The sequence below is a fragment of the Cebidichthys violaceus genome, unplaced genomic scaffold (assembly GCF_023349555.1).
Source record: "Cebidichthys violaceus isolate CVI_PGR_0920_01 unplaced genomic scaffold, fCebVio1.0.p SCAF_14, whole genome shotgun sequence".
In the NCBI taxonomy this organism is placed as follows: domain Eukaryota; kingdom Metazoa; phylum Chordata; class Actinopteri; order Perciformes; family Stichaeidae; genus Cebidichthys; species Cebidichthys violaceus.
In genome coordinates, this window is record NW_027176307.1 from 11,895,225 (window position 1) to 11,955,622 (window position 60,398).

General features: G+C 41.2%; 4 protein-coding genes across 6 annotated transcripts; 3 read left to right on the forward strand and 1 right to left on the reverse strand.

Moving 5' to 3' along the window:
- Positions 1-2,365: 2,365 nt before the first annotated feature.
- On the reverse strand, positions 2,366-19,644 carry med23 (mediator complex subunit 23). 2 transcript variants are annotated; one of them, XM_068708884.1, is made up of 31 exons: positions 19,492-19,644; positions 18,851-18,882; positions 18,619-18,706; positions 18,403-18,527; positions 17,919-18,030; positions 17,545-17,643; positions 17,323-17,424; positions 17,097-17,166; positions 16,639-16,751; positions 16,384-16,479; positions 15,613-15,630; positions 11,202-11,408; positions 10,582-10,725; positions 10,273-10,418; positions 9,945-10,190; positions 9,688-9,830; positions 9,226-9,400; positions 8,778-8,941; positions 7,440-7,564; positions 7,117-7,322; positions 6,491-6,671; positions 6,235-6,405; positions 5,885-6,101; positions 5,681-5,790; positions 5,459-5,585; positions 4,955-5,120; positions 4,746-4,818; positions 4,428-4,642; positions 4,203-4,323; positions 3,383-3,514; positions 2,366-2,951 (listed from the first exon to the last, which is right to left on the reverse strand). In XM_068708884.1, exons 1-31 carry the CDS (start codon positions 19,540-19,542, stop codon positions 2,742-2,744), a joined length of 4,185 nt encoding a protein of 1,394 aa, XP_068564985.1. In that variant the 5' UTR covers positions 19,543-19,644; the 3' UTR covers positions 2,366-2,741. The 2 variants fall into 2 exon arrangements, with proteins under 2 accessions (XP_068564985.1, XP_068564986.1); XM_068708885.1 differs by lacking the exon at positions 15,613-15,630.
- A 765-nt stretch (positions 19,645-20,409) lies between these two features.
- Positions 20,410-26,672, forward strand: il20ra (interleukin 20 receptor, alpha). Its single transcript, XM_068708887.1, has 7 exons — positions 20,410-20,757; positions 21,505-21,628; positions 22,082-22,293; positions 22,373-22,548; positions 22,635-22,779; positions 23,098-23,234; positions 23,776-26,672. Exons 1-7 carry the CDS (start codon positions 20,709-20,711, stop codon positions 24,814-24,816), a joined length of 1,884 nt encoding a protein of 627 aa, XP_068564988.1. The 5' UTR covers positions 20,410-20,708; the 3' UTR covers positions 24,817-26,672.
- Positions 26,673-27,384: 712 nt separating this feature from the next.
- On the forward strand, positions 27,385-42,622 carry ehd3 (EH-domain containing 3). 2 transcript variants are annotated; one of them, XM_068708888.1, is made up of 9 exons: positions 27,385-27,693; positions 27,822-28,534; positions 31,729-31,905; positions 32,596-32,693; positions 37,852-37,993; positions 38,131-38,230; positions 38,708-38,878; positions 39,988-40,152; positions 40,250-42,622. In XM_068708888.1, exons 2-9 carry the CDS (start codon positions 28,308-28,310, stop codon positions 40,775-40,777), a joined length of 1,608 nt encoding a protein of 535 aa, XP_068564989.1. In that variant the 5' UTR covers positions 27,385-27,693; positions 27,822-28,307; the 3' UTR covers positions 40,778-42,622. The 2 variants fall into 2 exon arrangements, with proteins under 2 accessions (XP_068564989.1, XP_068564990.1); XM_068708889.1 differs by having other exon boundaries at positions 27,385-28,534.
- Positions 42,623-52,351: 9,729 nt separating this feature from the next.
- LOC137870827 (C-C motif chemokine 4-like) lies at positions 52,352-56,662 on the forward strand. Its single transcript, XM_068708277.1, has 3 exons — positions 52,352-52,483; positions 56,103-56,214; positions 56,449-56,662. Exons 1-3 carry the CDS (start codon positions 52,399-52,401, stop codon positions 56,543-56,545), a joined length of 294 nt encoding a protein of 97 aa, XP_068564378.1. The 5' UTR covers positions 52,352-52,398; the 3' UTR covers positions 56,546-56,662.
- Positions 56,663-60,398: the final 3,736 nt, after the last annotated feature.

Here is a 60,398-nt window from a genome sequence, read left to right on the forward strand (position 1 = left end):
CATGTCAACGTCCAGTATTTAGTATTTAGTCTTTATTGTTTCAAATGTTTTTAGCAAAATTTAAAAAAGTCTTTTGCCATTTTTGGGACATTTTGACATTTTCTGAAATAATATACTAAGACTTTGTTACCTATTATGACTTACTATACTATGGACTTTTAATGACATACTTTGCTATTACTTATTGGACATTTTAGTGACATACATAAGTGAGACTTTTTAACTTCTTTTACAACATTCTGTGACTTATTTTAATGACCTCTCTGCGACATACCATACTATGACATTTTATTACTTTGTTTTACATAAAATACTATGACTTATGATTTTTTTTTATTACAATTAATTGTTTTCAACACACTCTACTCTGACTTTTTATGAAATGTATTCGACATTCTATACTATGACTTTTTTCAACATGAAAATATTTGACTTTTTATAATTTTTTTGGGACGTACTATACTATGACTGATTATGTTTTTCAGACATACTATACTGACATTTTTAAGACATACTACACTATGATTTTTTTTTTCTATCATACTATTATACGATGACTTTTTTATATTTTCAACATAGCATACTATGACTTTCTTGATTCCGACATACTATACTGACTTTCTAAATTATTTTCTTAAACATTTCATAATATTACATTTCTATTACATACTATGACTTAAGTACTTAACTTTATAACCTCTAAGTTGACCTTTAACTCTTATTCAGAAGTACTCTGTCTCTATGCCAAGGCAAAAGGCAGTAACTTCCACTTGATCCCTCATTTTGATGTTAATTACCATATTTGCATACCGTGTGACATTTGTGCGTGGGAGATTTCAGTGTACGATGACGTAGAATACCGAGGAAAAGCACAGTAACCTAAGCATGGACAAAGCTTCATGCGGGGGTTAAAGAGGACCGTCAGTGAAGCTGCAGGATGGTGTCTTGGTTTCTCCAGTACTTTTTGAAATTAGGGCATATATATATAACCAACTATATTCAAATAAAAACAAAGGAGATAGAGGATATTGGTCTACATGATAGAAGTACATTTTCATATGACTAACAGGCTAAACATGTTGATTTGAGCATGTAGCACAAAGATATGACATTCCAACAAGTTTTGGAAAAATAACTTATTGATTTGACAGAATTTGCCTGAAAAGCATCATCAATGCTTCAGCTCCCCAGATTCCTTCATTCACCCAAAGGCAACTTTTTAATTATGATTTGATTTACTGACCCAACAAATATCCCCCCTGGGATTTGGAAACAAGTCTTTCTCTCATTGCAATTGTCAAATGGCAAAAATCCCAGACCCAACTCGCTGCCAAGATCATAAGTGTTCTTGGCTCAATGCTGCGCTTTCCACCAAATCTAATGGATATCCGTTCAGATGTTTTACAGTCATCCCTCTGGCAGAAAGACGGGGAAACGATCTAATGGGGCCACTGGGGTCCTTAAAGCATCTCACTCTCTGGGCTCCAGGTTAGGGTAGACTGAAGGCAGCTATAAAGGTCTGACTCCCCCTACAGGAGTCAGACAGGCTACTGTTCTTCTATTGTAATCTGTATGACACAGTAGCTCAGCTCAGTGTTCTTAGGTTGTCTAGGTCATGAGTGAGAAATAAAGGTCAGCAACACAAACAAAACAGCATTTTAAAAAGACTAAACTTTACTTTGATTGTGGGTAGACTGACAGAAGCTTTGCATAACACTCACATATAGGGTTGCAAAGGGGCGGAACATTTCCGGTAAATTTACGGAAACTTTCCATGGGAAGTTAAGCTCGGGAATTTTGTAAATTTTTACCATTTTTTTTTTTTTTTGCAAAAGCATATAACAGGGAACTTAAATGTAGTTGAGAACAAGACTATGCAAGCCGAGCTCAGCTGGACCCTGGATACCAGCTAGTTGGGAACATTGTCTGCCAGAAACGTAAACGTAAGACGTTATTTTTGAACGTCTTTGTCATTACCTAGCATAATGATTACTTGGTAAACTGAAGCCATGTTCATTTTAATACCAAGTTTATTTGTATACAGTAGGTTAACTCTGTGAGAGTAGGATGTATGTATGTCCACACAAAAGTACACCATCACCTCGATTATTCACGGCTGTTGGGGTCCATCAAAAAGCATGAGTTGGGCGACTTATCATGACAAGGTAAACACAGTTAAATTACCCCAAAATTTCCAGTTCATTCCCGTTAATTCCCATGGAAAGTTTCCAACTTTGAATATTCCCAGAATTTTGCAACCCTATTCATAGAATGACGAAGGCTATAGAGAAAATTTATGAAATCACGTGGAATGATTCCACTGGTGCATAAAAAGACACAACATCAATAAAAAGCTGAACTCATATTACCAAAATCTTTTTTTAATCAACAAGCAATAATGTACAATATAAAAGTTGACTACAAACAGAAGAATAAAAAAAGATGCCATGATATTAACAAGAAATGTGTCCTTGTGACCCTCCTGACAGCAGCAGGTACAGGGAGCTACAGATTCTTCTACAGTGTGTTGATAAATACGCTCTAAATAAATCAGTACTACTGAATTGATGTACTTGTGATTCAGGCTCAGGGAGTACAATTAGCTCTCCAAGTTTCTTGTTTATAAAAGTACAATAAACATATTTAATCCTTATTTTGACCAAAATGTCCGTCTGTGATTGGGTTGTGTGTGTGTGTGTGTGTGTGAAAGTCCACTTTCATGATTGTAACTGTGTGTTTACCTACATAGGTGTGTGTGCGTGCTGTGTGGCGGAGGGGGAGGGGACAGCAGAGGCTGCTGAGAGTGCGGAGGTGGGGGGCTGAGGGGCGGAGGAGGAGGAGGAGGAGGCAGCGGTGGCAGCTGATGATGAAGACTCCGTCAAGCCGCTGTGTGTGATGAAGCGCAGTCGCAGCTTCATGGCCGGACGCAAAGTCATGATGATCTTCTCCACCTAGAGAACGATAAAGTGAATACACAGACGGTCAACATGCATCACAGTCATTTACCTCATCACCCAGAATAACACACACAGCTCTGTGTTCAACAGCGGCTTTTGTCTTTTTAATGAATTTCACTGGTCCAAGCCTTTAAGCACAATGGAGCTATAGTTTAATCTACTAATTAACTCTGGTGTCTGGACACCAGTGGACACCAGAGGGGACTTTTCTTGCTGCGCAGGTGGTGACAGACTCAAGCTAAAAATGGAAAATTAAAACAATTGTCTCCTGAGGAGCTGCCGGCTCACAGCTGTTATCTTAATTAAAGTCTGTGACGAACGTCTCTTTGTCTCCACTTTTAGTTTTTCACCAGTTCTAGTTGTCTTTTCTTATTGTACACTGTTACAATGTTAAATATCTATTTTTACATTTGAATAAGACTCACCTGCTCCTTCACGCTGTCTCCAGTGTACATGTATTTGATGTGGTACAGGAAGTCACAGATTGGGTCCATGTAGCTGAGGTGTTGGCAGTGTTGGTCCACCGCCTGGAGCATCTCGTAGAAGGCCACGCCGATCTGAAGCACACAAGGACGAGCATATACTTTAAAAAGGGAACATCTTACTATCGTGTGCATATCTCGAGTACCGCTCATCCCATCTACTTCCTCAGACGAACGCGCTCTTGCAAATTTTTCAACCTTCCTCTAACTGTGAATATTAGCAGTGGTATGAGAGGTACTGTTTCTAAAGTAAAGCTATTAATACCGAAAAGTCCTGCATTCAAATGTTTACGTCAAGTGAAGAGGCATCATCAGCACAATGCACTTAAAGTTATTAACTATTCGATATACTTTATTATACTTTTTTCTGTCAAGTAAATATAGTAGAACAAAGTTTCCCTTTGAAGTAGATGTACACAGTCAGTAGTATATCTTAAGTGCTTCAGGGGCCTTTTGTAAGTTATTTCGAGGTACACTGAGTTAGAATAGAAACACAAATCAATACTTTTCATTTCTAAACATAATAAATCTATAGCGGTTTGTGGACACAGGCCAGTAAAGTCAGCCCCTGGTGTTTTTCTCCCGTGAACTAGACAGTAGGCATTTTCCACTAATGTTTCTGACGATAAGTAGCCGTGACTTGGGTGTGTGAAGTGGTTTGTACGAGCGGTTCTTGAGAAAGCTGCAAGCACACGTAAAGCTGAAGTTAAAGGGAACATTATTGTGCATCATGTTATGTGTTTTATTCCTCATGTTTGTGTACCTCCAACATGCACCGTGTCCTCTCCTGCTGGAAGCGCTGCAGGAACGGCCCCACCAGGTGATACACGTAGAGCAACTGGAACTCCGTCTGCACGACGGGCTTCAGCGTCTCCGACAGGAACCTTCACACACACACACACACATTTATGATGACATGACATCCATTAATGACACGAGGAGCATGTGGTGGGAAGAATAGGACAGAGACGGAGGACGACTTCCTTACTTGGGGATCAGAGACAGCTGTCCGATGGACGAGTGATGCCACACAGCGTGCGCCAATGCTAGCACGTAGCTGCAGTTCATTTCGCTGTAGCTCTGGTGGCAGGCCGTGAAGTCCAGCAAGGCGAAGGGATAACCCGCCCACTCGGTCTCCGACGTTAGCACCGGAGAGCCGATCACAGACACGATGCGGTCGTGGAGAACGATCCAGTACGGCTCCTGGAGGAGGGGAGAAGGAGGCGGTCATGGGGAACAATCTCGGTGTGAATTCATGAAATAAGATGGAGGACTATGGCAATCTTTTGAGAGTGTGGATTCTTACAGGAAGTGCGGTTATCACAAGTCCAATGGCATTCATCCAAGCTGTGATGTTCTCTCTGGGAACCAGAGGTTGGCTGAAAAGGTGAAAGACGTTTTGAAATCACCGGTAGTCCACCTCAAACTCTTTTCTCTTTAATAACCTTATTCATGACAAAAAGCCGGGTTTCACAGTCAGGCACAGAGCCATTAACCGTCTGAAGTCTTTCGTACCTCTTCAACACAACATTGAGCAGAGCGTTGCCGACATCTTTTCCCGACACGGCCAAAGCCATCAGCTCCACGCAGGTGACGTGCAGGGCGTGGGCCGCGGGGTTGGGGAACTCGTTGAACCTCCAGTCACAGTTGGGGAAGGGACCAGGTGACTTGCCGGCCATGGGTGAGAGAGAGTTAGGGAGGCTGAACATCGCTAGTGGAGGACACAAGAGGCATGACGTGTCCCTGTTTCAATTACACGCCGTCTACCAATCCATGAGACACCGCTTCCATCTGGTTTTCCGCTCTGTAGTAAAAGCTACATTGGCTGCAATGAAATGAGATTAAATTAAGTCTGATCTTTCTGACTATAAAGCAAAGCGGCATTAAGGGACACTAGGAGTATTGGCAGTGAGGTAAATGTATTATTCAGGTACCCCAGGACGTTATATTAGACAGGATCACGTTAGTCAGTTAGAGAGAGGAATGTTCCACCAGCAGGGGGAGATTAAAGAAGGATATTGTCCACCAGCCGTCCAATCAGCTTGCAGTAGTAGGTGTCATCAGGGATCCACACGTTGTCCTCTCTGGCGTTCATGCCAAACTTCAGATAGGTTTCACTAAGGCACCACCCTGGGGTGCGATTGTCCTAGAAGATAAAACGATATACCACATATGTAATTACATATATAAGAGACTAAAACAAAAGACTAAGATGCCAGTCTCCGGTGTGTGTCCTCCTACCTTCAGTGAAGACATGATGGCGTGCACCAGCTTCCTCTTCAGGTTGGTTCTGTCTCTCAGATGCCGCTCGTAGTAGTGAAGTGTGTTGTACAAATAGGTGACTGGGCGGTCTGCGCACACACACAAAGAAGTAAATACACACATCAGTGAGAGACACAAACACTGGCCTAGACATTCACATCCCAGGAGACGGTCCTTACTCACCGTGGAACTTGTACAGCCCTCCCAAATGGTCCAGCAGCGTTTCCAGAGACTTGGAGACAGGAAGGAGCTCCAGGAAACGGTGGATGACGATGTCAAAGACGGGCAGGAAGCGCAGGCACACGTTGCCAAAGTAGATGGGCAGGTACTGAGGCTGGAGTTGCATGGGAGGGTTGACTTGGTCCGCAAGTCCCTCAAAGTACAGCTTCTCTGGGTATTTCTGGTAAAGAAACAACAAACATTGTTGACTTCTGACCTGGGTTCCTCTCTTCATTTCACTGTTTTATGAGGTGTGTCTGAATCTGATGGATCCAACTTCTGACAAAAACAACCACAAGCGACTTTTTGTGTACCTTGTGGTAGCTCATGTGCTTGTTGTGCCAGTCACTCTGCAGCCAGTGCTCAGGAGCGTTCTCTTTGACGAAGTCGTTGACTCGGTTCCTGAAGTCGTTGGGCTTCAGCAGCAGCAGCTGGATTATGAAGTAGCAGACCTGAGCCTCATTGCCCTCATGGCTACGCATCGCCTGGACGCAGAGGGAAAGGGAAGTGAGGCACAAAGACCTTGTACGTAATCTAAATATATTTCTATATATGCGAGTTTCTCCTCACCAGACACAGAATGAGTCTGTCCAGGGTGACGATGTTGTATTTCCAGACCATGTCGTTGAGTATTTCAATGCACTTGTTGAGCTGCTGTCCTCCGGCTGATGTTGAAAACTCGTAGACAAGAAAGTCTGCAAACGTTCGCACATGAGCCACCAGCGCACGAGCCCCGATACGCTCCAAGACCCTGAGGGACACCAAAATCAGGCGGGAGTAAGCTCATCATCTCAAAGCAACACTGTATACTCCCGCCGGATCAATTAGCCACAGATGTTGTTCAGGGATTTGGGAACTCCTCCCCCCCCCCCCCCCTCCCGGGCCAATTAGTTTTAACAAAATGCCTGAACATCAGCGGTAAGATGCATCATTACCACATGCTGCATCAAAAGGCACTCTGTGGCGTCTGAGACATTGATTGTAACACGAGGGGCAGAAATGGTGGGAACTGAGCTTGTATTAGGACGATTTGCCGTTAATTTGATATTTTAAATATATTTCTCTGTACACCGTTTAATGTGTCTGTCTGTATGTATATATATATGTGTGTGTATATATATATATATATATATATATATATATATATATATATATATATATTATTTTCAGTGAGACACAAAATCCTGCCATCAAACCTGAAGCCTATCTGGTTGATGTGGTCCGTCTCCAGCAGCATCTTCCACAGCAGACAGAGGAACAGCGGGGGCGAGCCCTGCATGGAGAAGTGGGTGATGATGTCATTCTCATTGGCCATGGACTTCCACTTCCTGTACTCCTCTTCCACGTTCTTCTTCAGGTTGAATCGAGACTCCTGAGGAACATTGTTCTGCTTGAAGAACGCCTGCGGGGCAGAGAGAGAGAGAGAGAGAGTTATGAAAACAGGATTAATGCATCCGATTCGAGGTGAAACTAAATTGAATCTGTCAGCGTCGTTCATGCCCAAGTGACCGTAGCGCACCTGGAGAGGAGCAGGGAAGCAGGAGAGTGTGTGTGAGGCCCAGTTATGAGGCGTGAAGTTCATGATGGTCTGGAGGATGTCTTTACACCAAGTCCCGTGGATGGAGTCGGACCCTGTGAAAAAGTCTACACACAGACACAGAGCAGGCAAAAATAATATATATATATATATATATATATATATATATATATATATATATATATATATATATATATATATATATATATATATATGATTGAGATGATGTGGGGAAACAGGCAGAAATAAAGATTTAATGTCCACAACCTCAGCAAAGAAACTTCTGCCAACTCATTTCATCTCTCCCTTTTCTGTACATGGTGACATATACAAGCACACAGAGGGGAGTAAAAACCATGGCAGACTTTCTCCACCATACAGCTCCACCTGCTGGTGCAGAAGCTCACAGAGCGCTTTGGGTTGGACTCCAACACTGTGGACCTCGTCACCATAGTCACTCATAGAGAGACAGGAAGTGAACATCTCTCTGGAGTGTCAACAACATCACCTGGCTCCCCTAAAGGCTGCACCCTCTGTCCCACGTTTACCAAAGACTGAGAGTTTGACAGCCAGCGTATTGAGAGGTTTGCTGTTATAGTGAGCCTGCTGAACAATGACATAACGTCTAATGATCCTGCTGTTATCTATTCATGAATCGGTGTAAAGAAACCTGCTAAGAATTGAATTTGACAAAAAAAAACAAGGAACATTGATTTTAGACGTCACCACGCAAAGATCCAGGTTGACAGATCATCATAACATTGTTTTAATAATATTTCTTTGAGTCAGTCGTCACCTTTTCATTTATTTGCTGGTATGCATCTTTAAAATAAAAAAAAAATAAAAAAAGGTTTGGCACTGAGCAGAACAATTCATCTGGACTTTACAACCAACAGTCGTAAAAGACGGCAGCAGCATCCATCACATCTGACAGCACTTAGAGTTTAAGTTCCTGTCCTCTGGGTCCCGCCTTAGATAACGATGAGTCAGAACTAACAGATATAAATCAACTCCGTAAAGTACGGGTAGCATCAGCACATCTCCCACCGTGCCTTGTTCGTCCGTTCCCTTTCTAAAATGTTTACGTCTTGTGTTCACCTTTTACTCTTGTATTTATACGTATTTTTAATACGAGTTAGTTATGCGTGTTTCTTTCTTTCTTTCTTTATTTCTTCTTCGGCAGAACCAGAACAAATAAAGGTCTTGAACTTGAAACAAACATGAGAATTACATGAAAGAAAAGAGAAAAAGAAAAAAAGACCTCAAGAAAAGAAAGTAGAAGCAAACGAGCTAAATAAGTGGAAGCAGGGTGAGTGCTACCTGTGACGTGTGTGGCTCTGGCCAGAGTGAGGATCAGGGCTCGGTTCAGCTCTTCAGACTCGGCGGACAGAACCGTCTTTGGGTCGTTGAGGAAGCGGGTGAACTGAGGCTGGACCTCTGAACTCCCCAAAGCTGTGATCAACCGCAGAGCTGTGCTCTCAACACTGAGGACGGAGACACAAAGACAGACAGACAGACAGACGACGAGAGAGACCGTCAGCACCCTGATGAGTCTTTTTACTTACCTTCAGTGGCGGTAGGCACAATAAAAACAACACAAGTACAATGATGTACAACATCTTTGGAGTAAATAACAAAGACAAAAGTTGATTTTGTGCTTTGTTTAACAGAAACTGCCACGACAGAAGAAAACGCAGTACCGGAAAGTCTGTTTACTTCTAAAACCACGTGTGTTTCAGTGATTATGTTGAATGCATGATCACCTTACCATAGATGCAGCTGGTTCTGGTTGGTCTGAGGCACAGCAGCCAGACTGTGCAGATGACTCAGGAGCTGGACTCTGTAGTGGGGCTGAATGTGGTGCATCCTGTAGCTGAACATCTCCAGCAGCGTGTGGAGGATTCCCCACGCGTGAGACTTAAATACGTTGGGCAGCAACTGGCCTGAACGGACAGAGAGTGTCACGTTATTCAACATGCGTCTGCTGGTCCCCAAGAGACAAAAAAACAGTCTGCTCAAAATGCAACCCAGTGGACACGCAGTGAAGACAGAATATAAATCAGACGGGGACATGCTGGAAGAGTCATAACACTCCTGTAACCGGCGACAGTTAGTCTTCAGGGAACATAATGAAGTGATTCAGAAGTCAGGTAATGCAAATTACACTTTGAATCTGAAGATAACAAACTTCTCAACACGGCGGTGAATCCTAAATGTTCCTGTAACTCACTGATGAAGCCTTTGATGCCCAGTGACTCGATCTCCATGTAGACCAACAGTCTGCTGTACGTCTCCACCAGTGCGGGGGCCAGGGTGATGCTGGATTTGGCTTGGGCCAACTTTATGACCCGAGTGGCAATACTGTGGATCAGACTGGAGGACGGCAAACAGACAGAGAGGAACAAAGAGAAGCATTTTGATCAATTATCCATGGAGCTATCTGAATGTTCTATTCTTCTTTATATCATTTTTTTTGCTTTCCCTTGCCTCATCTTTGCATGCACCGTGAGCGAATCCAGCAGGTTCATGGGCAGCGGGGTGACCGACCCCGACGCCATACAGTTGGTTCCGGGTAGGTTGATCCTCATAGATCCGTTTCCATAAATGGTCTCTACCAGGACGCCCATCGGCAGAGTGAAGCACTCGGAGTTGGTGCTGTAGGCGTTGCACAGCAGGGCGATCTTGTAGTCGGACATGCCCAGAGTCTTGTTACGCAGCGACTGCTGGAGAAACCTAACAGACAGGAACGCGTTTATTATATTTCAGCTATTAACTGAGTACAGTGTTTGAGGAGCCAGTATTTAAAGATGCGTACTCGTGGTGTAGTTTCAGAGAGTGTGGGATGGGTATCTGGAGTTTGGAGTTGTCGTTCTGAGCTTTGCGGTTCAGGTGGATCCAGATGCAGGTCATGGCGAAGGAGTGAGTTGACTGAGGCTTGTTAATGTCTGGAACTGGAATACACTGGAGGGGGAGAGAATACAGGGATAACTGTGACGGCACCGCCTATACAGCTCTCACTTATAGAGTAAAATCAGACCAAAACGTATACAACTACTACTGCACTACAGCCAATACAATGCAGTAATGATGATAATGGTGAACCCAAATCGGTGCAGATGTGTACCTCTTTTTCTGGGTAAAGCAGGTCAAACAGCTTCATGACAGGCAGGAAGTCCGCTAAGGCGTTCTTCTGAATGCTTCCCGATATGAACTGCAGCAAGACCCACATCAGGTGGTCTCTCCCTTTTATGAGACCTCTACCTGCAAGCTGTAGAGAAAGAAACACTCAACACCAAGGGTCACATCAGTCTACACACGTTTTATCATTTAAACACGCACTTTTGAATTTGCCTTGCACATTTTTTTACCAACATTTCAGAGCGATAAAGAGCAGAGAGCTGGTATGAACTTACTCCTTTTAGCAGATGGTTCTACATTTATCTTTAATGGATCCCAACAGTTGGTGTTTTCCTCTTTGACTACACTTAATAGTTAACCCTAGATATGCTGCTGCAGGACTAGACCGCTGGAGGACTTTATAGGACACACTGAGTATCTAGTATCTAGTCTTCCTCTCCATCTGAATGCATTCATGTCCCATTCATGTTCAATACCAACTTCATTTCTTCCCTGGAATGTTTGTGCTTTCTCGCCTATATGACAAAATTCCCCAAATCAAGACAAAATGCTTTTACCCATTATTTGGATCAACTCCTCCTTCCTGTGCCACGCCCCTCCTCTTACCTTCTGATGTAACGACAGCACCATGTGAGGGAAGCTGGCGAATTGAAACAACACAAAGAAGATGAGCTGGGAGGAGAGGTGCTGCCACAGCAGCTGGCTGGTTCCTCCGATGTCGGCGTCGAAGTGCTCCTCGGTCTCGGAGCGCTCCATGGCGTACACCACCAGGTCCACCAGCTGCTCCTCCAGCACCGGGCAACGCTGCTTATGCTGACGGGGCGGGGGGAGGAGAGGACGGGAGTGTTAAAGGATAAAGAAAAAAAAGTGGGCGTGAGAGAAAGGAAGTTAAACGGAGAAAGGGAGGGAAAGACGTAAGAGGACAGAGAGAGAAAAGGGTGAGGGGAAACGTGGACAGACAGAGGGGGAAGGAAGGGAGAAGAAAGACAGACAGAGGGAGGGAGAGACCATGGTTAATACTTCACATACACCTTTTCATTTTAATAGATGCTCAAACAATTGTTCGACATTGACACAATAAAAACACTTCCCATCCCTCGCATGCAGCACGGCCTCTCCTTCCTGCCTCTGTCAGCTGGATAAACCTGTGGCCTCCTTTCCACATTTACCTTCGTCCCCACATACTCTGCTCATTTCCACGTGACCTTATCGTGTAGAAACTGGTGCTACATACACTGCAGTGTCCACTTCGCTCCAGGTAAATTGTCACGTCGTCATTTTGGACCAGTGAGATATTTGTCAAATCTTCTGCTTGCAGCTCCAGAGCAACACTCTTACATGAAGGCGTTACGTGGATCAATCACAGAGGGAGGTTCATGTGCTCCAGGGTCGTTATGATAGGTGAGAGTCAACACACGGCGGCCAATTAGCACCGAAGTCACAAGCTAATCCGGACAAATAAATATGAACATTACGAGAATGTAATTGGTTTTAGAACATCCTGCCAAAGGACTGCAGTTAATAACTAGCTGATTGCGTGACACCGCCACACTTACATGTTGAGTAATGTGCATTGCCCATTAAAAATTTCATTAAAATGATGTAAATACTGTTAACGCAAATATATTGTAAAACTGAACTCAGCAGAGGTCTTGTAGTGTTACCTGCTTTTCTGGAACAAAACATTTCCTTACAGAACTACATACGGTGTGAACCTCATTGGGGTATCTGAGCCAACAATGTTGAGACTTCCATATGTGAAGGGGACTTGATGAAAGAGGGGTGAAGAGAGGGAAGGAGGCAAGAGAGGTCAGAAAGAAAAAAAATGGCCAAAAGGGAGATAATAGGGGGAGACAGGAAGACAGATTAACAAGGTCTTAAAAAGGTCTTTTTCCACCTAGACTCTATTTTCTCATGTTTTTGCATCTAAGTGACTAATGAGCACAACATTTTTTTTTTTTTTTTTTTAAATTGCTCCACTATTGAGCGACACCGCTGCAGACGGCGGCCGCTAAACGGGGCCATTCCTCACTGTCAATTTACTGCCAGGAAAACTCGTTTTTGTCCAATGAACGGCTCAGATCGTTATTAAAAGTGTGTGACAACATTATGGAAGGAACCCTACAGAGAAATAAAACTTTGTTATGAACCTTTTCTTGATCCGGTCTGTTTGTTTATGGTGTCATGGGACTTTTGCCGGAAGACAACAACGGAAAAGTGATTGAGAGTTGGTTGTGACAGACAGACAGAAGGAGTGAGTGAGTGAGTGAGTGAGTGAGTGTGTGTGTGTCGCCAGTGGACTTAACAGAGCCCCTTTCACACAACGCAGCAAGAAACAGCACAGCACAGCGGTACAATATAACAAAGAACGGCACAGCAAACCAAACACCGAACCAAAGAGTGCAACACCATCCTGCATGCAGGCTCACGGGTTTGGGAAGGTGGGGAGGTGTTGTGATTGGGTAGAAGAAGAGAAACTGTGAGGCTTACCATCACTTCTCTTCCTCTGCCACCAAACACACACACACACACACACACACACACACACACACACACACACACACACACACACACACATGCAAACACAGTAAGAGAGAGGGCAAGAGAAAAACAAAGAAAAAGAGAGAGAAAGAGAGAGGGATCCACAGGAATATCTTCCGTCTACTGTGCAAAGAAATCAGCCCAATGGCCCAAAGCCAGTTACAGTGAAACCACACCAGTATGGCTGGTCTATGATCCACCTCTTCTACAGACATGTTTAAGTCAACCACTGGCAAACTGATGTGTGTCCACAGCAAATACATTTCAGGGTAACCGTCTCTCAACCCACATGTTGCCCCAGTAGTGAAACATCTGCCCCTGCTAGAGATCAATACTGGTTATCAACTGTTAAACAAGTAAACATCTGCCACTGACGATTCAGTTCAGACTCTGTTTTGAAGTGGCCTGTTAGCTAAAATTGCTTCAAATGCCGCTCTCAGTGGAATTGATCTTAATTATGACTAAATGATGTAACCCAATTATCCGAGGAGCTGAGAACAATTAAATGTTTGGAGGAAATATCCAAATAAATGAAAACTGTAGTCATCTCGTCAAGCATTTCTGTACGTTTTTAACCTTTTAATTAATTCTCTTAACAGCTTCTCATTTCGCTCCTCTTCAATCATTTTGATCATTCCGTGATCGGCATTAAAAAGTCGTGTTGAAGTGAAGTGTGCAGAGAAGCTGTTGGTTGTAGTTCACTTAGTGCCACTAATGAAGAATGTAATGCAAAAGGTACAAAACAAACAAGAAATCAACAGCGCGCCAACTAATGAACACGACACAGGTCAGAGTTCACTCATCCACTCAGACGGCCAATCAGAACCATTCACTGGCTGACCTGGGAGAAACCCTGATCAAAAAAAACTAAAAAACAAGTGTAAGAAGCATTTCTTTGCTTCGTGTAATCCACATTTTTTCCATGTCTACTAGTCTGTTAAGCCGTCTGTGCACGTGAAATGTAAGTGTGTGCAACTTTGTAATTACAGAAGCATCTCTTAACCCGGGGAGACGAGAGGCACTCTTTGGGAAGAAGATAAGTATATAAAGCGTTACAAAGGAAGTCAGCAGAGCGTGGACTCTACAAATTACACACAACACTAATTGTCGACGCTTTTATCTTTTCCGCTCATGCAATTAATTGACTGGATGGCACAAGGGTAGGAATAAGGTTTTATTATTCTGCAGCGTCAAAAGTGAGTTTCAACGAAGAAGAAGAAGAAGAAGAAGAAATGCCGATAAGAAAATCATTAAGATCCACCGACTCACAATGCCTCCCTGAAAATAAACACACTGATACTGATATAGATATAGAGCTGGTCTTCCTCTGATTACTGCCTGGCTATTGCAGTGTACTTGAATTGCAATTTTCAAAGCATAATAAAACTATATTGGTAGAAGAGTCAAGATCACTATTTAGTCTAAATAGAGTGGTTTTGCCCAGGTCAGCAGGACAGAAAGCAGCATGAGGTCAGACACGAGAGGACCTCACTGACAACAGGCAAAGGACCAGACTACATTCACACATGCAGTGCAGCAGCACTTGAAATGTCAACAGCAGGGTTTGAAGGAGAAATACTGAATGTGTTGCTGGTTAGCTGGAACCACAGACATGGCTGGAGCTAAAAACTGAAGTCCAGAGGATACATAAGTTGTCTCAGTCTAAAATAAAAAGCTGTATGGTGAGTGTGAGTTAGCTCAGTTGACATCAAGGACAATCCAGGGTTGTAAAAGAATCTTTAAATCAATTTAGGGAAATTGGGCATCGACCGCAGCACGGCAAATATCCACGAGATATAGAAAAATACTAGATGGATTAGAGAATATTAAACATGAACATAACAAGCAATTACAATATTGTAAAATGATTGCTATTGCCCCTCTATGAGCATTCATGGTGACCAGTTAGTAATGGCTTGTTTTCCATTCATAAAAGCCTGCACTATTATAATTTGACAGGAATTCTATTATGGGAAGGATTACTTGTTTTACCCAGAAGATACAGGTCTTATATACAGATACTGAATATTAACAGGACAGATGGGCCTTCTGAGGCTTCAATCAATACATTTGACTGTATTGTGTACCTACTGTGCTGCTGTATTAAAATCAGAGATAACAATTGAGAAAGGTCGGTTAATGACCCATAAACTCTGATCAGCCTGCTGCTGCATGTCACACTTTGTGTCTGCTTGTGTGTGTGTGTGTGTGTGTGTGTGTGTGTGTGTGTGTGTGTGTGTGTGTGTGTGTGTGTGTGTACCTGTCCGGTAGTTATTTGGCCACGTCTGTCTCTTTCTACTGAGTCTCAACAAAGCCCTGCTGTGACCATCTCAAGCTCTGTAGCATTTCTCTTCACTCCATCTCAAGTTCTTTTTTCCCCCATTTTCCCATTTCTATGATAAAAAAAAACTAAGCGTCCAAGCTAAGCTGGTTAGTTGGGTAGGTCAGGTGACCAGGAAGAGAAACAACGACATACCTGGGCAATGTTCAGAGTCTAGAGAGCGCAAGGCAGAGAGACAGACAAACACAACACACAACCAGAGGACAAAAGAGAGAGAAACAAAGAAAGAAGGAGAAAGAAACAGAGGAGGGGAAAAAAGGAGAGACAGAGAGAAAGAAAGTAGTGACTAAGGAGCTAGGTCGTTCACTGTCCGTTCAGCACAGTTAGCGTCAACTCAGCCAATTCAAACAGACAAACTGGATTCTGGGTTATTTGTTTGTATTCAAAATGAGAGGAAAAAATCAAAACCGGAGCTTTGGGTCAGTGCTGATTATTGTGTTAGCAACAAACTTTGTGAGAGCTGGTCAGACTGTGAGCTGGGCTGAGTTGAAACTGCATGAACCCAACAGGGAAAACGAACACCAGTGCATTATGGGTCAAGCTCACTGCATTGGCTTGCGTTACATATGGTCTTATATATATATATATATATAGCTGTGTTACCAGGGTGGGGAGGAGACACAATAAATTAAAATTAAAATAAAGAAAGGAATATGAAGAACAAAGATCAGGTAAAAACAAACAGAAAGAGCAGAATAGGATGAGGTCAAAGAATAAGTGGAGGAGAAAAAGAACAACAGACGAGAGGAGAATGAAAAAGAAGGAGAACAAAAGGGAAAAAGGAACAGCAGGAGCAGGTAGGAGGACGAATGGAAAAAGAAAAGTAACTAAAAAGGGACAGTGAGTGCAGGAGTGGGGCCTGGTATAGAAGCAACGGAGCAAAAGTAGCAGAAACGGGTGTCGTACCTGCTTGTTGAGTCCTAACATGTTGCACACCATTTCTCTTGAATACGGCTGTTCTAATACATAGCGCAGCAAGCCCGTCTGTGGCTCAAACAGGTCCTACAAAAACACAATATTACAATTCAATACTGCTTTTGTGTGTGTGTGTGTGTGTGTGTGTGTGTGTGTGTGTGTGTGTGTGTGTGTGTGTGTGTGTGTGTGTGTGTGTGTGTGTGTGTGTGTGTAAATGCTTGCGTAGAACACAGGTTTATATGATACCTTGTCAAACGGCAGCATGCCTCTCAGAGGGAAGTGGAGAGTAGTGGGGTCTAACTTCCAGGAGTTACAGATGGCTCCGCTGTTGTTCACTACTGGCAACAAGCTGCACCGTCCTGTGGACACAATCACACATGGAATGACTAAACAGGCACACTGCACACGTAGTATGTGAGTCGCAGGCAATGTGGCATATATGCAAGTGTTGAGTAAGCCACAGAATGCCCAATGGAAACTCTATTTCGTCTTTTGTTGGGAAAAGAAGTTGTGCATATTCAGCTTTTTACCCGTTAGATGTGATTTTCCTTTCTCACCTTTAGTTTAAAAAAGGAACGGACTTTGCTAAAGCTTCGGCAAAGATTGAAGAAGAGTTTGCCGAAAACAAGAACTCTTGAGAACAAAACTTTATCTTTTCCCCCCCAATATTTTGTAAGCGTTTGGTGCGTTTGTGTGTCTCTCACCACAGATCGAGTTGATTCTGGCTGTGGGTCTGAAACTGTCCACAAAGTCTGATATCAAACTGCCTAAAAGCTACAAACAGAGAGGGAGAGAGAGAGAAAATAAAAACAGAGGGATTTATTATATACACATGACATCATAGTTGCCACACACACACACACACACACACACACACACACACACACACACACACACACACACACACACACACACACAACTTGCCCATACCCAGTGTGATAGCTGTCCTTCTGGATACATTTTTCTGATTTCTGCGATGGCAAAGTATGCTGGCAGGAGGCAGGCATTTCTGTCTAGGATGTACTCCACCACCTGGAATACACACACCGTAAGAGGTTAAAGTGATACATTTGGTATGTTTATAATAATTTAAACAAGTTAGAACATTAAGAAATCATAAACAATTACATTTAATAAGTTAAAGAAACATACCTCTCTGGCGGCCAGAAGCTGTTGGACTATCGCTGAGCTGACAGTGGTCGGAATGGTTTGAATTTTATCCAGTACAGCTTTCAACAGGTCTCGAACACCCTGAAACACACACGCTTAACATGAAAACACATCGGGTGACAGAAGGTTTAAACTTCAACAACGGACAGAGATTACAGCAACAAGTCTCTAGAATATTTTACACAAAGCAACTTTGAGATTAACTTGTTAAAGCACGTCCAAATGTGTCAGAAGTCTGTGGCTTCTTATCATTGTACTTCTTGACGAATTATCTCAGCTGTGTGTGTGTGTGTGTGTGTGTGTGTGTGTGTGTGTGTGTGTGTGTGTGTGTGTGTGTGTGTGTGAGTGTGAGAGACCTTGTAGTCCATCCCTCCAATGATCTTGCGAATCAGTTTGAAAGTTAACGCCCACAATTGAGTCCTCTCCCATTCCAAACTGTCGGAGCTTATCAGAGCGACACACACCATCCTTCAGACGGACGAGATTCATTAGATGGACGATTAAGACAAATAACTGACACAACAGAGAAGAGTGCACAGTGTTAAACTGCAGGTACATGTTAATGAGACTTTATGCATCTTAGAAATGAAAAGTAATACTTTTAATTATGGTATTATCATAAACCTTAAGGATGATTAATCGATTATATTTACAGAGAGCTGACAGTGATATCACAGGTTAAGCATAAACCAATAAAACAAAAACAAACAACTGTATAATATTAGATTCTGTGAAGCCCCAGAGTGTAACTTCATGCATGCTGTACACCTTCTTGTGTGTGTGTGTGTGTGTGTGTGTGTGTGTGTGTGTGTGTGTGTGTGTGTGTGTGTGTGTGTGTACCTGGGCGGTAACAGACTGGTCTCCACAGCCATTGCTAGACAGTCATGGAGGAAGGAGATCCTTTTGGGACTGTGCTGGCTGTGTATAAACCGCACTATCCACTGCACACACTGGTCATGAGACTCCTGCAGAAAGACACGGAGGGAATTGATACATCCAGCCAATCATTCGTCATCTTGTGTGCACACACGTGTCTGTCTCTGTGTGTCTAGACACCTGTGGCAGAGTCCCCCAGTATTGCCTGAAGGCTCCCAGGCAGCTGATCAGTTTGGTCCTCTCATCTTCTGGAGTGTCCATGAACATCCTGAAACACAACACAGTTGATGTTTCAGACTGCAGCATTTCATTTCACAGTGTATATTTGAATGTATTCTTGGTTTTTTTTCGACTAAGACCGGCTTCAACCTAATAATAACAGAACAACAGGAGGCGTCTGGAGTCATCTTACCCAGCGAAAGCCTCTTCTATCATCTCAGTTTTCTGAGGGAAGGAGGAGAAAAAGAAAATTGAGAAAATATTATGTGGGAGGAAAATATGTTTTAATTGTTTTGTATCTCTTTAGCTTTCCACTTTTCTCAATAAAACCAGTTATCTGCTCTTTTGCCTCGGTACCATAGACTGTATCTCAGTAAACATGGAAGTCATATGTCAGACTTAACTAAGTTTAAAGTGAGAATATGCTATATTAATAACGTTGTAGGGGGAATCTTTCTTTATCTAACTTATGAGCAACATTACTTTTAATTTCACAATACATTTTGCAAATGGTTTAAAAAATGAAAACACCTTTTCAAATGAGGTGATGAGGTAACGTTACATTGTAAAGGGTGAATAAGCAAGTATGCACATTAAAGGTGCATTGAATGAACCTAAAAACCTCAATTTGTTTTGATATACTAACGTATATATATATATATATATATATATATATATATATATATATATGCATGGATAGCTATAACGTAACGTTAACTATATTCAGGGTTAGCAGGTTTATTAGAGAACATAAAATGGAAAAAAGGCTAACGCTGTCTGACATGCTAACTAATGTTAGCTTTAAAACCAGTTAATAATAAAGACACAAATTACCACAACATCCTCAAAGATGCTCTGGAGCTGCGTTTCCATCGATAGCGCCATGTTTGCATTAACAAGAGTGATTTTTTTTCAGCGAACCATCATACAAATGAAGCAAGTTTCTCCTCTCAGTACAGGCGCAGATAATGCTATCAACAAGCTAAATGCTAACAGGCACTAGGATGAATGCGCCGCGAGACGCGCAACCTCATAAACAATCCGGAGACACACAAGATACACAAGATGCACAGTTCCGCTTCATGTTTCTATCATCATGATGCGTAGCCTAGCTCTAATTCCTGTGTAATTAAAACGTATGGTTATTATGTCATACATTCGAGAGTTTTCACAATTACTTATTGCAGTCGGCATGTATTTTTAAAATAATAAAGAGTTAAGTCTGGCCGTTTACTCAAAAATAGCCCTATGTGAATTTGCAGATATTATAAAAGATGTAATAAGTACCCAAAGACTTTGACATCCAGACCCACTTTTATCTACACATATATACACATATATACACACACACACACACATATATATATATATATATATATATATATATATATATATATATATGTGTGTATATATATATATACACATATACATATAGATATATATGTTTGTTTTGTTTTTTGATTCAAAAACAAAAGCTAAACTAAAAGCTTAACTACTCAACCCTGTATAAAGTCTCGGCTGTAGCCAATATGAAAAAGACTAGCGATTACTTGGTCTCAACAAGGCGACTAATAATATGGCCCATTTGGTTAACGAGTGTTTTTACTTTTGCAGGACTTTTTAATGTTTTTTTGTTTGTTGTTTACACAGTATTGTTCCTTTTACTACGGATGCAATGCTACGAGTCTTCCTTATCGTATGACACGCGTACACACTCTCTTGCACAAGTGTAATGTGCGCAAACAGGTGAGGTCACATTCCTTCCTCACACGCGGAAGCACCGCCAAGTGTTCATTACAGGAGCTGTCGTTGAGGGACAACCATTCCGACTTAATCCGCTCTTAACGTGTTTTGTTTGTTTTAGCTGATTTCTTTGTGATCGTGTGGGGAGACATCGGACCACTGACGGGTGTTTTTGTCTGAGGAGGTTTACGGAGCCTCCAGAGCCTCCGGAGCCCAACAGGCCGATGGAGCGGCTGAGCAGCTGCCGGAGGGTCGGAAATGTTGGTGTTTCTTGTGAATTTGTGAAAACATGAGCGCTCCTTACAGCGATGTGGACAGTGTTAATCTTTCTCTACCTGGGAGCTCTGCACTGCACAGGTATGACTGCATTTAACTAACATTATGAGTACTATTGTTGTTTTTGTGTATCCGCTCTTTACTATTTATTTACGTTAGGTCGACTGACTGTAAGTAGCAGCTAAAGTTATATGAAGTGTAATTAGAGTATTTTTTAGGCTTTGAATATGACATCGAGTGAAATGTGCAGATTCAATAAATCATTGACTGACCTGGCACTCACTGTGGAGCAGATATGATTTAATAGGGCTCCTTCTTTTTCCATGTAGGTTTATGATGTTTACCCAATAGGCCAATTAACCCAAATACCCAATTAAAAAGGCAACCTCAGCACAAAGTGTTTCATATTTACAACCTACATTGGAAACGTTACGCAAATATTATTAAGGAACAAATTAATTTGTGGTGTCTTCTAAGCCCCCGCAGGATTGCCGTATTACATGCATGACACACTAATAAAGACTTTATTGATTTATACTAAGTAAACATCAGATCTAGCCGCTGTTACTATGCACATAGTTGCCAAGGCATTGATTAACTCACTCCTTTATATTTTATTGTGTTTCATGAAAGCCAATAGTATCACAGCACAAGGTTATTAACATGTACTTTTGTGATATCGTAAATACAAGAGGAAGTCAATAAAAAAAAAAATCTGCTTCAAAAGTAACATTGCATTAGCTAACGGGAAACTTGTAGAAATTCCGGTGACAAACATGAGTTTATATTGAATGTGTCTCTTATCATTCTCAACCTCTTTCTCCTCAGTCTCCTCCTCGCTCCCAAGTCCAATCAATGTGACCTTCTCCTCAGTCAATCTGAGGAATGTGCTGCAATGGTTCCCAGGAAGTGGCACACCGGATGACACACACTTTAGAGTGGAGTATGTCATGTAAGTAAAGATTTGAGACTTTAAATAAAAATAAATATAAAAAATACGAATAAAATTAGTTTGTTTAACTGAAGTGACCCTGAGAACAAATGTATTGTCTTCAAGTTGTATATACTTTAAGTTGTTTCCTTTTTGGCGCATTACTGTAACTACGTTGGACTTTACCTGGTTCAAAATTAAACTAATGTTTTTTTATATAGGCTGTTCTTCAGCAAGTCTCAAAGGAATTTACAGACAAATAGAAGCAGAGAAAAGAGACAAAGACAAAAAAAACAAAAGAAAAAAGTAACTAGAGCTAACGAGTAACTTGTGTAATCTGAAGCTCCTTGCTTGAAGGGGAAATGCACAAGGAAATTAATGTGTTTTGATCTCACTTCCTCCATTATATTGCACCAGCGTGTGCAGGGACTCAGTCATCGTCTGATCTGTGTGGGTCTGCTCTGTCTTTCCCAGCTACGGGGACAGTGTCGAGGGCAGCAACGGGAAAAAAAAGGAGAACTGGAGGGCGGTGTGGCTTTGTAAAAAAATAGGGCGGAACTGGTGTGATCTGAGCAATGAGACGTGGGATCTGGAGCAGGGATACCATGCCAGGGTTCGTGCTGTGACCCGGGGAGCAATCTCCCCGTGGGCCTTGACACGAAGGAGATTTGATCCAAAGACGGACAGTAAGTTAAAGTGACATTCTGTCTAAAAATGACATATTTATACCTACCCCAAACTAAACCTTTTGCTCTATCTATATAGCTAGTTTTGGCCCTCCACTGGTTTCTGTGGAAATAGAGGACAACAACGCCATCATCACTCTCAAGGGACCAATGAGATATCAGCCTAACAACCACACCCCGGTGATGTCCATGGTAGCACTATACCCCCATATGATTTACAACCTCTCGATTGAAAACCACCATCGCGGCACAACAGTGAGTCACAATATATAATATTTGTCCCACCCTCCTGGCACAGACAGGCGGTTAAATCAAGCATCTTTGTGCGTGTCTGTTTGTAGCTCCATCTCCCAGCGGTCTCCAGTTCGTACAAATATCCACTGATGGAGCACAATACAGAGTACTGCTTCTCTGCAAAGACAAGATTCCTGTCCATGCCGGCCCAATGCGAGTCTTCAGCATGGCACTGCATAACCACGCCTCAAGGTACAACCAATGGGTGCGTCTGTGTGATGGGGACAATATGTCGCTCCCTGTTTGACAGGTAGAAAGGAATGTGACTAAACATGGTGCAGAAGCCAAAGACAAAATGATGTTGGAGTGTTTCGTTGTTGGTGAATCAGTTTGTACATTTCCAAAATGAAAAGAAAGAAAAGTCGATTTTAGCTTGATAACTGTGCGTTTTAGATTTTATACAATGAGTTCTGATACGGCTAGGTGTTTACATAGTATTTCCTATATGTACTTTTACACACATCTGTTTGTATTTGTGTGACATGTTCCTGATTCCCCGTCTCCCTCCAGACCCTGTGATTGGCCAGCTGCAGCGCGTGGTCGTGGGTATCGTTGTTCCATCTGTGTGCTTGTGTATGGTGGCGGTGGTTGGCTACCATCTTTATTGCTACCTGACGGGGAAAGGACAGAAGAGCCCATATATACTGGTAATGCATACACACACTTTTACACACACACACTGGCAATTTTACTACTTTATTTTTCAATAAAGTGCTGTGAGAAAATTACCCAACTTCTCCCTTGAGTTTATGTTGTCATTCGCTAGTTTCCAGCCTGATGACAGCATGATGTTCATTTTGTGAATTATGGTCACATATAGAGTAAAATAGACGATAAAGCTGGGTGTGCTTTAGAACGTGGCTTCCTTGTGATTGACAGGTTGATAAATTCTAAGCACTCCCTCCTTCAATCAAATGCAAAGGATTTCATTTAAATCCTTCTTGTAACTGTACACCACTCAGATATTCAGTTTCACTGGGGAATACTCACAGTACAAAAGCTAAAGAAGCTCTGATTTCCGTTTTACTGGGACTTTAATGTAATGAAAAGTTGTGTTAAAGGGTTAAAAAGGCACTCCCACCAATTTTACACGGGAAGACCAGTTTACTTGTCATGACAAAAGGTGTGTTATAGACTAATTGGGAAGCAGTGATTTGGGAGTTTGACCCATGCTCTTTCAACCTCCAGGACCCGCCTGCTTTTCATCCGCCCGTTCTGACGTTTCCCCCGGAGCATCCCAACCTCATCGTCATCACCATCATCAAGGAGATACAACCGGAAAGTGACATATCAGACCCCGCATGCCCCAAGTTCCCGCGACATGTCGCACATCACCCACTGGGCTACGCCTCCCAGAAGCCCGAAATACTGCCGCCAGAGCCCGAGGAACCCTGGGATGATTCGTCAGTCGACTATGGGTTTATTGGCGTTGCTCCTAAAATCGCTACCAGAGGAGGAGATGGGAATAATCTGACAGGTGACGACCAGGAATGCGCAGCCAGAGACAATTACGAGAAAAAGGAGTGGAGGGTTGAGGACGGCCAGTCCGGTGGACACACGTGGACAGAGACGAGCACACTTACACAAGCGCATGCATGGCTGCTGACGCAAACTCAGGCACCATTACTGTCTTTGCAGGGAGGAGCTATGCAAGAGGTGGATGGAGAGGAGGATAGAGAGTTACCTGGTTCATTTATAAGCACCAGTGGCCTCTTCGGAATTCCTTTAAATCTACCAACAAAGGGGGGAGGAATGGGGAAAGAGATGGCTGGAGAGGTGAGAGTAAGGAGAGCTGGAGAGATAGATAATGAGGAGGTACCCCTTCTTTCTGCTTATGCCTTTCAGAACACCACAGGCATGCCTACCTCTCACTCTGACCAGTTTGATTGCTTACCAGATGACTATGGTGTTCTGAGAATGGCTTCTGCACACAAAATAGACAAAGATGATGATGAGGAGGAGGAGGAGGAGGATGAGGCAAATATTTGTTTTGATTGGAATCTCGAGACCAGGAGCCTAGTGTTGCCGCAGATTTATGGGTTGATGCAGCGAGAGAAAGGGGGAGAGGAGGAGGAGGAGGAGGAGGAGGAGGAAGAGGAGGTTGATTTGAGGTTGGAAAATGTGTTTGTAAGACAAGGGTCCGAGGAAAAGGCAGAGGCACAGAGGGAGATGGAGGGAGGCGATGACTTTTTGACCAGATGGAATTTGGTAATCTTGATGGACGAGTAGATGATATTCATCAATATATTTACCCCATTATTACCCAAAAAAAGCTCTTCTTCTGCACTTATAATGTACACTTAAATGTTTTTGTTTTATTTAGAATACATATACAATTCTTAGGAGCACTTAGTACTGTAGTCGGGTTCCTTTAACACCTGTGAATGTTATTATTATCATAACTTTATCGGATTAACAAATCACACTAATCAATGTCACTCTGTGATCGACTGTGAGGGAACTTATGTGTTCACCTACACTTTAAGCACAACCTAGCTCACTAATCAATTAATTTCTTAGGGATAACCGTCATCCACAGTATTCTTCCTGATATTTCTTTTGTAGACAGATTGCAAAAATCTTTGTGAGTTCCAGTGATTTAGTGGTCGTGCGAAACATGCGACAAAGAAATATTACTCTGGCGTTTACTTGTGAACCACAGTTTACTGCAGATACTCCGTGACTAGACACATCCGTGTTTACTTGATATTGTCTAGCGGTAGAAGTTGTCGGTAGTTTCAGGTTTCAGGAATCGTTCCTGTTTTAGTCTGAGAATCATAATGTAATTCTTTCCTCATTGTGTCCGCCTGTGATTGCAGCATTCCTTTTAATACAAATCCATCACTGCTGACTATGTTAAATGAAGAAAATACTGACTGGAAAATACCGTATCTATCATTGTGATTAATGTGTTCATATATGAAGTCAAACCTACAGCACTTAACTCTTTATTCTTTTAATACTCAATGTAGAGATTTTATAAATGATGAAGCTGCGTCTGACCTACAGTATGTGTCAATATTATCTGTGCCTTTGCCCAAAAAAAAAATGGCAACATGAATTTTCTGTAATTTTCTTTCTTTTCTTTTTTTTTACAACCAAACACTGTCTGCAGTTCAATGTTACCGAGGTGTTCAGAAGCTTGGCAGGATGTTTTCTTACACTGTAACATCTACAAGTTATGCAACTGGTTCTTCTGCATTCCATTAACACAAGCGTAGAATACAGATCACTGAAGCACAGTACACTTGCACTTCCGTTTGTTATTATGTTTCACTACATAATAATGGAGGAGAGTATTACACTCTTTTGTCAGTGTTGTTCCTCTTTCTAATCATTCATGAAGTTATACCTCAACGTTATATGAAGGACATTTTCACTTTGACTGTCTAAACTCAACAGTTACCGACATTGTGCTTTCTTACTTCCTCATTTGGGGAAATTTTCAGCTATGAAATTCCTTAAAATGTTCTCTGGTAATCTGCATTGATCGAAAGCTACAGTACGAGGAAATTATGAAACTACAGGTACTTTTAGGTTCATGTATTTCCACAACTGTTATCTGCAATGCGGTGATGAGTTTGATGCTGTGCATGAAGTCGTATCGATTTTGAGTAAATGGTTTTACTCCGGGGAAGAAGTCAGTAATATGTTTTTCATAGTTTTGTATGTAGCAATACTACAGAATGATTCTATACTCAATGAAATGATAATAAAGTGAACTTGTTCACTATTCTATTTTTCTCGCTAGAGGTTTGTACTCTTACCAGCTTTTACACATTCTCAGGACGAATCTACTGTTTCAAAATATTCAGACAATAGAAGCGTGGTTCAACTTCAACTTTCATTCCTGTCACCTGCCTCCACAAGATGCAACAAGAGAGTGTGTAGAGACACCTGCTGGTCAAATTGTGAACACCAATCATGAACACCGCCCGAGAGTTTAATGATTGTCACATTAATGGATTAATAAGCATAAACGATTAAGTTGCATTTTACTGTTTTGCTGCATACATCATATCATATTTTATAATCTTGTTTTCTGTGGAAAATCGTAATCTTAAAATAAACTTGTAACTGTTAAATGGAGTCGTAACATTTTTTTTTGTGATTTACAAGTTACACAAAATGGAAATAGGCCTCATCTTAAGTACAAGCACTTAAGTAAATATGGGTAACGTAACAGCAGCAGTATATAAATACTCAGTTACAAGTAAGAGCCATGCATTAAAAGCTGTAACACTACAAATGTATTAAAAGGCAAATATACTTTAAGTAACAAAAGTAAAAGTAGGCCTCCTCATTTGTAGCATTGCCCATTTCAGAATCGTATTTGATGTCTTATATTTAGTTGCATGTGTACAACACGTTAATGCTGCAGCTATAATAGCCTACTTTATATGCTGCTGCTTAAAGTACTTTATAAATTGGTTTATTTGTTGTATGTCGTAAAAATCATCAAGCAGAAACGCTTAATTGATTGCTTAATTACATTCCATCTTTCCTATTTTGGAATCAAACTTATAGTTTTTATGAAATGGTCGACATAAAACGAACGTGTATAATAAATAAGCGCTGTGTTGTTACTTTAGAGAGAGGGGGAGATATTAAAATGTGTGTAACGTTCAAGTGCCTTTAGGTGGCGCGCTGTCGTTAAGCAGCAGCTCCTCCGTCTCTCCTCCATCTCTCCATCCATCATGGCACCGCCCTGCGCCGCTTCAGCTGCCACAGCTCGCGCATCACTAGGGCGGGACCTCGGTGGGGTCGGTGTACTGCCAGCCGTTGGGCACTTCCGCCGGGCTCGGGTTTCCTTCGACTCGGCATTTAAATTGAGCTGCAGGACATCAGCTGCTGCTACATTCAGCGCCGCGCGGTGACAGAAAATAACCAATAGCACTCGCAAAACAGGCTACGCGTAATTTGTGTTTTTCTTTGTACACAACATACAGTTGACCCCTAAGAGATTTTGGTGTAGTTTTTTTATTTATTTTTGTGTGTGCAGAGGAGCTGGAGCCGTTGAACAATAACGGCGGTTGCGCTCTGACAGCAGCTCGGTGCATCATTTTTGGGATTCCTCTGCTCGCTGTTGGACGGAATTGAATAGCGGTAACGTGATGTTGTGCATGAGCGGAATGATTTAGGCTTGTACAGGGCAAAGTGTTTGTTCAGTGAAATAGATTGGGCACGAAAACCAACTCATTGAATGCGATGTTATCTTGTTTTGTTTGGCCCAGGAGCACAAGTGGCCTGGACTTGGGAGGACCGATGGACTCGATGATGAGAGCGCATTAGAAGGGTCAGCTTTAATCCTGATAAGAAAATTAAACAATTTAGATTTCTTTTCTTTTTTTAGCTGTAGATATTATACTCAAAATAACCTTCAACTGGGCTTACTGTAACACCAGACCAAGCCTTAATATTATCAATAACAACAACAACAACAACAGTCACCACCCACTCTAGTGAAGCACGACAGACTGACTGACTTCAATTATTATATATTTTTGCAATTTGAGATATAACTTGTGACTATTTTAAGCACATATATCTCACTATCTTTTCTTGTTTGTAGCTAAAGGTGGATTTTAAGTTCTTTGTTTTTAAATGAGGTTAGATCTTCCTCTTCATCTCGTCTTATAAGTGAGGACAGGTGACAAACAGCATCTCTGACAAGTTACACCTATCTGAGGCTTTACTAGCCTTTTAAGCAATAAGCAGCCATGTTCAGCTGGCTTGGGACCGACGACAGGAGGAAGAAGGATCCAGAAGTCTTCCAGACTGTCAGTGAGGGACTTAAGAAGCTCTACAAAACCAAACTCCTGCCGCTGGAGGAGAGCTACAAGTTCCACGAGTTCCACTCTCCGGCTCTGGAGGATGCAGACTTCGACAACAAGCCCATGGTCTTACTGGTGGGACAGTACTCCACCGGCAAGACAAGCTTCATACGGTGAGGAGAAACAGCGAGCACACACACGCACACACACACACACACACACACACACACACACACACACACACACACACACACACACACACACACACACACACACACACACACACACACACATATGAAGAGGCCACCAGACAGATAGAGAGGGAGAGGTCGACACACCCAAACTGACTTTTCCCTGAAGAAGTTTGTCAAGAGAGAGGAAGATGAGTTCATGTGATAGAAAACAAACTGAATATGAAAGACCAGTCGTCACACAAACACTCACAGATTAACTACTAGGAGTCACACCTCTGCAAGCTTTATTTAATCCATTACATGTTGATATGACAGCCAATAAGACACTCACAGGCATGCCAACGTAATACATATGGAGGCAGTACTGCATAGCACTGCAGTTTGTGTGTGTGTATATATCTATGTTTTATATATGTGTGTGTGTGTGTGTGTGTGTGTGTGTGTGTGTGTGCGTACGATTAGACTGACAGATGGACATCTTTCACATTAGGGTTTGTTCTTGGGACCTGCTTTATAAAACACCAGGTGGAGATTAGAATTAGCCCCGTAAACTTAACAAAGCTTGTTGTTTTTAGCCAAGAATTAAGCGAAAGCAGCGTTTGCTTGCTTAGAACTAACTTAAGTTCTCTTTATTACCACGACAGACATCATGTCAGACCTGCCACACGTTCCTCAGTGATAGTTTTATCAGTCATTTCCAGTCAAATATCTTAACTTAAATTCAGATTTAATATGAACTCCTTTAGTATTAAAATAATGCTCCATAGTCAGAGTTGTGTGATCTGGAGTATCTCCGGTATCGGGGTATATGTGTGGCAGCCGGTTGTTGGGCCTCTTTGAACTGCAGAACTGCTACTAACGACACAGCCCTCTGACACACACACACACACACACACACACACACACACTTGCAGAGCATAGTGGGTAATTAGTGGGGTAAGCCTTTTAAAGCCAGAGAGAGGATGCTGTTAGTGACTTCCTGCTATAAGACCGGACAGAGCAGACATCCCTGCAGTGCTCGCTCTTCTTCTCCCTCTCACTGACACTCTCCCCCTCTCTTTTTGTTACTCTCTCTCCCCGATGACAACACCCACATGTCCCCCGCTCCGCGGACATTGTAACAGTAGGATGCAGAATGCACAAAGTGCTGAGTAACCCTCGGTTCAGCGTCGCTTTCACTGCATATAGCGGCGATTCTGGATGTGGGAGCAGCGCAGGTCTTGGAAACGTTGCAAGGAGAAGTGACAATAATGATGTTGAGTTACATCACATTTGGCTTGATGGGAATTTAAAAAGTCATAAAAATGTGCATGAATGTCTGTCTGGCAGCTGAAAGGAGAAGAAGATGCATGGAGGGTAGTGTAATCTCTCTTCTTTGGAGGTTATCTAGAGGACATTAATCTGAGCCTGTCTTTCTTTTTAAGGCTGAATTTGATTTATTTTTCACTTTAAAAAGCAAATTATCTCCAGAATCCAAGTTATCTTTTTAAGGTGATCTTTAAGGTGCTTCAACTTTGACGGTTAGTGAAGCCTGTGCCTGTGAATTTTCAGTTGTATCTCACTGACAGCGTTCTGCGCGGAATGTGAGAGATTAAATGGTGTAATGTGTGAATTCCCCCCACATGCATACAGTACGATCGTCATGTTGAACATGCAATCTGCTAGATGCACATGCATTGCACAACCTCCGCACAGACCACCAGAAACACTGCACAGACATGTGTGCACAGGGATGGCTCTACCAGGCACGGCTGACTCCTCTGTCAAGGTGTGTGTGTGTGTGTGTGTGTGTGTGTGTGTGTGTGTGCGCAGAGAAGACGTATAAGCGAACCATCCTTACATCTGGCAGCAGTTAAAATGCATACTCAGCCCACACTCGCACTCTAAATTTATGGTCCTTTTTTAGCCGTAAATCTTTTGCCAAAATCTCCTCTTCATGGCCTGCGTTCACACAGAAACTCACTGATCCTCATTTGCAACATGTGTGATGTCACCGAATTAACAGATGGGGAACCCTTCACACCTAAATCAGCATCAGCTGTACGTTTTTTAACATAATAACCCATTTGCAGCATAACACGTTCACAACTTTGAGTTGTTTGTGGAATTTCTTTACAGGTCTCCTGAAAAAATGTGTCAGGTCAAAACCTAAACTTTAATTTATGGTTGTCGGTCTCTTCACCTTTTTCACCTTCAGCTGTTTTACAGCATCAGCAAGCAAGACAAACGTCTAGCAGGCTGGTGTGTTCATTCTCTTTGGCACCGGTAGAGTTTAACCAAATTCTTGCACAGATTCGTCTTCTTAGGTCAGTCTACATATCTTTATTTTAGCCTTATTAAGGAATTCCAAAACTAGTTTTGACATGTGTTTAAGGTAATTGTCCTTGAGCAACACTTAAGTGAGTCCAAGAGGCTGACGGCTATGCTTTCCTCTTTATTGTTATGTTCACTTCTATCAGATTGCAGCGTGTCAGTGTCCCGCAATGTGATGCGGTCATCGCCACTACTGACAGCAGTCACCGTGCTCTTGTGGTTGAGTAGCTCACTATCTCTCCACCTTTTTGTCTGAACCAACCACACAACAACAACAACAACAACAACAACAACAAACTTAAACCAAACTCACTGCGGCTGAGTTTGTGCCTATGAAGCAAACGAGGATGTAAAATTCCCCTAATCTTTGTTCCAGCAGCTTATAACTCAAGGCAGATCTGTTTTTAGGTGGTTTTTAAAATTTCGTCTTACCATCCAAACACTGCAGCTCTAATCTAATTAGAGCCTGCAGATGTAGCACACATCTGTCCTGCTGCTGCCTACAGTTGACTGTAGGTATTCAGTCAACTCTGAATGCTATAACTGATATGAGGCAGTTGTGGAACTGGAGAAATACCCCTTGTTGACTCAGTAACCCATGGTTGGAGAACATATATGCATTCTCTGTCAGGAATGCTTAATTATTTTGAAGTAACATAATTTTCTTCCAAGACAATTACTTTAAAAGTGAATGCTAATGTCTTATAAAGTCATATTAATGTGACTGTACGGTACCTAGCTTCACAATGCCCTCTACTCTATTGTTCATTGTCTCAGATAGCATCTTCTGGAAGGATTGTTTATCAAAAAACAACCTGGTCTCTTGCCTTGTTTTATGTAATGCTACGTCTCACCTACAGCTACCTGTTGGAGCAGGACTTTCCCGGTATGCGGATCGGCCCCGAACCCACCACGGATTCCTTCATCGCGGTGATGCACGGCGACACAGAAGGAGTCATCCCCGGCAACGCTTTGGTGGTTGACCCGAAGAAGCCCTTCAGAAAGCTGAACGCGTTTGGAAACGCATTCCTCAACAGGTAAACACACTTGCACACCTTCCCAAAGTGCTAGATGACAGATGCTGTTAAGAGACCTGTGGCTGTGAGGACGTGGGGGGGGGGAAGAAAGGGAGAGTGAGAGCACTAGTGAAAATCCACACCACAGCTCTACATTCCTGCGTGATTGAATTTCCCTCTGCTCACTGGTCAGGCTTTTCTTTTTTTAATGGCTGTCTTCATGTGTGTGTTTGAGAGACACACACACACACACACACACACACACAGCCAGTCATCTGTGCAGAGTCATCCTTCTGGTAAAGGAAAAGTGCCAAAAAAGTATTTACTCTTGCGGTATAGTGTCCTCGCTGTGAGGGCCCCACCACTGCTGAAACTAGACAGAAGAAACGCTGACTGTCAGTGGGGATTAGTGGGGTTCACAGTGAGGACGACCGCTAACCTGTTAGTATTTATCCAGCTGGAGGTAGAGAGATAGAGGAGAAGGAGGTAAGAGGGAGGAAGAGGTCTGGTATGGGACGATGTTTGTTGTTAAAACGTTTTTACACCTCTGTCCGGGTTTCTTTCAACTCTCCTCTCCTCTCGTCTCCTCTCCTCTCCTCTCCTTGTGTGTGTGTGTGTGTGTGTGTGTGTGTGTGTGTGTGTGTGTGTGTGCGTGTGTGTGTGTGTGTGTGTGTGTGTGTGTGTGTGTGTGTGTGTGTGTGTGTGTTTTAGGTTTGTGTGTGCCCAGCTGCCTAACCCAGTGCTGGAAAGCATCAGTGTGATTGACACACCAGGGATTCTGTCCGGAGAGAAACAGAGAATCAGTCGAGGTAAGACTCTTTTTCTTCCTCTGTTTATGTTAATGAGTGTGAATGTGTGTCAGCGTTCGTTCACTGGACCCATTCAGCTGCAGCCCCCTATAGTCCCACTGAACTCTGAACTACGATGTCAGCGTTTCCTTTGGATGTGTGTGTTTATTTTAGCTTTTAGCTATCAGGAGGATTATGCTTCACTCATTTCAAAGAACAGGAAGCGGCGACGCAAAGATGAGCTTTGAAATGCTCTCTCTCTCTCTCTCTCTCTCTCTCTCTCTCTCTCTCTCTGTCTCTGTCTCTGTCTCTCTCTCTCTCTCTCTCTCTCTCTCTCTCTCTCTCTCTCTGTCTCTCTCTGTCTCTGTGTCTGTCTCTGTCTGTGTGTCTCTCTCTCTTTCTCTCTCTCTCTCTCGCTCAGTACTGTTCAGAACATCATTCTAGGGACTGTTAGATTCCCCTTTGTTTACATTTCATTCCTTAGTGAGTTTTACTGTGATGAGTCGACGACATACTTTCATTGAGAAAAACAACACACAAAATGCTTGGACGTGTTTTTTGTAGCAGGCAGCTCAATATATCATTTGCAAATTTTGGAAAACCCCCAGAATCACGAGAGACATGATACATTTATCACATTAACTACAATTACTCACAAAAACTGGAGGTAACAAGACACTCTTTATTATATTTGTATTATGATCATATTGCAAAGACAAACAGACGCTATATTTATTTTATGAAATGATGGCATAACAGATATCAGAAGAATGTCTCTGACTGTGATGCAGATGTGCATTTATTGCACTAAGAGAGGGAAATAAGGATGTTTTCTATGACTTGTAACAAATGTTCCAAACTAGCATCTTCATATAAATATGAAGATGGAAAAATATAAGAAGAAGCACCTTAAGGGACAATTGAAATTAATGTAAAAGAAGAAAAAAAAAAGAGAGTGTCACATGGCCATTTAATGTGATGACATTGTTTCTTGATGCATCCCATCTTTTTACACAAAAAAACAATAATCTCAATTTGATTATTCACTGGTGCTTATCTCTTGACACCCAGGTCAGCTCATGGGAATTAAAACACAGAGAAAATTGAAATGATCAAATAGAAGCTCTGTGATTTTTAATAATAAGTGAGAGAACCAGCAGGGGACGGATCCCAGCCGTGGTGTCGAACTGAACGCTGAGACTACAGTTTGAAGAGAAGTTTAGGTGTGAAAGGCTCACAAGAATTCCTCGGGGCTCTCTTACAGTTTGATGTGTGTCCGGCTGGCATTCCCGGAGCTAAATGCTGGTATTGCCATACCAACCGCTAACATACAACAAAAGAGCTGGGATAATAAAAGACGGCTATAATTTAGACTTTTCCCACATTCACCCACTCTTTCTTACACTGTCCATCTTTGAATTCTCCCTCTGCTCCTCTGTCCATTCTCTCCCCTTGTTTGTACTCTCGTGTCCATGTAGCTCAGTTCGGCCCATGTTGATAGTGTCTTCTACCAACTCTATTGGCATTAATCATTGAGTGCTGACAGTCTCACAAAGAAGGAAGGTTTTGTATGTTGTAGGCACGCACTGGTACCGATATCGGATACTGACTCAAATAGCTGGATTGGGTATCTGTCACAGTGGGGCCCATGTATTCGTCTTTTTTCTGAGCGCTAGGCCCTTTTTTGTGTGGCCGCTCTAGGCGCTTCACGTTGAAAATGATAGTGATGCTTGTTTTGGCCTTGTCTGTCAATATAATATAATATAATATAACAAAGACCAAAAAGCCTATTTGTGGGAGTAGATCTTTTCTGACAGAAAAGGACTGTATGTGGACATAATCCCAATCAATTCCACACAGTGAGGCATACAGCTTATTAATTTAACACCGGTATTGGATCGGTACTCGGTATCGACCGATACCCAAAGCCCAGGTTTCGGTATCGGGACTGAAAGAGTCGGATCGCTGCATCCCTAGTATGTTCAACGATTTAACAACACAAACTAAACATAGGGGTGCTATCGATCTAAACACTCACTAAATATGTTGTGTTGTAATGGTGCTTTTATCAATACGCAACACTGTGACGGTATCAATAGAGTTGTACTTGGTCGTAACAGGTCTTGACTGTTTCAATAGGATTTACCTGCACTCAATAGTTCAGGTGTAAAGGCCGTGAAAAGCATCAATATCACCATTTTGTTATTTATAAGTCAATGATTTTTCATGCTTTGATTGAGTTTTTTGTTTGTTTGTTTTGCTATCCCCACCCGAGGCAGTATTTCCTCTGTTTTTTCCAAAAACGTCGTGCATGGACAGTATCTAAAAAGTGTTGCCGTGATAAAATGTACGAAGGCTAAATAGAAACAAGGAACATATTCCGGTCATCGAGTTCAGCGCATGACTTCATAGCAGGGTTGGGTCTGGATTAATGTTTGTCATGAGAACGTTTCTGTCTGCAGCTTTTCAGCGGAGAATCAACAGAGAGTGAACAGTCCGCCGGCACAATTGGAAGAAGTTTAATTGAAGCAGACCGACATCAGCTCTGTTTTACTTTCTATTTGTCCGGTCAAAGTGTCCCGTGAAAGCCTTGTCAAACCAAATAAACAGCACAGTGAGGTGTGACCCTGCGGTTGTGTGTTGGATGTATTAAAAAAAAAAAAAAAAGGTTAAACTTGACGTCTACTTGAGTCAGCACAGCTGTGTTTTGTGTGGTGACAGAGTGTGTGTAAGTGTGTACGGCGAGGCTTTTGTTTGTGTGTGTTCATTTTCTTTTCATCCCATCCTTTTTGTTTTTCATGTTTTCATGCTACATCTGTATGTTGTGTGTCTCTTCATGCTATCATACGTTTTCTTTCACCCCGTTCCATTGTTTTCATCAATGTCTGTGTTTATTTTTGTGTGTGTGTCCAGATGTGGAGTCGGGCTATAGCTCTCTACATAGATGTCAATATGGAGGTATTGTAGATAATAAACCTGAGCATCAACCAGCTTCAAAAAGGCTAATTAATAATGTGATACTTTTGAAGAATTTATGGACCGCTACACGTTCTTCAACAGACTCTTGTCACATGATTTGATGAACACTTTTGTCCATGAAATATCTCAACTCATTTGTGTTCTCCATAGGAGGAGTCCTAAAGCAAAATTTCCACAACTAAGACAAAATAATATTTTGGGGGACAAATTGAAACAAATTTTCTAAGTAAGGCCTCTCAAATTGATAACATTGATACTCCAACAGCATTAATCTAGTGTCATCCTTAGACATAAATATTATCTCTGTACATACAGTAAGTTATAAGAAACTGAACAAAAATATCATGGGTATTCATGAGCCCCACAAAATTAAACTTGATTGTTTAACGATTTTACTGGCCAAAATAATAATGATTTATATTATATTTATATTTTGATGATTATCCCGATAATCATCAAAATATACTTAAAACATACTGTAATCACTTTACCTTACATATTGTTAATAAATAAATAAATATTTTTTATTGAACAATCTTTTTATGAAAAACTAAATATTTAACAAATCATAAGGACCATCTGCATAAATAAAGGATAAATAAATAAATCCGACAAGCAACATTATGTGAGTCTGTTCTTTCTCACTTGACAGTCCCGTATTCTTTAAATCAGGCTCTATTTTTCACTTCTCTGCCATGATAGTGTCACACACGTGACGATATTGACAGTTATCCTGATAATGGAAATTCACCACAATCAGCGTATTGAATGTGGAGCTTTAGACTTTTGTTTTTCCCCACATCATGTGAGAAGTGCTTCCTGTGAAGAATGATCCACTAAAATTCAAAACATCAAGGTATCTCTCTCTCTCTCTCTCTCTCTCTCTCTCTCTCTCTCTCTCTCTCTCTCTCTCTCTCTTAACCCTCCACAGCTTGGCTCAAGCAGCTCCGTCTCCTCTCAGCTGTGCTCATTTAGGACAGGAAGACGCAGCTAAAACCAATTTCCATGTTTTGCATACTTATTGCTACAGCTGCCTAACTTTTGCTCACACCCCAGTGAGGAATTATTGAACACCCAACAACACCATTTTTTTTTAATAATTGCTGGCAAGGGAGCCTTCGAGGCATCATGTTAGCATCGACACAAGAATAAATATACCTACATAAATACACATAGCCATTGTGGAACTCGTATACCTTGAGTATTACTATTCCTCTTCTGGGAGGAGCAGCAGTAGCAATAGCAGCAGTTCAGTGACTATGTGTAAAGTGGCATTTTTATTGCAGCTATGTCTACTAAAAGCGATGTACAAAGATTGCAAGTGACATTTTTCTCAAACAAAATTAATTTGACATTCACTGTATTAACATAAAGCTTCTTACTATCAATTGACAGCTCCTAGTTTCTCTCCCATGATCTCAGCGGTAGCAGGTTCACCATTGAATCTGCATCTCTTATGCGTATTTCAGTGTTGTTTGGGAACTTTAGCTCACTAATCCTTCGTTCTGTCCTTTTTGTCCTTTGTTCTCCTCTCATATCCTGTGGAATTTCTCCACGTAAGCGTCGGTTCTGTCCTTGAGTAGGATAGAAAGTCAAAGGAGGCAGTTATGTATTCCTGCTGACAGACTTAATCATTGAATCATTTATTCATGCAGTATGGAGGCATTAGCCCATTCATTCCCGAGCATTCATTACCGCCATGATTGCATTTCCCACAAAAAACATCTGAGCCAAGTAAGACAATAAAATATCATTGTTTTTGGTCCCCCCCCCCCCCCCTCATTATTTAGTTTTAAAAACTCCACTTAGTTGAGCCCTGGCAGAACCGCCTCCATCTGTAAACAGACATTCTTTTCTCTCAGCATGTTGTAATTGCCTTCTATGACCTGAAGCCATTGTAATAGTTTCTTCTCGGGGAAAATTGCAACATCACAGCTGCTGTTCATGACGCAGGTCATAGATTATACATAATGTTGATCATCTTCACAAAAAACTCAGTGGACTGACCTGTTCCTCAAAAATGAGGTTGAATTCAAATGCCTCTCTTAAATGCTGTTTTGACACTGGTATGGGATGGGATCAAAGAAACAGGAAGTCAAAGAGAAACACAATGAATTATCTCTTCTTTTTTTTTTAACTAAACCTTCAAGTCTTTCCTAATCGAAAACCTAATGTCTCTTTTGGATCCCCCTCCTCTCAGGCTATGACTTTGCAGCTGTCTTGGAGTGGTTTGCAGAGCGAGTGGACAGGATCATATTACTGTTTGACGCCCACAAACTGGACATCTCTGATGAGTTCTCAGAGGTGATAAAAGCCCTGAAGAACCACGAAGACAAGATCCGGTACTGCCGTGTTTGCTTTGACTTACAGACATATCCAGTTCTCCACAAAAGAGACGAGAATGTTCACATCAACACTCTGTTGTCAGCAGCTCTTTGCTTTCGGTCAACATCAACACTGTTCTCTCTTGTTGTTTTAGGGTTGTGCTGAACAAGGCTGACCAGATAGAGACCCAGCAGTTGATGAGAGTGTACGGTGCCCTGATGTGGTCTCTGGGGAAAATAGTCAACACCCCTGAGGTATAGTGAGCAGGAGGAGTTTGGGTTTAAAGCTTTCCACCATCTTGTCTGGTGTTTGTTGCCAGACTTTCCAAATCTGGGCAATTTGTGGATATAATGCACCTCTTTTTATACCTCGACTTCATCTTCATAAAACACTAGATTTTGAAATTATTGAATATCGTATAGATCAGTGTTTTCCCTTTTTAAAAATCAGTTCACAACAGGCCTGATCTATAAATCGTGAGAAGACATTTGTCTTCTCACGATTTCAGGCTCAACGTGTACTGCAGATATAAATGTTAAAAGACGATGGAAGAAATTCAGAAATATTATTTGGCGACTGGGAATGACTGATATATACAATAATGTGTATTATCGGGTTGTTTACCAACAATCTGATCAATGAGGTTACCTTTAAGAGTCAACCGTGAGATGCTATTAGCTGAATTGTGCCTTTTGTCTTGTTGATTTTCTGTCCGTCTCCCTCGCTGACAGGTGATCCGCGTCTACATCGGCTCGTTTTGGTCCCACCCTCTGCTGATTCCAGACAACAGGAAGCTGTTCGAAGCAGAGGAGCAGGATTTATTTAAGGACATTCAGTCTCTACCGAGAAACGCAGCGCTCAGGAAACTCAACGATCTGATCAAGAGGGCAAGACTAGCCAAGGTAAGGCACGAATGAAAGGACACTCGCTGATGGAGAATCTGCGAAGAGGTGATGTTTTCTCTTGGGATGTTATTTGACGAGTGTATATTTTAAGCACGTGTGTGTGTGTGTGTGTGTGTGTGTGTGTGTGTGTGTGTGTGTGTGTGTGTGTGTGTGTTTCCTATTTATTCTTCCCGTCACTCACTCGCTCTACCCGCCCCATCCAGCTGTTAACCTTGACAGAAAAAGCTTCTCGCTCTCACAGAACCAATAGAGCCAGACAAGTGTGGTCATTCTCCTCTGAGTGAATTGTTTCCTGTTTCCTCTCCGCACAGGAAGTCAGGTATGACAGACGACGGGCCACTGTCTGTTGTATTTCGAGGAAACACTGAGGATGCGCCCACTCAAACACACACACACACACACACACACACACACACACACACACACACACACACACACACACACACACACTCACACTCACACTCACACACTCTAGTACACACACAGATTTATCAAACCGAGAGTTCAGCCTCCTTTCCTGTCTGACAGCTGATTTTGTGTGTGTGTGTGTGTGTGTGTGTGTGAGTTTGCGTGATGAGCTTCAAGGACACAAGGTGGATTCAGGGAAACCCACAAAAAATGTCACCACGGCAACATAACAAAAATGTTTTTTCCCGTTACTTTTGCTAGTTATATGCTGTGCTGTATGACTATTCTGGTTAAAGGAGTGCTAAGTGTCCCCGGACTCCAGGGTTGCAACAGTCTGCGGCTTACAATGTTAGTTTCATGTTTATTAGGATCGTTACAATGAAGGTTGAGGATGAGACGGTGATAAAACAAAGCAAGTATGAGTGAAATTTGTGAAATCCTTTGTCCCAGTTGATTTAACGATAGTCTGCATAAATGTTTCGGAGCAGGATGCAAGAAGAACAACAGATTTTGGTCATTTTTTGCACACACTGGGGGATTTATTCCCTTAATCGACTACATTTACCATCAACATCAACGGTTGGAATTTTCCTTAAAATGTATTATAACTTTGAAATACTAGAACTTTTAAGAGGCCGACTTGCTTACTTGCTGTAAATCTTCCGTTGAGTAAATGAGCTTTCACTCTCACAATGCAGGTCCATGCCTACATCATCAGCGCACTGAAGAAAGAGATGCCCACTGTGTTTGGGAAGGAGAACAAGAAGAAAGAACTGATCGGCAGTCTTGGAGATATTTACAAACGCATCGAACGAGAGCATCAGATATCACCCGGAGATTTTCCTAGTCTGAAGAAGATGCAGGTAAACGGGGAAGAGCTGTGTGGATTCATAGATGGAGGGATTAGAAAGATGAGATCTAAACGTGTGTTGTGGTTGTTTTCTGCATTGTCTCCTTCAGGACCAACTCAATTCTCAGGATCTCAACAAATTCCAGCCTCTGAAACCCAAACTCCTGGAGGCGGTGGATGACATGCTGGCCCACGACATCGCTGGCCTAATGGTGCTGGTGCGCCAAGAAGAAAACCAGCGTCCCAACCCGGTCGTGAAGGGCGGTGCCTTCGACGGCACATTGGACGGCCCGTTTGGCCACGGGTACGGCGAAGGGGCCGGCGAAGGCATCGACGAAGCCGACTGGGTCGTCGCTCGAGACAAACCGGCTTACGACGAGATTTTCTACACGTTGTCCCCCGTCAACGGGAAGGTGACTGGAGCCAACGCCAAGAGGGAGATGGTGAAGTCAAAACTGCCCAACACGGTGCTGGGAAAGATCTGGAAGCTGGCCGACATCGATAAGGATGGGATGCTTGACGATGAGGAGTTTGCGTTGGCCAATCACCTGATAAAAGTGAAACTGGAGGGACATGAACTGCCATCGGAGCTGCCTGCACACCTGGTTCCTCCTTCCAAGAGGAAAATACCTGAGTAAATGTAAGATTACATCACCCCTGCCCCCAAAACCTGTAAGTAGACTTACCCCAATTAAAATAGTCATATTCCTGTAGCATTATAGCAAAAAAGTGTACCCCATTTCCAACTGCTAAGAGGCAAATATTACAACAAAATACTTACTTTCATTCAAATAAAAATAAAGAATGATCATTATTGCTAATGTACCGTTAGCATGTGGATTGAAACCAGGGTGTCCTTCCATCAAGACAAAGTGCCCTCTTTTGTACTTCAGGGTGAGATATTGAGAGCTGTTAGGTAGGACAGGTGTTAGAGATGTTAGGACGAAGCCTAAAACGAGAAACACTGGAATACAGGAGAATGTAAGGCGATTCCAAACTACTGGAAGAAAACGGGAGAGATTCGACAATGTGAAGACAAAAAGAAAGATTGGATCTGATTGGAAGGATCATTCTGGGAGAAGGAAGATTTCCTTTAAGGGTTTCCTGTCAGGTCGCTTGAGAATCCACAAACCAACGTGTAGAAGCACACACACACACACACACACACACACACACACACACACACACACACAAATATGAACACAATTCTGGTTATATGATTTGTAACCCCTCAAATTCATATAAAAAGAAAATGCCCTACATCCACTTTTACATTTTTGTTAAATGTGATATGCAGATGTTGATATTTGTGTTAACAACATCGCCATCATTTACTGTAGCACCTGGATTAATGGGAAACAAGTGTGGGGAAAAATTAAGAAGGTTTGTCTCTTTTATGATTTCTACATTGTTCGAAATATCATTAACATGTTTGGAAATACTGTGACTATAATATGGACCTATACGACGGGGTATGGTTTGGAGTGTGAAGACATCCTCAGTATAAATGTATTGTGTGGACTTTGAATGTTGAATGTGTCAACATTCACCTTCTGTATGTATGCATACGACCACATGTATCAGTGTTATCATTTGTAACGTGTATGTATTAAGTCTTAAGCATCTCACAGGCTGCTGAGTTGGGAGTGTTCAGTGGGTTGTTAATAGAAAATGGATGAATTACTTATTGTTCACCTTGTGAAAGTGATCTAATCTAACCTAACCTGGCAGTCCAGAGAGCGAAGCTGTTTGCTTCTTTTGTGATGATAACAAAACGCTAATCAAAGCATTTTTTTGAATGAAAATGTGGCTTTCCAATTTATGTGTTTAAATTGTATACATGTAATAAATGTAATTGGATTCACTGTCGCGATATGCCAGTATGGATGTATATACGGTATATATACATCACGTCAGGACTTTATTTGTGGTTTGTCACCAGTGAGAATCTTGGTAATAAGATGAAACACCAAACAAACTCAATTTGGGTTCCCGTGTGATAAGAAATTGTGTTTTATGAGTGAGACGGCGTTTACCCAGTTTGAGCTACACAGAAGTGACTTAAGTGAAATCCCTGTGTGCGTCTGTGTGCCGCCACTGTGAACCTGCTGTACATAATAAGACTGTTTGCATTCCATGAACACAGATTGGGAAATCATCCACATCACCTCGGGTATGCATCACTTCCTCGTGATTCACAGACGAGCCAGATCAGATCAACAGAGTAAATATAAGGAAGGATAACTCGTTGAATGTGGATTCTCTGCAAAACAAAGTCCTTGAAATTCACAAGTTGTTTTCATACCCTGACAGATTGCAACATGAAGTCCTGTGTACTGGTAAAGACACTAAGTGGGAAACACTGGCGTTATGTTTTTCTTTTCTTTTTTTAAGATGGTCGTGCATTGCTAAATCTGTACTTCACTGTTTTTCTGTCGACATTAACAACAGTCCAAAAGTGTAATAAAAATTAATTTACTCTACTTCTTTTTTGCCTTGTTTTTTGCCTTGTTTTGTTTGTGTTTAGAGCAATCAGAGTAGTGAGTGGCTATATATGAGAAAATCATATGCTGCTGGATGAAATGCATTTTCTTTGATTTAACTGTGAGGAAAATCCGAACCATTCTGTAAACGGTTAAATAGATCTCCAGGATTTTATGATGAAATTCGTCTTTTCCACTCTAATAATGATAGCTTGTCTGACAAACAAAAATGCTAACACATCAAGGAGGAAACAATGTTAATATTACATAGTTAATTATTTCAAAATCACACTGGAGGCTTAAACTGTAATCATTTTCTAATGTGCAAGTCATGAGATTCACACTGGACAACTATACTGTTGTCAGTAATGTAGTCTAACGTGAAGAATGGTATTTTATTCTGCTGTAAAACAAGGGTTGATGCCACCTATAGACTTTCTTTACACTGTGTTCTAAAAGAGGAGGATAATCAGACGAAGACTAAAGTAAAAACTAAAAACAAGCAACAAAAACTTACCAGAGGGTAGGAATTAAAACATTATTTTGTATCAAGGAGATGCACTCAAGGGATTCCATGAATTACTAAAACATGTGTTGAGTTCCAACTAATAAAAAAAGGGTGGAGATAGTGTTTGGTGCAAAAGAAGTGAATTCCTTCATGTTTAGCCTCAAGGGGTTCATCCTTATCTTGGCCTTAGTTTAGGGAGGGTTTCTATCAATGTTACAGTAAGTGAATGAGACATACGTCTGCTTTATTAACGGCAGTATGAATGTGTGCAGTGGTCCTTTAAAATGTTCTCTTCTGTATTCACATGAGGGCCAGATGTCCATGTTAATATCAAGAGTCACTGACATTGACCATAACATGACACAAGCTGAAAAAAAAAAAATGACAGGAAACATAGCATGAAATATTCGACATTACAGTTATCATCTCGGGACTTCCATATGTGAGTGTGTGTGTGTGTGTGTGTGTGTGTGTGTGTGTGTGTGTTTGGCAGGAAATCAGAGCATCCCCTCGGACTGTGAGACCCCTTAAACATATACAAATACACACACACACACACACACACACACACACACACACACACACACACACACACACACACAGGGAAGATGTAGAACTCTCTCCTCTCACGCGGGAAGTTTTGTTCTTGTCTGCCATTTCCTGTCTGTCCCACCTTGACCCACACACACACGCGCACACACACACACACACACACACACACACACGCACGCACGCACACACACAAACCCCAACACACACACCCTCTATCATATACTAAAGTTAATGTTTTTGTTGTAAGCAGATCAGTCTTGCAAGAGTCAACTTAAATGTTGTATTAATATGATGTTTCTTAAAGTGCACTTGAGGAGAAGAACCCAGAGGACTTTAGGTTCCTAAAGTAGATATGCATGTTTTAATGACACAAATCGTGAAACACAAAGCAGTTACTATGACTTAGTAACAATGGTGAGTGAGTATTCAGGAACTGTTGCTCTGGATAAAACTAAAAACAGAAAAAGGAAAACAAATTTGTCAATGGGAAAAATAAATGAAAAAACAAACAGGACAGCTATTTAAAGCAGCATTTTAGTCTTTCCTGGAAATTGTGGAGAAATGACACAAAACCGGAAAGAGACCAGAGAGAAAGACGGCGAGCGTAGAAAGAGTCAGAGACAGCTGAAACGTGTTTGTCTCTGGTTTGGGTCGGTATCTTATCTTTTCAGGAGGGAACACGGTTAATCTCGAACAGGTTTGTCAATGAAAAAGACGTCTGTCAGCAGTGAAATATGAGCGTTTGTGTGCGTCTGCGTGTTCCTCTGGTGGAGAGGCACGCACAAAGGAAGCTATACATCAGGATTAAACGTACAGTTGTGGTCAAAAGTTTACATACACTTGTAAAGAACATAATGTCATGGCTCTCTTGAGTTTCCAGTTATTTCTACAACTCAGATTTTTCTCTGATAGAGTGATTGGAACAGATACTTCTTTGTCACAAAAAACATTCATGAAGTTTGGTTCTTTCATGACTTTATTATGGGTTAACAGAAAAAGTGACAAAATCTGCTGGGTCAAAAATATACATACAGCAACATGAATTAGCAATTTTGGTGACTTAGAAAGTTGTGTCAATGAAATGAGCTTCATAGCATGGCCTCTTAACTTCTTGTGAGTGATTATGAGTGACTACAGCTGGTGACTTCTCTGAGGCCATTTAAATAGGGCTCATTGGATACAAACGCCCACAAACGCTACAATGGGAAAGTCAAAGGAGCTCAGCATGGATCCGAAAAAGCGAATCATTGACTTGAACAAGTCAGGAAAGTCACTTGGAGCCATTTCAAAGCAGCTGCAGGTCCCAAGAGCAACAGTGCAAACAATTGTTTGTAAGTATAAAGTGCATGGCACTGTTTTGTCACTGCCACAATCAGGAAGAAAACGCAAGCTATCACCTGCTGCTGAGAGAAAATTGGTCAGGAGGGTGAAGAGTCAACCGAGAACCACCAAAAAGCGGATCTGCCAAGAATTAGAAGCTGCTGGAACACAGGTGTCAGTGTCCACAGTCAAGCGTGTTTTGCATCTCCATGGACTGAGACGCTGCCGTGCAAGAAGGAAGCCCTTGCTCCAAAAGCGGCACCTTAAGGCTCGACTGAAGTTTGCTGCTGATCACATGGACAAAGATAAGACCTTCTGGAGGAAAGTTCTGTGGTCAGACGAAACAAAAATCAAGCTGTTTGGCCACAATGCCCAGCAATATGTTTGGAGGAGAAAAGGTGAGGCCTTTAACCCCAAGAACACCATGCCTACCGTCAAGCACGGTGGTGGTAGTATTATGCTGTGGGGCTATTTTGCTCCCAATGGAACTGGTGCTTTACAGAGAGTAAATGGGATCATGAAGAAGGAGGATTACCTTTCAAATTCTTCAAGATAACCTAAAATCATCAGCCCGAAGGTTGGGTCTTGAGCGCAGTTGGGTGTTCCAACAGGACAATGACCCCAAATGCACATCAAAAGTGGTAATGGAATGGCTAAATCAGGCTAGAATTAGGGTTTTAGAATGGCCTTCCCAAAGTCCTGACTTAAATCCCATTGAGAACATGTGGACAATGCTGAAGAAACAAGTCCATGTCAGAAAGCCATCAAATTTAACTGAACTGCACCAATTCTGTCAAGAGGAGTGGTCAAAGATTCAACGAGAAGCTTGCCAGAAGCTTGTGGATGGCTACCAAAAGCGCCTAATTGAAGTGAAAATGGCCAAGGGGCATGTAACCAAATATTAGCACTGCTGTATGTATATTTTTGACCCAGCAGATTTGATCACTTTTTCTGTTAACCCATAATAAAGTCATGAAAGAACCAAACTTCATGACTGTTTTTTGTGACAAAGAAGTATCTGTTCCAATCACTCTATCAGAGAAAAATCAGAGTTGTAGAAATAACTGGAAATTCAAGAGAGCCATGACATTATGTTCTTTACAAGTGTATGTAAACTTTTGACCACAACTGTATACACCCAGACACACGAGGGAGCTGGTATCTGAGAACGCAGGGTGGGGACGATGCTCTCAAAAAACACACACATGCATCTCACTGTCATGACTGTTGTAAACACAAGCTAGCATCATCCTGCAACCGTCATTTAGAAAAGATTCAAAAATACTAAATCAAAAAGCGACCAGCTGCATCCCATTGATATTAATAAATATCTTATATAATAGATTGATTTATGAGTAATACATGTATTTTAATTATAAAATAACATGTATTACAAAAAGCATTGGAAACCAACATGATACATACTTATGTCAGAGGACATTCATTCAAATTAAATTACTATAACAATAAAACAAATCACATCTGATTAAGTACTCATTAAGGTTTCTTTTGATTCATTCATTGGTGAGCTTTGTGAGAAACTGCAGAAATCATTGTATAAGAAATGTGCTGTGATTGCACTGTATGTACTAACATATTGTCTCCTTCAATGCATTTATATTTCTTCTTAATGTAACTCAGACTGTTCAGCGACTTCTGCAATGATCCACTGTACAAAGTGCTCATATGTGTGCAAATTCACACTAAATCCAGCGCCTGACTTGGACCAACAAAGGTGGCCTAATTCAACAGTTGCATGACACAATCATCGCATGTATCTTGGATGTATACATAGGTATATCTGTGCAATTTATCCTTATAATAAAAAGTATTCTTTTATTCATTTTATTCAGGCCGCAACATCCTGGTCAGAAAAGTGAAGCCAGTGCAGAAGTGCCTTAAACTTGCATTCTTTCTACTGTCCATTAGGGGGCGACTCCTCTGGTTGCAAAAAGAAGTCTGATTTGTATACAATTAAAATATTGCATACGGTACAATATAAACTAATTTATAATATGATATCTGTTGGTTTACAGATTAATTTAGATAAAGTGAAGGAATACCAAAGGCATGAAGCTAGCCGTGTGTTTACACAGAGACACAGTTACGCGGGTATTTAGTGGTGAGCACCGAGACTCACCAGGAGGTGGCAGTGCCGATAAGAAGTCAGGGTACTTGTGTGGACAATACTCAGAGGGACAATACTCAGTACTTGTGAGTACCTGCCTCTTCAGGCACCAACTATCTCCCCAGATTTATTCCCGCAAGTTTAGCGACATGATCCCTCACCAGCTTCCCATCACCGGGGACTGAACCTGACTCAAACTCCAGTAGTTGAGTACCGTGACGCATCCACTTGTGACTCTCAACTCATCGCTGCTTCGACGTGTGAGTGCGTGCGAGCTTGAGGGTGGAGTGGTCACAGGGTCGGCCGAGGGGTGACACCCTCCTGTTAATTGCCCCCCCCCCCCCCCCCCCCGTCCTGTCTCCATGGTGACAGAAGGTGTGAGAGCAGGGCACGATAACAAAACTAAATACACTTTCCGACTATACGGACATTTCAACAAAACTGCTTCTTCTAAGTGACCACCAGGGTTCATTCAAACTATCTCTGAATTTAGTCGAATCACGAGGTGAACTTAAGAAGACAAGTACGTTAACAGTGAGGGGTACAAGTATGAATCCAGCTAATATAATCTAATAATAAATTAACAATACAAGTTGTTTGAGCTTAGTGTAGGTGGCACAGATCCGGGTACAAACTATCAAAAATAAAGACAATGACAATGACAATGACCTGGTGTCGGGTCAGCCGTCTCTGCCGTGTTTGTATCCTGTGAGTGAAACAACTTGTGTGTTAAAATGTCTGTTCGTTTTAAAAGTAACCCCAAGTTCTGGTGGCGTTCCTTGAACCTCTTCCTGGCTAACACAGAGGCCAAGGAAGAGGTCAACATCCTGTTAAAACACACACACACACACACACACACACACACACACACACACACACACACACACACACACACACACACACACACTCATGATGCATTAGTTCATTTATTTGGGATGCTACAACCTATATGCGCATCTCAAGTTGTTCATTTTGCAGAGAATCTCTCGTGGCTTTTGCTTGCCAAACAAATCCGACCTTTGATTTTTAAAATAACAAACATCACTGTTCGGAAACCAGGAACCATTTTCATAAATATATCACCTTTTGACTGAGAGTAAATTTAACCCACTGCTACGACGTTACTTCCTCCTCTTTTGGGTGGATGAATAAAGTTCATTGTTGTGTTAAGTTAAGAACGTCTATGTATTGTACTGTCATTTAATGCATTTTTGAAGTCCCTTTTCTTCACTTCATGCCAAATTTGGTGACTTTCCTGTATTAAGTGCGCCTGTATGTCTGCGTGTGCATGCGTGTGAGTGGAAGTGCGTGTGCTCGACATGCAGGAACAGTTTCCTGAGTTTTTAATCTTTGTTATGCAAGAGATGTCCGAATGAGGAATTCTCGGATACGTTATCATTAAGGAACATTATGTTTTTTGTTTTTTTTAACAGAGAGCAGGCACCAGACTGTAAGACGACTTATCTATTCAGGCTAGGAAGTTAACCATTCATCAATATTCTTCTTAATGATTAATATGAGAACAGTGAGTTCAAGGTATTGAGCACATCCTAAACATCTATATTCTAATGTCACTTAGAGGGGATCTTACCGATTTTACACATCAAGTTCAGGTTACACATTTTTAGCAGATAAAATGATAATGATGTTTACCAGGCAAGGAGGCTCTGATGAAAGACGCTATCAAGTTGCATCATGGGAAGTGTATTATCCAGTGTTTTTGGAGCTTGAGTCTTACTGGGGATTAAAAAGTTAGAATATTTTGTCCTCTGATGCTTCCATTTTGACCATTTTTGTCTCTTGTGAGTTCCACAACCTAACAAACTACACTTAAGTGCAATACTATATGGCTGGAATACTCCTTTGAGTGGATTTCCATGCAGTACTGTACTAAAGTGCATCTAACTTCAAAGATCCCTACAGTTTTTATAGCAGTCGAGAAAGTGTTTTCCACTTCATGGCAGAGGAATGCGTTGTTGGGAAGTTTTAATATCAGTTTTTTGGATCAGTCACTATCAGTGTTTCATTCTTAGATATGGATTAGGCTCTAGGTCACTTCCCACCATCGAATCCTCGCTCCACTTGTGGTTTAATTCTGCATTTTTTTCAAGACTTTTTCAGCCGGGACACTTTGTGCTTTAATTGTCTAATTTTGCTTTGTTGTGCGAAAGTGCTGAGCATTTTCTGCAGGCAGGGTAGTCGCCCCGGAGAGCCGGCTGACTGAAAACGCAGGGAATACTGAATCACTTGATGAATGGGCGTCTGTTATCTGAACTGGTCAAGAGCCAGTATGAGGAGAGGATGTGCAGCGAGGTAGTTATTGTTTGCTAAACATTTTCCTCCTTAACAGGATGTATTCTCAGTAAAAAAAAAAGCTGAAATATAAACACACTGGTAATAAAAACGGTAGTTTTGAAGTTGACAGTCCATTTAACAAAAAATGACAGAAGCATTATTACCCTCAGTTGCTTCTCTTCTTTCCTGTGATGTATAAATAAGTTCCTATCCTATTAAATCTATAAAAAGACTACATTTGACACATCCCAAGTAAAAATATCTGAGATTTTCAAATGTCCCTCTATGATTTATCAAACACACAATTTCTCTACTCAGATCGGCCTTTCTGGTGTTAAACCTAACACACATACAGATACATACAACTAAAATGTGACTGGAAGAAACAAAAAAACAAAAAGAGAGAAACACCAAAGACTAAAATAAATGAACTCTAACTCTCCACATTCCTCTGCTGCTGCCGAGTGGTCACTCAGTTAATGTCAGTTACCGTAAAGTGTTATATTGAGGTCAGAAGGAGGTAAATATAATGAAAATCACATAATACAACATTTGTTCTCATTTGTTTGAAGAGATGTTTTTGTTGGAATGTTCATATTAGGACACATTTTCACGTTGGCAAATAACGTCCTCTTCTCCATCATCTCCACCGCATCACCGCAATTTGTAAGATGGATTTTCCATTTCACACTTTCAGAGCAAATTTCTCAGTATTTACACCTGAAGCCGCAGAAGGCTTTATACAACTGTTATATCAAAATAAAAATTGGAAAACTTCCCCTTTGAGAATATTTGGATTTGACAAGACGTGAGGTTATCGGCTGTTTATTAATCATTGTAAAATGTATTTTCTTTATATATTATCCTAAAGGTTTTGAGCCTTCTAGGCCTATATATAATAAACTGTGTCTAACACACGTCTGTTTTAATATAAAGGTATCAATAAGTCAAATTTGCTTGCTGAAGGAGATATTTTACTGTTTGCACATGCACGTCCGTGTCAGTGCGTTCTTGTTGCATTACACCGCTTCCTCTGTTACAAACCACAGGTTTCACTTCGAGGTTGCAGAGAGGTCATTTCTGCAGCAGTCAGTGTGTCTGTGTTATTGATCTAACATGATACAAATATGCAAACCTTAAATGCAACAAAAAAACATACACATCTGTTCTGAGCCAACAAGTCACACAGAGATACTGTATATATATATATATATATATATATACGTATATATATATATATATATATATACGTATATATATATATATATATATACGTATATATATATATATATATATATATATATATATATATATACATATATACATATATATATATATATATACGTATATATATATATATATATATACATATATATATATATACATATATACATATATATATATATATATATATATACACATATATACATATATATATATATATATATATATATACATATATACATATATATATATATATATATATATATATATATATATATATATATATATACAGTATATAGAATCTGGAGCTCTTATCACTTGACATTCAGCTGGGAATTAAACTAGCGATACAAATATGTAGTTGGTTCATGATGATTTGTGTGTGTCTCACTTTAGAACTTAACTGGGGAACAAGTGGTTTACGGTCCAGTTGGGGGCCCTTCCCACCTCCGTCCCTTCATTTCCTGTCAAAAATCTCTAAGGTTATGTTTTTCATACAAAAATATAACATATATATATATGACATACGTAAGCTTTTATTAGACCCCCAAAACATACCAATGCATATTAATGCTGCACCCCTAATTTATTACATCATTGCTCCATGTGGTTCCCTACATTCTTCTTCTTTTCTGTAATTCTATTGACCTCATCTATTGTTTTCTTTATTATTAGTCAGTATTAATGACATCAAAATAGTCAAATATGACCTTAAATAAAGAAATCCATGCAGAAATATTTTTGTCCCACAGTTGTCCCCCCCCCCCCATTTCACAGAAGTGCTGTGAAAAACACATACAGTAAATAATCAATACAACAAAGAGAGCAAACATAGAACAAACAATCACATCTTCTTAAAATGTCACCAGTCACAGAGAGACTTGTTGTAAACAGACTGTCGTCTCCAATAAAAGTTTAGAACAGACTTTTTTGGTGTTGTTTATGCACATTACTTTGTTAAATTACTTACATCAAAAGATAATGTTCATCATGTTTCAGCATTTTAAACCATATCCTTTAAAAAAAACACAACACATGAACCAGCGATAGGCAAAGGAACTTTAAACCACCATGCATCTGCACACTGCACAAACATACACACACAAACACACACACACACACACACACAAAATTACTGAGGTACGGATATGTTTTCTATTTCATCAAACCTGTTCTCACAACACAACATCTTCTGTCCCCCGCCTCTCACTTTTTACTGAGAAGTGTTGACCACATGACCGCAGTTTGCATGCTGGGTAGTTTCAGGATATGGTCTTCATGATGTATGTCATGGAACACACACACACACACACACACACACACACACACACGCATACGCACACGCACACACGCACACACACACACACACACACGCACACACACACACACACACACACACGCATACGCACACGCACACACGCACACACGCACACGCACACGCACACACACACACACACACGCACACGCGCACGCGCACGCGCACACGCACGCGCACGCGCACACACACACACACACACGCACACACACACACACACGCACACGCATACGCACACACACACACACGCACACGCATACGCACACGCGCACACGCACACACACACGCATACGCACACGCACACACACACACACACACACACACACACACACACACACACACACAGCATAATAAAAGTGAGGGACTATGAGTGAAGCGGACAGAAAGAAGACGTCTTCAAGACAACAAGCCAGACGTGCAGGACATTGAAGATAATGATGATGATGATGATGAAGAACCCCCTGACTCTGATGACCTGTACCTTGCTTTTCTCGTCTCTCGCTGTCCTGGCATATCAAGGTAAGCTGTCTGCATGCCACTTCTTATTTCTTACAGTTTTTTTCAGGCGCTACCAAGCGTTTGTCCAACCAGTGGTCACATTTTCAAAACTCTAAACACAATTAGCACAGCATCGGTCTTTTGTGGCCATACCATTCACACATTTCATGTTGTTTTCAAACAATATGCAGTCAGTGAACACATTTCCACAATGCTTACATTTTCTTAACAGACAAGCTATACCTCCCAACAAAATTATGGATTGTTTTTGTATTATTTACGAATGTTAACACACAACATCCCACAATGGCAAAAACAATATTCCAAACCTTAGATACAGTCTAAAAACCTCTTCTGCAATGATATCAGTTCTAAAACAATATATCTCAGCTGATAATAAACAAACAATTGAATAATTGACACACAGCTGATTTATGTTGGGTAAATTGGGCAAACCACAGCTGATTCCAGTCTGGCTTAGACTCAGTGGCATTACTTATACAGTAAAAGGAGGACTTTGAGGAGTGATGTTTTTGGAAACAGAAACAGAAAAAGACAAACACTGTAATGTCTGGACGAGGAAGAGTAAGAGCAAGGGGCCCAGGAAGAAGAGCAGGCCCAGTGAGAGATGCAGTGAGAGGTGCAGGAGCAGTGAGAGGAGCAGTGAGAGGTGCAGTGAGAGGTGCAGGAGCAGTGAGAGGTGCAGTGAGAGGTGCAGGAGCAGTGAGAGGAGCAGTGAGAGGAGCAGTGAGAGGTGCAGGAGCAGTGAGAGATGCAGTAAGAGGTGCAGGTGCAGTGAGAGGAGCAGGGCCAGGGAGAAGAGCAGGCCCAAGGAGAGGGCAAGGTAGAGGTGTAAGAATGCGTGGTGGTGGCATTCCAAGGGCTGCAAGAACAGTAATCAGTGATGGAATTCGTGCCACTATCATTGACCATGTAATCAACCACGGTCTTTCACTAAGAGAGGCTGGTGAAAGAGTGCAGCCCAATTTGAGGTGGTCAACGGTTGCCTCCATTATACGCATCTTTCAACAAACCAACAGGTAAGTATTGCATTTTACATGGATTGTTTCTATTCTCACTTGACATGTCAATAAGGCCATACAGTAATGCATATGTTGAATTTTTTGTCCCTCTAAAGAATGCAACGTCTTCCTCCCTCTGGGGGAAGAGGAAAGCTCCTCACTAATGATCAAGAGCTTGCCATTGTAGAAATGGTTGTTGCAAATAATGCAATAAAACTGCATGAAATTCAAAGTAGAATTGTGGAGGACCATGGGATATTTGACAATATCGATAGCATCAGCCTCACAACCATTACGCGGACATTGTCCAAACACAGAGTGCGGATGAAGCAGCTCTACACTGTTTCCTTTGAGAGGAACAGTGAGAGAGTCAAGGAGCTACGACGACAATATGTCCAGGTATAGTGTATATTCAATTCAATGTCCAGTTCTATAAGCTTTGCACTTTTCAAGTAGGTAACCTACACAGTAATAGGTTACAGTACAGTATGGTATACAGTAATGACATGATTTACATAAACTTTGTTTCAGAGAGTTATGGAATTGGAGGCCAACCAGGCCCCTCATGAATTCATATACATAGATGAGGCAGGATTCAATCTGGCCAAAAGGTGTCGACGTGGACGAAATGTCATTGGAAAAAGGGCCACAGTTTATGTGCCAGGACAGAGAGGGGCAAACATTACCATGTGTGCAGCAATTGCAAATGCAGGATTACTCCTTCACAGATGTCAGGTTGGACCCTACAATACCGAGCGCCTCCTTGCCTTTCTCAATGATCTCCACCAGCGCCTGGTTCCAGAGCAGGATCAGGAGGGTGAAAACATGAGGACCTTTGTAATCACCTGGGACAATGTGGCTTTCCATCATTCGCAAGCAATAACAACATGGTTTGAAGTCCTTTTTTTAGTTCCCCCCCTTTTTATCTGGGCTTTTTGCGGTTGTTTTTTTGTTCAGAATGCTCTTGTGTGTTTCATGGATATTTTGTTCACTGTAAGCAATACTGTAAAACTTTTTCTGTTCTATCATACAGTAAACAGTATTTATACTGTACCTCCTGTAGTAAACAGTAAAGGGAAAAAAAAACTGATTTGGTTTTTACTGGAATGCTTTTGAATGTGAACATTACATGTGGACATACAGTTCCCAACCAAGAAATTTAGTGTAAAAACAGTGGATTGCATGTTTTGCATGCAAATACCTGTAAAACTGAAACATAAAAGTCTATGCAGTTTTTGTAATGTCAGCAATAGCCAGTATTTTGAAACCTGGTGTACTTTGATTGACTGGAAGGACCTTGTGAAGTGAAAACAAGAGTTATTCTTTGACAGAATAATTTCATTTTGAGTCAGATTTCCAGTGTTTTGGTAAAGTTAGTGTGTGCAGAGAAAGATGTGTTCTATTTTGAAATGAAGAGTTAGTATATATTTAACAAAATGTGTTTTTGAGAAGAAAATTATCCATTTCGCCAATTGTGGTTTGTAGGTGTGAGTCTGTGTTAAGAGTTTAGAAAAAGTATCTGAAGTATGGGTAAGCGCTTGTTAGCGATTGAAAAAAACTGTAAAAGGTCAAATCTATCTTCAGGTCACCATCAGAATTTCTTAATATCTCTCTAGGGGATGTAATGGTATTTTTTACGTAGTATATATATATATATTAGTATATGTTTTTACTTAGTATACATTTCTATTGAGTATATTAGTATATGTTTCTACTTAGTATATATTTCTATTGAGTATATTAGTATATTGTATGCATGCATAAGTACTTCTGCTCTGAACTTTGTTGAACTGCACCACTGTGTCTTTGTTGTGGGAAAGAAGTATTCTCTCTTGCCTGTTCACATAGATAACTGTGTTTTGAGACTGTTGTATGAGAATATCCCAGCGCCAAAGCCTTTGGGCCTCTTGTTTTGGTTGCTGGCCGTTTGTTTTGCTTGTTGTTCCTTTCAGTCTGAGACCAAAAGTCTGAGACCGAAATGTCTGTAACATTGGCCATCGGCCCCCACCTTTGCTCATTCTGCATAAAGAAAGCTTGTTCATTTTTTTTTCGAGGTTCTTCCTCACTGAGACTGTACGCATTCTGATGTGATGATTGAACCTTTTCTGCGCAGAAAATAAATATACAGAAGGGAACCTCTGGTCTTTGGTATTCTTTATTTCAGCAGCAAAAGACTCATACGTACAGGATATTTTCTTTCCGCGACAGGGACTAATTACTCTAAGTATTACCTCATAACAGGTCAAAATAATCAATGATAAGGTCCCATAATACAAAATAAATGAGATAAAAACAAAGAAAAGCTACTAAAGGCTGAGTCAGCCTAATGCCTTTGAGACGTCAGGAGGGGAAAGGTCTAAAAACATTATTAAAAGATTTTGCAAAACCTTTTTTAAACATAAATACTAGTAAGTTAAGAGCATTTAAAGTCATTTGTTTTTGTTTTAGCAAAAGTTGAGTCATATCAGAGTCAAACCACAGCTGAATTATTCTCTAATGAGTACAAACTGTAAATTGGAAAATGAGCCAAAAAGATATCGATGTGATGGTTTGTGTTGGATACCACTCAGTCTCTCGACATGTTCATGGCATGTTCTGTGTCTTTATTTGTTTCCCAGGCAGCTTTGGTCCAAACAAGTGCTGTTTTGACTTCATCTCCACACGGTTGAGTGAGGACAAGGTGGTGAGCTACAAGTTCACAGACGAGCGGTGTTCAGTGGAAGGTGTCTCGTGAGTGTCTTAGCTCCTGTTATTAAACTTCAACCAATAAATCACTTCATACGCAGAGAAGAGAACAAACACACGATTCACGTACAGACATCCAGAAATGTAAGCAAACGTACAGCCTAGTTATTATGTACAGGCATAAGTGTGAATACAGATTTAGATATAATAGATAAGCAACAAATGGTGACAAATGTAGAGTATCTGCTTGAAATAAACGTTTTTTTGTGTCTGTTTTAGCTTCAGGATGAAGAACGGAGCTCGAATCTGTGCCGACCCGTCTCTGCAGTGGGTCAAGTTCATCATCAAGGCCAAAGAGAGGCTCCAAACTAACTAACACCAAACTCAAAAAGGCGGATCGGTGATTTATCTTCATTTAGATTTCTATGTTAGCTTAAAAATAAACAAAAAAACCCTTCTTTTTTAATGTGGTTTCAAATGATGTATTGAAAGATTGTTTTCAGCTTTTATATACAAATATATATATATATATATATATATATAAAAAATAAAATATTATTTGAGTTCCCTTTGTTTTAATTCACCGCGTACCACACACTGTGATCAGAGAGAGTTTCAAGTACACATTGGATTCATACACGTTCTGTTAAACAGTAGTGACACATCAGAGTTGATGTGGTTGCTGGTAGAAAAAACCACAGGAAGTTCAGATCTGCATTACAAAGGCTCGATAGTCTACAAACAATCACGTTTAACTCTTCAGATCATCTCCACTCGCAGTTTACTGTGTGATGCACCTCTGCAGCCAACAGATGCCACTCTTCTCCACTCCGTTTCACATTCTCCAAGTGGAAACGTTTCATATTAGTTTCCAAAGCCACGTTTTTTTTATTGCTCTGTGTCGGCTGCAGCAAAAATAAGGAGTCGTTTAATCTCATTTTTAATTGCGCTCTTGACAACTCAGTGAGGTGATGTTTGTCTGAAGCATCTCAGCTCTGTTTTTCACCAGATAAACCACAGTTATGTACAAGTCAAATGTGACAACTTAAAGCCTTCTGTCAATGCTAAAATGAAAATATACGACAAACTTTACAGACCAGCGCTCTAACTTTGTTGGACATTTCAAGACAAACTGACCCCAAAATCTCCTCCTGCTCCAGAATGACGCCTCGAGTGATGTCAATGCGATGACGTCGCCACCCAGCTTTTCTTTAAATAGTTTCAGACCCAGATTTAAATTTCCTTCCACACCACTCTGCATGCTACTTCATATACGTGTGTGTGTGTGTGTGTGTGTGTGTGTGTACATACGCAAGCAATCTTATGAGGACATCTACTCATCAAAAGCTCACGTCAAAGGCTTTACGCTCACACCACAGTTGACCCATAAGAGGAGATGGTCTGATTAGATCAGTGGAGGACCTTGCTGCATACATTTGCATATTAATGAGGGGAAAAATAATCAGGCAGGCGACGGGGCAGCTCGAGTGCTTCTTGTGTACAATTGTGAAGATCATCAACAATTTAAATACAAACATGTTCAAAGGCCACCAAATCTCACGTAAACGCTGTGGATTAGCAGCTGGTTGGGTAAAAGTCCTCATTCATGAGACAACGGAGGGAGTCGTGCAGATGTCCCATTAAATTAGCATCAGCATGTCTGTCAGCGTGACCTGTAGCAGAACGAAACGAGGACACAAGCAAGCAGACTTTACCAATGATGGAAGAACTATTCACATCCTTTACTTGAGTAAAAGTACCAAAACATAATACTCCATTACAAGTAAAAGGCCGTCTTTAAAATCCTACTTAAAACTACATTTCTGCTGATAGTACTTTTATTTAAGTATCTAAAAGCACTCGTTATGTGAGTGATATCAGTACAGTTTATAGGATGTTGTGAGATTGTTGATACTGATGCATCGGTGGCATTTTAATGTTGTAGCCAGTTGAGGTGAAGACACTACTTCACAAACAGCTGGTACTTTTGTCCAGTGGTGTCCAACCTAGGGGTCAAGACCCACCGTGAGGTAACATGTGAGGGGTCGAGAGATGTATGTGATGGTATTTAGCGTTTTATTTGTTCCCAATTTCTGTGTTTGCCGTTTTAATCTTTCTGAATTATGTGCTTTACTATTTAATCAGACTAAGTGTCAAATCATGTGATGGATGAATACAATTTCAACAATTCACAAAGAAATATTAAAAATGTAATGAAGCAACTTGGCACTATTTTTTCTTTTTTGTCAAACTAGGGAGTATTATAGTTTTAAAAACAATACATCCCATCCTTTTGTAAAATAAACTGCTGTATATTTAGCTCTTAGTTCTAACAGGCGACCCCTCCCCAAGTTCTCCCCTCAATGTTGTCTCACAGGCCCGAGGTACGTGGTGGAGAGAATGATGTAGGAAATAGGAGAAAACAAAGTCCTGATACACAACATTTGACAACTTTTAGACCTCTGAAATGTGATACTAAAGAAACTAAACTCTGCTTTCATGTGAGAGGTCACAAGCCATAAAGGTTCAGACCCACTGGTTTAATCTATAACAATTCATTGTATTCTATAAGATTATCACATGTTTTATTGATGTGACATCTTAATCTGCAAAGCAAGTAGCGACTATAGCTGTCAGATAAACGTGGTAAAGTAAAAAGCATCATATTTACTGCTGAAATGTAGTGGAGTGAAAGTATTAAATTGCATAAAATAGAAATACTAACATGGACCTCAACACTGTATTTAGGTATTGGTAGTTGCTTACCCTAGTGAATGTACTTTGTTACTTTCCACCACTGACTTAGCGACAGAAAAGACTTTTACTTCCTCTACGGATATGTGTGTTTGTGTATTTGGTGTTTTTCAGAAGATACTTGAAAAGGTGTAATGATCACTGAAGCCACAACATGGTGAGTCAGTGACCTTCTTAAGCTGAAAGAGCTCCAACGTTGGTGAGCACAAGGAAACGTTAAAGCCCGTTCCTGTGGCTTTACAACAATCAAATAATGTTGAATGAAAACACAGTCCGCTGCGATACACAGTCGTGTCGGGAATGCTGTGTGGCGGTACGGGAGAGACAAGACGAGAGAACGGAGAAACATAAAAGCAAGCGAGAGTCAGCTGCAGCAGGAAGGCGAGAGAGAGAAAAGTGAATGTGAACAGTAGAGTCATTGTGGTGATGATCCAGTCGGGGGCGACGGACACAATGGGATGTCAGCAGGAGCACACACACACACACACACACACACACACACACACACACATATGTGAACACACACATGTGAACACACACGTGAACACACACAAACACGTTAACACACATACAGTATGTATATAATTAATTGGTGTGTGATGTCAGCTTTTCCTGACAGATGGGATCAACAAATTAACTCCTGAGAGGAGTGTGTGTATGTGTGTGTGTGTGTGTGTGTGTGTGTGTGTGTGTGTGTGTGTGTGTGTGTGTGTGTGTGTGTGTGTGGAGAAGAAAGAGGACAGACAGGGCAGGGAAAGAGTCACAAAGGATATTTTTAGCAACACAAAAGTGTTACAGCATGTGCCAACACCAACAACACCTGTCACTCACACTCACACACAGACACACACTCACACACACACACACACACACACACACACACACACACACACACAACCACACTCTCTTTCTCTCTCCAGGGTCTACTGCAGATACAGAAAATAAAATAAAGGCAATGATAGTCGACAGTCAACAAATAAAAACAAATAATTTACTCCAATTTGTCTCCAGAGCAACCGTTATGTTTCATATCACACCCTGTTGAGTATGTCTTGTGCGCACACACACACACACACACACACACACACACACACACACACACACACACACAATTAGCTCATTACGATGCTCACCGTTGACAGACAAAGGGGATATTAGATTGTGAATTGAACGAACCCATCAGAGGTACATTTCTGAGTCACTGGCGAAAATCTCAAAACCAAAATGTCACTATGCGGCGTGTAACTTTTCTTGTCACGTTGTCATGGTAATAAGCATCAGCACACGACACCGCATGCCTTTGGCTGAACAATCCAATGATGATTGAGTTCAGCGGTCCAGGTTTCTCCGAGTCCCTCGCTGTCAGACACACGATAATGCTGCTTTGCATGACAAAAAGAAGTGAAACCGCCTTCTATGGCTACTATCTTTTGTGTGTCAGAGAAGATTAAAAGGAAATTAAAAGTGGGAATTGA

Bases quoted from the DNA above. Each gene is read 5' to 3' on its own strand.
- med23 (XM_068708884.1), bottom strand. From the start codon at position 19,542: ATGGCGCTATCGATGGAAACGCAGCTCCAGAGCATCTTTGAGGATGTT. The intron at 16,752-17,096 runs GTGAGAGACACA...TTGTGTCCACAG, and splicing joins CAGAATCAACTCGATCTGTG to GACGGTGCAGCTTGTTGCCA. The intron at 16,480-16,638 runs GTATCATATAAA...GTGTTTTTGTAG, and splicing joins GCATGCTGCCGTTTGACAAG to GACCTGTTTGAGCCACAGAC.
- il20ra (XM_068708887.1), top strand. From the start codon at position 20,709: ATGTGGACAGTGTTAATCTTTCTCTACCTGGGAGCTCTGCACTGCACA. The intron at 20,758-21,504 runs GTATGACTGCAT...CTTTCTCCTCAG, and splicing joins GGGAGCTCTGCACTGCACAG to TCTCCTCCTCGCTCCCAAGT. The intron at 22,294-22,372 runs GTAAGTTAAAGT...CTATCTATATAG, and splicing joins ATTTGATCCAAAGACGGACA to CTAGTTTTGGCCCTCCACTG.
- ehd3 (XM_068708889.1), top strand. From the start codon at position 28,308: ATGTTCAGCTGGCTTGGGACCGACGACAGGAGGAAGAAGGATCCAGAA. The intron at 28,535-31,728 runs GTGAGGAGAAAC...TCTCACCTACAG, and splicing joins GGCAAGACAAGCTTCATACG to CTACCTGTTGGAGCAGGACT. The intron at 40,153-40,249 runs GTAAACGGGGAA...TGTCTCCTTCAG, and splicing joins CTAGTCTGAAGAAGATGCAG to GACCAACTCAATTCTCAGGA.
- LOC137870827 (XM_068708277.1), top strand. From the start codon at position 52,399: ATGATGATGATGATGATGAAGAACCCCCTGACTCTGATGACCTGTACC. The intron at 52,484-56,102 runs GTAAGCTGTCTG...TTTGTTTCCCAG, and splicing joins CGCTGTCCTGGCATATCAAG to GCAGCTTTGGTCCAAACAAG. The intron at 56,215-56,448 runs GTGAGTGTCTTA...TGTCTGTTTTAG, and splicing joins TGTTCAGTGGAAGGTGTCTC to CTTCAGGATGAAGAACGGAG.